The sequence below is a fragment of the Rutidosis leptorrhynchoides genome, chromosome 7, assembly GCF_046630445.1.
Source record: "Rutidosis leptorrhynchoides isolate AG116_Rl617_1_P2 chromosome 7, CSIRO_AGI_Rlap_v1, whole genome shotgun sequence".
NCBI lineage: Eukaryota > Viridiplantae > Streptophyta > Magnoliopsida > Asterales > Asteraceae > Rutidosis > Rutidosis leptorrhynchoides.
This window is the reverse complement of record NC_092339.1, coordinates 298,802,421-298,874,509: the sequence shown is the minus strand read 5'-3', so window position 1 is coordinate 298,874,509 and position 72,089 is coordinate 298,802,421. Positions and strand designations below refer to the sequence as shown.

General features: G+C 33.6%; 1 protein-coding gene and 1 non-coding gene across 2 annotated transcripts; one reads left to right on the top strand and one right to left on the bottom strand.

Moving 5' to 3' along the window:
* Positions 1–6,524: 6,524 nt before the first annotated feature.
* On the bottom strand, positions 6,525–6,631 carry LOC139860925 (small nucleolar RNA R71). Its single transcript, XR_011763550.1, has one exon. It is a non-coding gene; the product is annotated as a small nucleolar RNA R71 (small nucleolar RNA).
* Positions 6,632–37,032: 30,401 nt separating this feature from the next.
* Positions 37,033–50,625, top strand: LOC139860102 (uncharacterized). Its single transcript, XM_071848875.1, has 5 exons — positions 37,033–38,158; positions 38,384–38,544; positions 38,912–39,053; positions 39,167–39,737; positions 50,385–50,625. The coding sequence occupies exons 1-5, from the start codon at positions 37,033–37,035 to the stop codon at positions 50,623–50,625; spliced, it is 2,241 nt and encodes a 746-aa protein (XP_071704976.1).
* Positions 50,626–72,089: the final 21,464 nt, after the last annotated feature.

The following is a 72,089-nucleotide window of genomic DNA, read 5'->3' as shown; positions in this document are numbered from 1 at the left end:
TCAAGTAATATTATTTTAGAAAACCATTTTTCTTAAATTCCAAGTGTCGCGTAATTTAATCAATGATCCAATCGCTAAGATCAAATACGATTAAGGTGTCGGTAAGCTTTTTATTGGGTATGACCCGAATTGGATCAAAACATATTAGCCACGTTAATTTCATATGTCTCTCAGGCATATGAAATACCTTCAATCTCCCACTTGCACGAGAAACATAAGAAATTAATGCAAGTGATGGATACCACCTAACGACCGTCCATCACCCCCAATATGTTATGACTTTGTGCCATTCAATAACATCATCCCTTTTGAGTTCCCATCTCGTATATGAATAGGTGAATCTTTCATTATATCCTTTCGTCCTAGATGTCATGTTAAATCCAAGAGATACAGAGTAATCACTCTCTTCTAGATTTAACTTTATCAGGCCTTAGACATCTGACTCTCAACGAATAAGAGGGACAAATTCCATCTTGACTACATACGTCCTAGATATACACTTTGTATTATACCTGAGCTCTTCCTTATGAACTACCATATTTCAGAATAGCGAAGGAAAGAATCAAGGCATAATATTAGGTGAATATCTGGACCCAATATGTATCTCAGGTCAGAGGATACAATGATATTCGCATTTACTCAAGATTACATGTGATCAACCACAAATGCTCCATTCAGTAAATCTTGAGAGCGGGTCATCCAATATTTGTATACCACAAATATCTATGAACCATGGTAGCAAACTTGCCCCACATTCAGCCTGTGAATGTATACCAATCCAAGTTCATAATAGTCTAAATCTCACACTTGTTCCCACAAATGTGATTAACTACGGAATTTAGAATAATAGCTTATTCATGGATAAAATATGCAAAATAGGAACTTGACTCAAAATTAATAAATTAACACCATAATTATATTAATGAGTTTGAGCAACTTCGTTCCATTACAACACATAAAACAGATCATGACCAATCACTAGAATATCGAAGTCCTAATGCACAAACATGTCCTTCATGTTTTGCTCCATGTAAGAGCTTCGTAAGTAGATCTGCAATATTAAGATCTGTGTGAACATTGCGAATACATATCTTTCCCTTTTCAACTTCATCCCTTATGTAGTTGAATCTCCGCTCAATGTGACGGGTCTTTTGGTGAGCACGAGATTCCTTGATTTGAGCAATCGCACCCTCATTGTCACAAAAGATCTCAAGAGGGTCCTGAATGGAAGGGACTACTCCTAAGTCGTCGATGAATTTCTTTATCCATGCAGCTTCCTGAGCTGCCAATGAGGCGGCAATGTACTCTGACTCTGAAGTGGATAATGCAACAACATCTTGTTTTGAACTCTTCCAAGAGACCGCACCTCCATTTAACATGAAGACATAACCAGATTGTGATCGAGAATCATCTCGATCAGTTTGGAAACTCGCGTCCATGTAGCCTTTTACAGCGAGTTCCTCCTCACCAGACCTGTATATAAGAAACATATCCTTAGTCCTCCTAAGGTATTTCAATATACTTTTAACGGCAATCCAATGACTGTTTCCAGGGTTATTCTGGTATCTACTTATCAAGCTAAGAGCGCATGACACATCCGGTCTAGTGCATATAATTGCATACATGATTGACCCAATAGCAGACGTGTATGGGACATTCTTCATTCTATCTTGTTCATCTTTCGTGGTAGGGCACTGAGATGAACTAAGAAGTGTTCCTCTTTGAATAGGTACCGAACCTTTCTTCGTGTTCTCCATCTTGAACCTTTTCAAGACCTTTTCAATGTATGCACTTTGATTCAAACATATCAATTTCTTGGATCTATCTCTGTAGATCATAATCCCCAAATTGTATTGTGCTTCTTCAAGATCCTTAATGGAGAAGCAGCTTTTTAGCCAAGTTTTAACACCTTGCATAGTCAGGATATCATTTCCAAATAATAATATATCATCCACATATAATACAAGGAACATGATAGTGCTCCCACTAGCTTTCTTGTATACACAAGCTTTATCACCATTTTTAATGAAGCCAAATTTCTTGGCCTCCTCATTAAAATGATGATTCCACATTCTAGATGCTTGTTTCAATCCGTAGATTGACTTCTTTAACTTACATACTTTGTTAGGATGTTTTGGATTGACAAAACCTTCAGGCTGAACCATATAGACATCTTCCTCAAGATATCCATTTAGAAAAGCGGTCTTGACATCCATTTTCCATATCTCATAATCATAATGAGCAGCAATGGCAAATAATATGCTTATAGACTTTAGCATTACTACGGGTGAAAAAGTTTCATCATAGTCAATCCCTTGAGTTTGAGTGAAACCTTTTGCTACAAGTCTAGCTTTATATGTATTTACGTTTCCATGCATGTCGGTTTTTATCTTGAAAATCCATTTACAATCAACTAACTTGGAGCTAGCAGGTTGTACAACCAGTTCCCAAACTTGGTTGTCATACATGGATTGCATCTCAGCGTTCATGGCTTCTTGCCATTTATCTTTATCAATCCGTGATAAAGCATCTTGGTAGTTGGTTGGTTCATCTAAATCAACCACATAGCAATCATCCACGAGAAACCCATATCTCTCAGGAGGATTACTAATCCTACTAGATCTACGAAAGTTTTGTATACTTTGATCATCCATTTGATCATTCTCAACATTTTCATGTTGAGTGCTAGTGTCAACCATTTATGTATCATCTACTTGATCTTGAACCTCTTCAAGATCTATCTTCTTTTCACTATTACCTTCCATTAGGAACTTAGTTTCAAGGAACTCAGCCTTCCGAGCAACAAATACATTTTGCTCGGATGGATCATAGAAATAGTATCCCATATCATCCTTGGGATATCCTATGAAGATACACTTCGTGGATCGAGCATTCAACTTATTAGGGACGTAACGCTTAGGGTAAGCTTCACATCCCTATACCTTTAAGTATGACAGAGATGGAGGTTTTCCGAACCACATCTCATGAGGAGTTCGTTCCACTTTCTTGGTTGGGGCCATATTTAGAATACGAGCCACGGAGCACAGACAATAACCCCAAAATGATAGAGGTAACGAGCTTCTTGCCATCATAGATCAAACCAAATCCATTAGCGTTCGGTTCCTCCTTTCGGATACTTCATTAAGCTGGGGTGTCCCGGATGGAGTAAGTTGCGAGATAATCCCACAACCTTTAAGATGATCCAAGAAAGCATCGCTTAGGTATTCACCTCCTCTATCGGTACGAAGTACCTTGATTGTTTTGTTAAATTGATTCTGTACTTCGTTTTGATATTCTTTGAATGCTACAAAAGTTTCATCCTTGTGTCTCAACAAGTAGACATATCCAAAACGACTGAAGTCTTCAATGAAAGTAACGAAGTATCTTTCACCATTCTTAGTCATGGGCTTAAAGGGTCCACATACATCCGAATGTATTAATCCCAATAAGTATTTAGCCCTTTCATAGGTCCCTTTGAAAGGTGCTTTAGTCATTTTGCCTTGTAAACAAGATTCACATACATCAAATGAGTCTAGCTCATTTGATTTCAAAAGACCATTCTTTTGAAGTGTATGCATTCAATTCTTGTTTATGTGACCAAGGCGACAATGCCATAAGTAGGAATCACTCAAATCCCTTTTGAGTTTCTTGGTGTTTGCATGGTATATTGAGCTATTAGATGATGTGTCATCATGAACCAATTCATAAATACCATTCAAAGGTGAAGCCTTAAAATAGAACACATTATCTAAAGAAACATGGATATCATCATCAATAAAAGAATAATTTGACGAGGACACTCGCATTTTATTTTTATGACTGATGGACTGTTATGGACAAAAATCAGATGGACATATCGAATAATCCAGGACAAAGGACAATTAACCCATGGTAATAAACTAAAATCAACACGTCAAACATCATGATTACGGAAGTTTAAATAAGCATAATTCCTTTATTTCATATTTCATCGCACTTTTATTTACAGTCATTTTATTTATCGCACTTTTAGTTATCGTACTTTTTAATTATCGCAACTTTTATTTACTGTCATTTTATTTATCGCACTTTTATTTATCGAAATTTTATTATCGTCATTTACTTTATGCTTTAAATTAAGTTATATTTATTTTTTAATATTTTACATTAGGGTTTAATTGCAACTTAAAACATAAAATCGACAAACCGGTCATTAAACGGTAAAAACCCCCTTTTATAATAATAATAATATTACTTATGTATATATATATATTTATACAAATATAGTTTTAAAAATATAGCGTTAAACTTGGCTAGCTCCATGTGGAATGAACCGGACTTACTAAAAACTACACTACTGTACGATTAGGTACACTGCCTATAAGTGTTGTAGCAAGGTTTAGGTATATTCACTCTATAAATAAATAAATAACTTGTGTAAAATTGTATCGTATTTAATAGTATTTTGCAACAAAAATATAACTATTTCGTATATACCTCTGCAAACATCAAGTATTTTTGGCGCCGCTGCCGGGGACCCGAAGCAAAATGCTATAAAAAAAATATATTAAGTTTTTAATCTATTTTTGTAGAAAAAAATTATATAAATTTAAAAATATAAAAACATAAAAAAAAATAGTTATCTCTATATTTTTAAGTATTTAAATTAAAAAGTTTATATTTTTATTTTTCGTTTGTTAAAAATTAAGATTAATAAGTAATTTTTTTTATATATATAAGTTTTTGTTACATAATTTTTTTTTTATAAATTAAGAACAGAAAATTAAATTCAGAAAAAAAATAAGTAAAAGTAATCGGGCCCAACTATAGCTGCCCATCAGCTGGCCTGGATTCACACCCCATGCGATCGCATGGCCCAGAAGAGTTAAAACCATGCGACCGCATGGCCTATTCTGACACGCCAGGTCTGATCCTGGTACTGCATTAATTACGGAGTATTAATAATTATTATTATTAGTAACCCTAATTAGGGTTTAATTATTTAATTAGTTTTTAATATTAGTTTTAGTTTTATTATTTAATTTGTAATATTAAGTTTTAATTAGTTTTATTATTTATAAAACTAATACTTTTATATAAATAATATAAAAATAATATTTTTATAAAAAAATTGTATTTTTATAACTTTAAGCTTATTTTTACAAATTGTATATTTTAATCGTTTAATTCGTAATTTGTAATTTATCGTTTGTAATTAGTTTTAAGACTAGCATTTTGCCGTAGTAACTTTATATTTCTAGATTTTTATGTTTTGCCGTAAAATCCCTTAAGTACTTTTTCTTTAGATTAAGATTTAGGTACTTTAGAATTTTGCGACGCCGTTTTAAGATTTTAGTACTTTTTAAGTTATTGCCGTTTTGAATATAGAATTCTTTTTAAGCTTTAATACCTTTAGACGTAAGTTTTAATTTTTAGTTTTTAGAATTCTAAGTTTCGACGCTTATTTTCTTATTTTTATTTTTCGACTGTTTGTTTTTCGACATTTGTTTTTCGACCTTTTAATTTTTGACATTTTTCGACGCTCTCTTTTTCTTTCTTATTTCTCGACGCTCTAGTTTTTAGGACATAGAATTTTCTATTTCTTCTCTAAAATTTCAAAACGAAAAATTATTTTAAGTGATTAAATTGATAGACATCCAAAATTTTATGGTTCGTAGTAATAGTTGGATTTGTTAGTGGCGAGTTGTGGGCTTCCGATTTAAAGGGTCTTAGCTACCTGCTGCATCTATTGGCTATTCAAAACGTGGGCAAAATCAGAAAAGTCTATTAATTTGATAGCTTATATAATTTTTATCTTTTATAACTAATAGGATATTCAGTGAATGCACCGAGCAAAACTTTCACCACCTTTCATACGTTCACCACCTGTAACTCGATCAAGACATCTAGCCAACATTGTCTCCGTTGATTTTTCTTTAGAATCGTCATCTAGTCTACCAAGTACTCCAATTCAAATTTCCGATAATCCATTTTTTGAACCCGACCTCACAATTGAGAATTCGGAGGATATTCAGGGACAATTCAGAGATCCTGAACCACTAATCATTCCTCCTGAACCACAAATCACTCATCCAGAGATTGTCGAGGGAGAAACCATTAAATCAGAATCCTCTAGTGATTCAGATTCAACAAATTCAATCATGGAAAATCTGGAACCTCTAAGTATGGAAGACCGAATGAGAGCTAAAAACACTGGCCAAGGTCATGCAATTACTCAACCAGACATTAATGCGCCAGATTATGAAATCAAAGGACAAATCCTACACATGGTAACTAATCAATGCCAGTTTAGTGGTGCGCCGAAGGAAGATCCAAATGAACATCTTCGTACCTTTAATAGGATTTGTACTCTATTTAAAATCCAAGAAGTGGAGGATGAACAGATATATCTCATGTTATTTCCCTGGACTTTAAAGGGAGAATCCAAAGATTGGTTAGAATCGTTACCTGAATGGGCGATTGATACATGGGATGTCTTAGTTGAAAATTTTCTTAAACAATTCTTTCCGGCATCTAAAGCCGTGAGACTTCAAGGAGAAATTGTTACGTTCACACAAAAGACAAATGAAACTTTATATGAGGCGTGGACAAGATTTGGAAAGTTATTGAGAGGATGTCCGCAACATGGTTTAGACACTTATCAAATAGTACAAATATTCTACCAAGGATGCGACATCACTACACGAAAAGACATAGATATAGCAGCTGGTGGTTTCATTATGAAGAAAACCGCAACTGAAGCTTACAAAATTATTGATAACACTGCTTCCCACTCACATGAGTGGCATCAAGAAAAAGATATCGTTAGATCATCTAAAGTGGCTAGAGCCAATTCTAGCCATGACTTAGATTCCATTTCCGCAAAGATAGATGCTGTCGAGAGACGAATGGAAAAAATGACTAAAGATATTCACTCAATACGAATTAGTTGTGAGCAGTGTCGAGGACCACATTTGACAAAAGATTGTCTCAGTATTGACCAAACAATGGAACAAAGAGAGAATGTTTCATACATGAACCAAAGGCCTGGAAATAATTATCAGAATAATTATCAACCGCCAAGACCAATCTACAATCAAAACCAGAATTATAACCGAAATGTTCCATACAACAACCAACAAGGTCTTAGCAATCAACAAGTATCCAATAATACTTACAATCAGCAAAGACCTATTTTTCCAAATAAATCACCACAAACCGATGATAAAAAGCCAAATTTAGAAGACATGATGTCAAAGATAGTTGAATCTCAAACTCAATTTTTCACATCTCATAAACAAACCAATGAACAAAATACTCAAGCATTTAGAAATCAACAAGCTTCTATTCAAAATCTGGAACAAGAAGTGAGCAACCTAGCAAGGTTGATAGGTGAAAGAAAACCGGGAAGTCTACCTAGCGATACAAATGCTAACCCCCGGAATGAAACGGCTAAAGCCATTACCACAGGAAGTGGTATTACACTTAAACCACCGGAAATACCTGTAATTTCTGAGGACTCTATCCCTACTACACAGGCACCACAGCCTGAGCAAGAAAAGGAAAAAGAACCAGTAGTTGAAAAGGTTAATGAAGATAACACAGTTAAGACTAAACCGTATGTTAAACCATACCAACCACCACTTCCTTACCCGAGTAAAATGAGAAAAGAAAGACTTGAAGCCGAGCAATCCAAATTCTTGGATATGTTTAAACAAATAAATGTCAATCTTCCTTTCATTGATGTGATTTCAGGAATGCCTAGATATGCTAAATTTCTGGAAGATCTAATCACAAATAGAAAGAAAATGGAAGAACTTTCGGCTGTTACTATGAATGCTAATTGTTCTGCAGTGCTGCTGAATATGATACCAGAAAAATTACCAGATCCAGAAAGTTTCACAATTCCATGTTTTCTGGGTAGTCTTAGTTCAATAGAAGCATTGGTAGACTTAGGTGCTAGTATAAATCTAATGCCGTATTCACTATACGCTAAACTAGACCTTAGAGAATTGAAACCAACAAGAATAAGCATACAACTAGCCAATCGATCAGTAAAATATCCTAGAGGGATAATGGAGAACATGCTAGTTAAAGTTGGTACTTTAGTATTTCCAGTAGATTTTGTTATTCTGGACATGGAAGAAGATTCTCGAGTTCCTCTCATATTAGGAACACCATTCTTAAACACGGCTAAAGCAATAATAGACGTGTTCGGTAAGAAACTGACCCTAAGTATAGAGGACGAGAGTGTTACCTTTTCTGTTGATAAAGCCATGCAACAACCGCAATCTGCAGATGATACATGTTATTACATTCAAACTATAGATTCACATGCAGAATTGTTAGAAGAATTTCCAGAATTACAAGGAACAGGAGAATGTTCTTTAGGAGAAGGAACTGAACCAATTGATGAAGCTGAAATGTTAGCCGCACTCATGGCTAATGAATACGAACCAACAACAGAAGATCTTCAAATGCTAAAAGAGGAAGACAGATATCGATACAAATTATCGATAGAAGAACCACCGACATTAGAGTTAAAACCACTTCTAACCCATTTGGAATACGCTTATTTACATGGTGAATCTGAATTACCTGTAATAATATCGTCTTCTCTTACAGAAAATGAAAAATCTCAACTCATTTCTGTGCTAAAAGCTCATAAACCAGATATTGCATGGAAGATTCATGATATTAAAGGCATAAGTCCTTCGTATTGTACACATAAAATTCTTATGGAAGAAGGTCATAAAACGTATGTGCAATGCCAACGAAGACTAAATCTTAATATGCAAGATGTTGTTAAGAAAGAAATTATTAAACTGCTAGATGCATGTTTAATTTATCCAATCTCTGATAGTCCATGGGTAAGCCTAGTTCAATGCGTATCTAAGAAGGGTGGCATGACTGTCATCACAAATGAAAAAAATGAGCTTATTCCTACTAGGACTGTAACAGGATGGCGTGTTTGTATTGATTATAGAAAATTAAATGACGCCACCAGAAAAGATCACTTTCCCTTACCTTTCATTGATCAAATGTTGGAAAGATTAGCCGAAAATAGTTACTATTGTTTTCTTGACGGTTTTTCCGAATATTTTCAAATTCCAATAGTACCCGAGGACCAAGAGAAAACCAATTTTACGTGCCCTTATGGTACTTTTGCTTATAACCGCATGCCATTTGGACTTTGCAACGCCCCTGCAACCTTTCAAAGGTGCATGATGGCGATTTTTCACGACATGATAGAAGAATGCATGGAAGTATTCATGGATGACTTTTCAGTCTTCGGTGATACATTTGAATCATGTCTAGTTAATCTTGAACGAATGCTTATTAGATGCGAACAATCAAATCTAGTACTTAATTGGGAGAAATGCCATTTCATGGTTAAAGAAGGCATCGCTCTTAGTCACAAAATTTCAAAGGAAGGAATTGAAGTAGATAGAGCTAAAGTAGATGTAATTGCTAAACTTCCACATCCCACCAATGTTAGAGGAGTTAGGAGTTTTCTAGGGCATGCCAGTTTTTACCGACGTTTCATAAAAGATTTTTCTAAAATTACCACTCCTATGAATAAACTCCTAGAAAAGGATGCTCCATTCATCTTTTCGGATGAATGCATCAAATCTTTTAATATTCTTAAAGAAAAACTTACTAATGCGCCGATCTTGATAACTCCAAATTGGAATCTACCATTTGAACTCATGTACGATGCAAGTGATTTTGCAATGGGAGCCGTTTTAGGACAAAGGATTGAAAAACGATTTCAACCTATTTATTACGCAAGTAAGACGTTACAAGGAGCACAAACGAATTACACAACTATTGAAAAAGAACTCCTTGCTATTGTCTTTGCTTTTGAAAAATTTCGTTCATATCTCGTTCTAGCTAAAACGGTGGTCTATACCGACCATTCTGCTCTTAGATACCTATTTTCAAAACAAGATGCTAAACCACGATTAATCCGTTGGATCTTACTCTTACAAGAGTTCGATATTGAAATCCGAGACAAAAAGGGAGCAGAAAATCACGCAGCTGATCATCTTTCTCGTCTTGAAAATCCTGAATTAGAAGTTGTCACACCCCCAGTTAGGGCCTGGGTGAAATGTGACTTAATATCAAATCAACCAACATATTATAATATACGAGAACAATACTAAATGATAAAACAAACTTTATTGAGCACGCAGCGGAAAATGAAACGTAGTTACAATGATAGGAATAACAATAATGGAAATGTTCACATGCAGAAGTAATAAATGCGATATCTCTTGATCCTATGTCCAAGTAGCATCACATAAGCAGTAAGTATAAGAGCTTGAATCAAACAGCACCTGAGACAAAACATGCTAAAGTGTCAACCAAAAGGTTGAGTGAAGTTCATAGGTTTAACAAATAAGTTTGAACGTTTGTTTTAGACCACAAGATTTAATTTGTAAGGTTGATCTCCCGCAGGATCAAAAAGTTATGCCAGTGCGTGATATTTAGACTAAACGTTCAAGTTTGCCCCATGACAAGTTGTGTCTGTCCTTGTCGGTTTAATTTCATTATCAAGTAATACAAAGACTTAGTCAAATGTATCGGGGACGTTACTCCCGATAGGCCTACCCCCAATAAATAAGCATGCCGCAGCACTTAAAAATATCACTGTAGGGACTTAGTCGGACATAGCCGGGTATAGCATAGTTTTAGCAGTTGGTACTTGTGTCTAAATTGTAAATAGTAAAAGCAGCATGTGTCTCACCCCAAAAAGTTAAATAAGTTTGCTAGCAATAAAGAGTGGGGCTATGAATTCACCTTAGTAAGTAGAGAGAGAGTTATTCCTCGGAATAAAGAGTTGAACGAGTGAGCAGTAAAGTCAACCTATTGACATTTAAGAGTAGTTAAGTGTTTTGCCCATGTTTAAGTTTAAGTATGTGTTTAAGTATAGTTTGTTTTACTAAGTTTCTATTCCTAGTAAGTTACTATTTTTATAATGTTTCCATTTTTAGAAAGTTTCTTATTTTACTAAGTTTCTATGACTATAGAGTTTCTACTTTTATGAGTGTTTTTCATTTTAGGATACTTGCCGTATTAGATAAGCTTCCAATCACCCCTTTCCCTTCGAATGGCTAATTTAGATCTAGGGGCTTGAGCCATAGGACCCTTTAAATCGGAAGTCCAAACCCTCTGCCTAGAATCTCGTAGAAACCATTCGTCAAGAAAGTTCGAAGATCTATACATCTCTAATACATATCCCAAAATATTTTTGTGCTACAATATAAGTAGTAGGTTATAGGTGCTAGTAATAGTAATAGTGTATACATGTTAAGTACTAGTATAAGTAGTATTAGGGTTTAAGGTTTTAATATGTATATGTATATATAATTCGTATATATACATAAAAATATTTTTTTTTACATGTATATATGTATATATAAATCTAGGAGTGTTTATGTATATACTTATGAATAACAAGTTTATAATATGAATATGAATTAACAAAGATTAAAGTTTATGTAAATAGTTTAGGGTTTATGTTATACCTTTGAAGATTCAAGATAATTAACAAAGAAAAGATGAACACGATGAAGATGGAAGATCAAAGCCTTAAAAATCTTGAAGAACTCCTTGAAGATTCTTGAAGAACACGAAGAACAAGCTTGAAGATCCGAATACCACAAGAGAGGGAGAGGGAGAGATTGTTTTTGAGAGAGGATTTTGGTGTGATTTGTGAATGAGAAACTAGGAGTTTATATAGTGCAAGTATTAGAGTGTTAGTCAACATAAGGATGTTCTAATTAATGATTTTTTTTTTATTTTATAATTTTTAGTCAACAATAGGTGGTACTAGTTTATATATATATTATTTTAATTTTTAGTCAACATAAGGATGTAATTGTTTAAGATTCTTTAGTCTCATTATTATTACTATTATTACTATTATTATTTTTTACATTTACTACATGATAAGTATTATTTTCTTTTTACTAATTCATGACTTGTATATATTTAGTTCTCAATTGTTTTATTATTTATATAAATGTCAATTTTTATTTATTACTTATAGGTTATCAGTTATAATATTACATAAATGCATAAATTTTAATTAGCAGTGAGTGTCGACTAACAGTTTATTATTTTCATCTTTTATTAACTTGTCAATTATTGCACAAAGTTAATTAATATGTTTTCTAACTCTTAATACTTAACAATTGTTGATTAAAGTTTAATCATTAAGTTTTGATTATATTGTTTGGGCATTTAATATTGGAAAAATATATAATGGAAAAATGAGGGTCGTTATAGTACCTCCCCGTTATTGAAAACTTCGTCCCGAAGTTTTTAGGTAGTTTTCTCGTTTGCATCAGCAGTTGAGAAGAGATGGGGATATTTCCGTTTCATATGGTCTTTGCGTTCCCAGGTATATTCGGGGCCTCTACGCGAATTCCACCGGACTTTAACGATAGGTATATTGCTTTTACGCGTTTGTTTGACCTCTCCTTCCATGATTTCTATAGGTTCTTCAACGAAGTGCATTTGCTCATCAATGCGGACATCATCCAGAGGAATAACGAGTGTGTCATCGGCAAGACACCGTTTAAGATTTGAGACATGAAACACATCATGTACTTGACTAAGTTCGGTTGGCAGTTCTAATCGGTATGCCACGGGACCGACTCTTTTAGTGATTGTGAATGGTCCAACATATCGTGGACTGAGTTTACTTCGCTTACCGAAGCGGACAACACCTTTCCAAGGGGATACTTTCAACATGACTTTATCTCCAACTTGGTATTCGATGTCTTTTCGTTTCTTATTGGCATAGCTTTTCTGTCGGCTACGGGCAGTTTCTAAACGTTGCTTGATTTGAACGATCTTTTCGGTAGTTTCGTGAATAATTTCAGGACCAGTTAAATGTCTGTCCTCAAGTTCATCCCAACACAAAGGGGATCTACACTTCCGTCCATATAAAGCTTCAAAAGGTGCAGCCTTAATGCTGGAGTGATAACTGTTATTATAAGAAAATTCAACCAAAGGTAGATGTCTATCCCATCCTTTGCCGAAATCGATTGCACAAGCACGTAGCATATCCTCCATAGTTTGAATGGTTCGTTCACTTTGACCATCGGTTTGCGGATGATAAGCTGTACTCATGTCGAGTTGAGTTCCAAGAGCAGATTGTAAAGTTTTCCAAAATCTAGAAACAAATCGACTATCGCGATCAGAAATGATCGAGATAGGAACACCATGACGTGAGACGATTTCTTTAATATAAAGCTGTGCTAATCTCTCCATCTTGTCGGTTTCCTTGATTGGTATGAAATGTGCAGATTTAGTAAGACGATCAACTACGACCCAAATAGTATCGTTACCGTTCGAAGTCTTAGGTAACTTAGTAACGAAGTCCATAGTGATACCTTCCCACTTCCACTGCGGAATGTCGGGTTGTGTCAATAGACCAGAAGGCTTTTGATGTTCGGCCTTGACTTTCAAACAAGTGAGACACTTACTAACATAAGTAGCAATATCGGCTTTCATGTTAGGCCACCAGTAGAATTCCTTCACATCGTGATACATCTTACTGGAACCGGGATGGATAGAATATCTAGTCTTATGTGCTTCATCCAAGACTAGTTCGCGAAGATTACCAAAACGAGGAACCCAGATTCTATTGCCAAAGTACCGTGTACCATTAGCTTTCACTTGAAGTTGGTTCTCAAAACCAATAGGTCCTTCACCTTCGATAAGTGTCGGTCTAATAGCTTCCAATTGAGCTTCACAGATTCGTGAAATAAGATTCGATTTGATTTTTAGGTTTAAAGCACGAACACGTTTAATATCGTCTTTTCGACTAAGGGCATCGGCAACTACATTCGCCTTGCCAGGATGATATTTCAGCTCACAATAATAATCGTTCAATGTCTCGAGCCATCGACTTTGCCTCATATTCAGCTGTTTTTGATCAAAGATGTGTCGAAGACTTTTATGGTCAGTGTACACCGTAAAGTGATTACCATAGAGATAATGTCTCCATATCTTTAATGCAAATACCACGGCACCTAACTCTAGGTCATGTGTGGTATAGTTTACTTCATGTTTCTTCAACTGTCTAGATGCATAGGCGATAACCTTCTCTCGTTGCATTAAAACACAACCAAAGCCATGCTTTGAGGCATCGCAGTAAACAACAAAGTCGTCGGTACCTTCAGGTAAAGAAAGAATCGGGGCTGTGGTCAACTTCTCCTTCAGAATCTTGAAAGCAGATTCCTGTTCTTCGGACCACTCAAATTTCTTCCCTTTTTGAGTCAGCTTTGTAAGAGGTTTGGCAATGAGAGAAAAATCTTTTATAAACCTTCGATAGTAACCGGCAAGTCCCAAAAATTGACGAATATGCTTTGCAGTCTTTGGTATCTCCCAGTTCTGAATAGCAGTAATCTTAGCTGGATCGACATGTATTCCGTTTCTATCAACAACATGTCCGAGAAATTGTACGGTTTTGAGCCAAAACTCGCACTTAGAAAATTTAGCATAAAGTTGTTCCTTTCGTAAGAGTTCAAGAATCATGCGCAAATGTTGCTCATGCTCTTTCTCATTCTTCGAATACATCAAGATGTCGTCAATGAATACGATGACAAATTTGTCAAGATACGGTTTACAAACACGATTCATGAGGTCCATGAACACGGCAGGAGCATTAGTTAAACCAAAAGGCATGACACAGAATTCATAGTGCCCTTATAATTCGTCCTTGTACTATCCATAAGCTTTTTACTAACATTCTGAGTTGAACCTTGAGACGGCTCAAACTTCCTCTTACCATCATTACCCTTGGTTTCAACTTGCTTATTGGCCGACGCCCTTCTTCTCTTGGCCAACATGAGATTTTGTGCCATGAGAATCACAGCATCCAAAGTAACCTTCTCAGCAGCAATAACATTCCCTTGAACATCCTCGGGAAGACCTTCAATATACCGCTCAATTCTTCTAGCTTCAGTAGGAAACATTTCAGGACATAGAGTAGAAAGCTCCAGATAACGATTGGTATAATTCTCAATGTCAGTACCCTTGACCCTGAGTTCCCAGAACTCAGCTTCAAGCTTCTGAACTTGACTCCTTGGGCAGAATTTGTTGACCATCATACTTTTGAGTTCGTCCCATGGAATTGCATTAGCATTATCAATTCCTACGGACTTGGCATAAGCAGTCCACCAAGTTAAAGCATTACCACCCAACGAGCTAGTGGCATACTTTACTCGATCATCATCACCACAGTTGCAAATACGGAAAATAGATTCCATCTTTTCGAACCAACGAACTAGTTCGACAGCTTCTTCGTTTCCCTTAAAAGCGGGAGGGTGACAGTTTGTAAAGTCCTTGTAGGAACAAGGTTTTGGTTGAGTATTAGCATGATTAGCTTGGGCGTTGCCTTGGGCAGCAGCGAGTAACTGTTGGAATTGCTCAGTAGTTAACACAACGTTGTTAACGGTAGGTGCAGCTGGACGAACCATGATGTCACTACATAAAAGTGAACATATATTTGATAAGTTTAACAAGTTATAAGTTTGAGTAATCACAAGTATGAATAAACTAAAGTATTGATATCGCATGATATTAATAAAACACTTTATATTATTAGAACGAGGCATTAAATAAGCCTTTATTACACGATTCGGAAATAGAAATTGTTTAAGGCACAGCCTTTACATAGATGGAAAATAGGAAAAATAACTAGGAAATATTAAGATTGAAGTAGTCTTCATATTTCGTCTCCAACCTTCTTCATAAACTCCTCAACTTTCTCATTTTTCGACTTTTGTTTCTCATAGAGATACTCGAAGTTGTCATAAAGGTTGGTAACACGACTGTTTACGGCATTAGTGTTGTACTCTCTTATGGCAAGTTGTTCGTCGACTCGACCTTTCTCCATTTTCATTCGGACATCAACATCCTCCTTGAGGTAAGCAAGTGATTGCTTTCCCCAGCGAGTGTTGCGTTCTTCCTCGCACTTTAGCATCAGCAACTCCTTTCTTAGCTCGATGTTTTCTTTCATAAGTTTCTTCATTCGACGATCCGCTCTTTCCATGTGGCGAAGTAGACCTCCAATGTTTCTCTCGGTATCGTTTCGTAATCTCATGATTTCATACTTAGGACCATCATAAAAAGGAGATCGGGCTCTCTTCCTTGATGGACCAACTTCTTCATGCCGTTTTCCCTTATCTTGGGTTCTCGGAGTTGGGTAGTATTGAGGAGACCCATGTGAATCTAAAATAGTATTCGGGCTATAATTCAGCGGTGGTGAAGCAGGATTATAAAGAGGACTTCGAACTGGTCTCGAAGTTGAAGAGTGTCCAACACCTACTTCGGTGGTAGGGTTGTGAGTTGCTTTGTTGGACTTGTTAACGCTTGAGCTTGACATCCTATCATTAGGAAAGAGACCTTGATTAGAATCTTTGAGTCAAGTTTATTAAAGCATAATTGTTAAGATTATACGACAATCCTAAGTGCTTTAAGTCCAAGGCAGGAAAGGTTATAGTTTCCTAGATTGCTAAGGCACCCTAGCTAACAAGTAAGGCACACATAAAAATGCAATCCTGGTTCTCTATAACAGCCTGGTTTGCTCTGATACCAATCTGTCACACCCCCAGTTAGGGCCTGGGTGAAATGTGACTTAATATCAAATCAACCAACATATTATAATATACGAGAACAATACTAAATGATAAAACAAACTTTATTGAGCACGCAGCGGAAAATGAAACGTAGTTACAATGATAGGAATAACAATAATGGAAATGTTCACATGCAGAAGTAATAAATGCGATATCTCTTGATCCTATGTCCAAGTAGCATCACATAAGCAGTAAGTATAAGAGCTTGAATCAAACAGCACCTGAGACAAAACATGCTAAAGTGTCAACCAAAAGGTTGAGTGAAGTTCATAGGTTTAACAAATAAGTTTGAACGTTTGTTTTAGACCACAAGATTTAATTTGTAAGGTTGATCTCCCGCAGGATCAAAAAGTTATGCCAGTGCGTGATATTTAGACTAAACGTTCAAGTTTGCCCCATGACAAGTTGTGTCTGTCCTTGTCGGTTTAATTTCATTATCAAGTAATACAAAGACTTAGTCAAATGTATCGGGGACGTTACTCCCGATAGGCCTACCCCCAATAAATAAGCATGCCGCAGCACTTAAAAATATCACTGTAGGGACTTAGTCGGACATAGCCGGGTATAGCATAGTTTTAGCAGTTGGTACTTGTGTCTAAATTGTAAATAGTAAAAGCAGCATGTGTCTCACCCCAAAAAGTTAAATAAGTTTGCTAGCAATAAAGAGTGGGGCTATGAATTCACCTTAGTAAGTAGAGAGAGAGTTATTCCTCGGAATAAAGAGTTGAACGAGTGAGCAGTAAAGTCAACCTATTGACATTTAAGAGTAGTTAAGTGTTTTGCCCATGTTTAAGTTTAAGTATGTGTTTAAGTATAGTTTGTTTTACTAAGTTTCTATTCCTAGTAAGTTACTATTTTTATAATGTTTCCATTTTTAGAAAGTTTCTTATTTTACTAAGTTTCTATGACTATAGAGTTTCTACTTTTATGAGTGTTTTTCATTTTAGGATACTTGCCGTATTAGATAAGCTTCCAATCACCCCTTTCCCTTCGAATGGCTAATTTAGATCTAGGGGCTTGAGCCATAGGACCCTTTAAATCGGAAGTCCAAACCCTCTGCCTAGAATCTCGTAGAAACCATTCGTCAAGAAAGTTCGAAGATCTATACATCTCTAATACATATCCCAAAATATTTTTGTGCTACAATATAAGTAGTAGGTTATAGGTGCTAGTAATAGTAATAGTGTATACATGTTAAGTACTAGTATAAGTAGTATTAGGGTTTAAGGTTTTAATATGTATATGTATATATAATTCGTATATATACATAAAAATATTTTTTTTTACATGTATATATGTATATATAAATCTAGGAGTGTTTATGTATATACTTATGAATAACAAGTTTATAATATGAATATGAATTAACAAAGATTAAAGTTTATGTAAATAGTTTAGGGTTTATGTTATACCTTTGAAGATTCAAGATAATTAACAAAGAAAAGATGAACACGATGAAGATGGAAGATCAAAGCCTTAAAAATCTTGAAGAACTCCTTGAAGATTCTTGAAGAACACGAAGAACAAGCTTGAAGATCCGAATACCACAAGAGAGGGAGAGGGAGAGATTGTTTTTGAGAGAGGATTTTGGTGTGATTTGTGAATGAGAAACTAGGAGTTTATATAGTGCAAGTATTAGAGTGTTAGTCAACATAAGGATGTTCTAATTAATGATTTTTTTTTTATTTTATAATTTTTAGTCAACAATAGGTGGTACTAGTTTATATATATATTATTTTAATTTTTAGTCAACATAAGGATGTAATTGTTTAAGATTCTTTAGTCTCATTATTATTACTATTATTACTATTATTATTTTTTACATTTACTACATGATAAGTATTATTTTCTTTTTACTAATTCATGACTTGTATATATTTAGTTCTCAATTGTTTTATTATTTATATAAATGTCAATTTTTATTTATTACTTATAGGTTATCAGTTATAATATTACATAAATGCATAAATTTTAATTAGCAGTGAGTGTCGACTAACAGTTTATTATTTTCATCTTTTATTAACTTGTCAATTATTGCACAAAGTTAATTAATATGTTTTCTAACTCTTAATACTTAACAATTGTTGATTAAAGTTTAATCATTAAGTTTTGATTATATTGTTTGGGCATTTAATATTGGAAAAATATATAATGGAAAAATGAGGGTCGTTATAGAAGTTCTAAATGAATCGGCCATACAAGATAACTTTCCTTATGAATATATATTGAAGATCGATTATAATGAAATTCCATGGTTTGCAGACTATGCAAACTACTTAGTATGTGGATTCCTTGAAAAAGGGTTGTCGTACCAAAAACAAAAGAAATTCTTTAGTGATATAAAACACTATTTTTGGGAAGATTCACATTTGTTTAAAAGTTGTCCCGATGGAATAATACGCCGATGTGTATTCAGGGATGAAGCCAGTCAAATCTTAAACCATTTTCACACAGGACCAACAGGAGGGCATTATGGGCCTCAACTCACAGCAAGAAAAGTCTATGACGCTGGATTCTATTGGCCTACAATTTTCAAAGACGCACACCTTCTTTGTAAATCCTGTGATGCATGTCAAAGGGCCGAAAAAATAAGTCAACGTGATGAAATGCCACAAAATGTCATTCAAGTATGTGAAGTATTTAAAGTTTGGGGTATTGAATTTATGGGTCCATTTCCAAAATCTCATAATAATCTCTATATTCTTGTTGCCATTGATTATGTATCTAAATGGGCGAAAGCACAAGCTCTCCCAACTAACGATGCACGAGTTGTAGTCAACTTCTTAAAACATCTTTTTGCGAGGTTCGGAACACCAAAAGCTTTAATAAGTGATCGGGGTACTCATTTTTGTAATAATCAACTTGAGAAAGTTCTTAAAAGATATGGAGTAACTCATAAAATCTCAACCGCTTATCATCCACAAACAAGTGGACAAGTTGAAAATACCAACCGAGCTTTAAAACGTATTCTAGAGAAAACCATAGGATCAAATCCGAAGAAATGGTCCATGAAATTGGAGGATGCACTCTGGGCTTTTAGAATAGCCTACAAAACTCAAATTGGTACCACACCTTTTAGACTTGTTTACGAAAAAGCATTTCACCGTCAAATAGAAATTGAACATAAAGCATTTTGGGCTTTGAAGACATGTAATCTTGATTTGCATGAAGCTGGACGTCTACGGTTAAGTCAACTAAACGAATTAGCAGAATTAAGACATGAAGCATATGAAAATTCGTTAATCTATAAAGAAAGAACAAAGAAATGGCATGATAAAAGAATCAGAAGTTCAAAAGAATTTAAAGAAGGAGACAGAGTTCTTCTTTTCAATTCACGATTTAAGCTATTTCCTGGAAAATTGAAATCAAGATGGTCTGGACCATTCATAGTCAAAAGAGTTTTCCCATACGGAACAGTAGAATTAATAAATTCAAATGGGATTGAATTTAAGGTTAATGGTCACAGAGTTAAACATTACATAGATAATCTAATGGAAGTTGAAGATGAAGTTAATCACAATTTTGACACCACAGCTAACTAAGTGTGGGAAGATTCGAAATTTTTTTTTAAGGGTAATATGTATTTTTGTTAGAGTTAGATATTCTGTTTTCGTGTAGTTTCCGAAAATGAAATCCGAATGGTCTTTCCCTAGCAGACCCTAAAGAACTAGTCTTCTCCCTCCATTCTGAATTTTTATTTTTTTTAGGTTTTACGAGATGAAGAATTCCTTTGATCTGAACCATGGTCTACTACTACACGCTATGATTACTAAACATTGTAGTGACCCGAACTTTTCCATGTTTATATATATTAATTGAGATTGATATTTACATGACTAAATGTTTCCAACGTGTTAAGCAATCAAACTTGTTAAGACTTTATTAAATGAAATAAGTTTCATATAGACAATTGATCACCCAAGTTGACCGGTGATTCACGAACGTTACAAAATTGTAAAAACTACATGTTGTGGTATATATGGACATATATATATGGTTGACATAAGATTATGATGAGTAAGTATCTCACTAAATATATTAACAATGTGTGATATACATAAGAAATGAGATTACTAAGTTAAGAAACTCGAAATGATATATATAACGATTATCGTTATGATAACGTCTACTAAATACATATGTATCATATTAAGATATTGATACACTATATTTAACATGATAAAATGATATTTAAATATATCATTAAGTGTGTTAACAATGAACTACATATGTAAAAACAAGACTACTAACTCAAGAATTACGAAACGAGACTTATATGTAACGATTATTGTTGTAACGATATTTTAATGTATATATCATATTAAGAGATATTAATACATCATAATATCATGATAATATAATAATTTAACATCTCATTTGATATAATAAACATTGGGTTAACAACATTAATTGAGATCGTTAACTTAAAGGTTTCAAAACAACATTTACATGTAACGACTAACGATGACTTAACGACTCAGTTAAAATGTATATACATGTAGTGTTTTAATATGTATTCATACACTTTTGAAAGACTTCAAGACACTTATCAAAATACTTCTATTTAACAAAAATGCTTACAATTACATCCTCGTTCAGTTTCATCAACAATTCTACTCGTATGCACCCGTATTCGTACTCGTACAATACACAGCTTTTAGATGTATGTACTATTGGTATATACACTCCAATGATAAGCTTTTAGCAGCCCATGTGAGTCACCTAACACATGTGAGAACTATAATTTGGCAACTAGCATGAAATATCTCATAAAATTACAAAAATATTAGTAACCATTCATGACTTATTTACATGAAAACAAAATTACATATCCTTTATATCTAATCCATATACCAACGACCAAAAACACCTACAAACACTTTCACTCTTCAATTTTTTTCATCTAATTGATCTCTCTCAAGTTCCATCTTCAAGTTCTAAGTGTTCTTCATAAATTCCATAAGTATAGTTTCATAAAAATCAAGAATACTACCAAGTTTGCAAGTTTACTTCCAAGCTTTCTAATCCATTCCAAGTAATCATCTAATATCAAGGAACCTTTGTTATTTACAGTAGGTTATCTTTCTAATTCAAGGTAATATTCATATTCAAACTTTGATTCAATTTCTACAACTATAACAATCTTATTTCGAGTGAAAATCTTACTTGAACTGTTTTCGTGTCATGATTCTGCTTCAAGAACTTTCAAGCCATCCAAGGATCCTTTGAAGCTAGATCCATTTTTCTCATTTCCAGTAGTTTTATCCAAAAAACTTGAGGTAGTAATGATGTTCATAACATCATTCGATTCATACATATAAAGCTATCTTATTCGAAGGTTTAAACTTGTAATCACTAGAACATAGTTTAGTTAATTCTAAACTTGTTCGCAAACAAAAGTTAATACTTCTAACTTGACTTTTAAAATCAACTAAAAACATTTTCTATATCTATATGATATGCTAACTTAATGATTTAAAACCTGGAAACACGATGAAAACCATAAAATCGGATGTACGCCGTCATAGTGAAACCGGGGGCTGTTTTGGTTTGGATAATTAAAAACTATGATAAACTTTGATTTAAAAGTTGTTCTTCTGGGAAAATGATTTTTCATATGAACATGAAACTATATCCAAAAATCTTGGTTAAACTCAAAGTGAAAGTATGTTTTTCAAAATGGTCATCAAGATGTCGTTCTTTCGACAAAAATGACTACCTCTTTAGTAATTGACATGTAACTTAAATTTCCGACTATAAACCTATACTTTTTCTGTTTTGATTCTTAAATTAGAGTTCAATATGAAACCATAGCAATTTGATTCACTCAAAACGGATTTAAAATGAAGAAGTTATGGGTAAAACAAGATTGGATATTTTTGATCTTTTTAGCTACGGAAAATGTTTAACAAATCTATACAAATCATATCCTAGCTAACTTATATTGTATTATACATGTATTCTAATATATTATGTAATCTTGGGATACTATAGACACGTATGCAAATGTTTTGACATATCATATCGACCCATGTATATATATTATTTGGAACAACCATAGACACTCTATATGCAGTAATGTTGGAGTTAGCCATACAGGGTTGAGGTTGATTCCAAAAATATATATACTTTGAGTTGTGATCTAGCCTGAGACGTGTATACACTGGGTCGTGGATTGATTCAAGATAATATATATATCGATTTATTTCTGTACATCTAACTGTGGACAACTAGTTGTAGGTTACTAACGAGGACAGCTGACTTAATACACTCAAATCTTTAAAACATAATAAAAATGGTTGTAATTATATTTTGATCATACTTTAATATATATGTACATATTTGTATAGGTTCGTGAATCGATCCGTGACCAAGTTTTATTTCCGAGGAAGGAAATATCTGTGAAAGTGAGTTATAGTCCCACTTTTAAAATCTAATATTTTTGGAATGAGAATACATGCAGGTTTTATAAATGATTTACAAAATAGACACAAGTAGGTGAAACTACATTCTATGGTTGAATTATCGAAATCGAATATGCCCCTTTTTATTAAGTCTGGTAATCTAAGAATTAGGAAACAGACACCCTAATTGACGCGAATCCTAAAGATAGATCTATTGGGCCTAACAAACCCCATCCAAAGTACCGGATGCTTTAGTACTTCGAAATTTATATCATATCCGAAGGGTGTCCCGGAATGATGGGGATATTCTTATATATGCATCTTGTTAATGTCGGTTACCAGGTGTTCACCATATGAATGATTTTTATCTCTATGTATGGGATGTGTATTGAAATATGAAATCTTGTGGTCTATTGTTATGATTTGATATATATAGGTTAAACCTATAACTCACCAACATTTTTGTTGACGTTTAAAGCATGTTTATTCTCAGGTGAATACTAAGAGCTTCCGCTGTTGCATACTAAAATAAGGACAAGATTTGGAGTCCATGTTTGTATGATATTGTGTAAAAACTGCATTCAAGAAACATATGTCGATGTAATATATTTCTATTGTAAACCATTATGTAATGGTCGTGTGTAAACAGTATATTTTAGATTATCATTATTTGATAATCTACGTAATGTTTTTAAAACCATTATTGATAAAATAAAGGTTATGGTTGTTTAAAAAATGAATGCAGTCTTTGAAAAATATCTCATATAGAGGTCAAAACCTCGCAACGAAATCAATTAATATAGAACGTTTATAATCAATATGAATGGGACATTTCAAACATAATAATAATATCTTTCCGAGTGAACTGGTATCATTCATAAGAGGAAAAATGGACGAAGTAAGGAAAGAACTCAGGAAAGATCATCATAAGACCCATTTTGGTAAAGGAAAATCAAAATTCGCAACAAAAAGAAGAGCACGACACCTTGAAAGATGTCATAAATGTGAAAAATGGTAACACGAAGGTAAATGTTCAAACAATCAAACATATTCAAATACCGACTTTGTTACTCTATGCAGAGAAGGACCGTTCATGTGTTTAGAAGAAAAGTTATTGAAGAATCGAGATTATGCTTATGTAGTTATGGAAAACCAAATCACACGACTCTCCTATGAGTCGGCTAAAGCAGGTCTCTGAGAATTCTATCTCACAGGTAAGTATGTACAGTTTTTATTTTATTTTATTGTTTTTAACCTTTTGATAATAAACGCTGAATCGTTCGCTAAAAAGTATTAAATTGATATTCAATAAAATTAGGTATGCGAAACCGAAATTATTGATATCATACAAAAATTTATTACATCTCTTCAAAATTTACCATTTATTCTTAAGGTATAAATATCTTTAATCAATCAACCCAAAATATTTCAAAAATTCGCCAGGAGTAAAACTAGGTTATGGAACCGAAATTACTTTACCGAAAAGAGGGGCGTATATTTTTGATAATATTTGATTGATTAAAGTGGGATAAAAGACCAAAAAGATTTTTAATTTTATCTTTACCATGTTTTTAAAATTAATATTGTAAATTTTTAGAACCAATATATTTAAGTTTTTAAATATTTTAAAAAATTAATATTTTTAATATAAGTTTGTAAAATTAATGTATAAAAATATTAATGATATTTATATGAATTTTTAAATTTTATGCATTTTAAATTCAAGTTTGGTGTGAATTTAAAAACAAAAATGTACTTTATTTAATTAAGTTAAAAATTTGATATTTAAAATTCGTCGTGAGTTGAAGACTAGATCATTGAACCGAAATTTCTTTACCCAAGGGAGGGACGAGAAATTTTGTTATCATTATTTTTAATCTTATTTGAGTTAAATTATGCCAAAAACATTAAAAAACCCAAAAATCTTTGCTTTTAAAACGACGCTTAAAAAGTGACAAATTTTAAAATTTTGTCGAGAGACGAACTAGGACGACGATCCGAAACTCCCTCATTCTTAAAAGAAATAAATTTTTAAAATTTATTAATTTATGTTTTATTAGTTAAACCTTTTTTTTTTAAAAAAAATATCAGACCCCATGCGATCGCATGGGGTTTACACAGAATATTCATGCGGTCGCATGGAGGCAAAATCCTGGGCAGATTCATAAAGTCAGTCACTGTTCTGTTCTGTCTCATAACACACACAAACATACACGAACACATCCATAAACACACTCAAAAATTCGCCATTTTTCACCAAAATTCACCAAATTTCTCACAATAATCCGCTATAATCATGCCTATATTCAGATGGGGAGGCAGGAAGGTAAAGATTTCACCCCTAAAACTCTTTAAATTCGAATTTTAGTGTTCTTGAGCTAATTTTTACCTAATTTGATTTTGTTAATTTCTAGTGTAATTAGAGTTAAATTGTTAGTATATTATGCATGTATAACCTAGATTGATGCTATTTAACATGATTTGAAGCCAAAAACTTCAAAAATTTTAGAAATCTAGGGTTTGTGTTCTTGAGCAATTTGAGGCTTTTTGATATAAACAGGTTATGGTCGATTTTTGTCATGAATTATTGCTAAATTAAGTAGTGTAACATGTTTAGGTAGCTAAATGATCCAAACTTTGATCATAAACATGATTTTTGAGAATTAAAGTGGACTTTTTAAGTCTAAAATTCACGAACTTGATTAAATTGATGTAAATGCCATCTGAAACTTATTTAATTGCTAGTAATGGTTATTTTAACATGCTATTTGGGTTGAATGCTTATGAACTTTGTAAACATTTTCATATATTCTTATTTGAAAAAGTGTAGAATTGATAAAAATATGAAAATGAGCATGAGTTTAATATGAATTAAACATGTCATTATAATTGTTTCAATTTGTTATTTTGCTAACACTAATGCATATTTGGATGCACAAATTTTGTGTTTAATGTGTTTTGCAGGAATATACCGAATCTGGCGGTGCATCATCATCCAGACAACCTGAAAACGAACCACAGCCAGAAATGCAATATGAGCCACAATATGAACCAGAACCTGAACAAAAACAACCACAGGAACCACAACAACAACCTGATCAACACATACCATATTTTGATCCGCAACAAGAATATGTTAATACTTACGTACAATTTCCGATTCATCCAATAATAGAACACCCAACGATTCATGAAGAGCTGTTGCATCCCAATTTGAGATTTGATCGAAGTTGGAGAGATTACCCGACGTACCAAAGTAACAAATATAAATTGGTAATGAAAAATGTGGAAGTACTGAGGGTAATCGATTGGGAGCCTTTGGAAAGGGTCCAACTAGCTAACTCAGTTAGGCAGCATCTAATCCAAAGGTATGGGAACTCTTCTTTTCCCGATTGGGAACGTTTATTCACCATTCGTAGGCCTGTATATAAGGAATGGTGTGTTGAGCTTATGAGTACTATATCACTTGATACGGATGTAGTTAGGTTAGATGATAGGAATTTTCTTAGATTTTTACTTGGCCGTAGGATGTATAGGATGTCCATGCTGGACATGGCCAAGGCTTTACAGATTTACACTCCCGCTAAATTACTACTACCTGATTGTACAAATTTGATTTATCATGGTGAAAGGGTAGATAGAAATTTTGACGATGACGCCGTCTGGAGGCGTATGTCAAATTATAATATTTTTACGCGGGGAGGAAGACACTCCTATTTAGATATTAACAAAGCATAGCTTCGTATTATACATAGATTTTTAGCTAATTCGATTAAACAAAGAGGTAACAACAAGGAGAAAATGACTCTACACGATTTATTTTACCTTAAGTGTATTTGAAACACTAGAAGCTTTGTTAATATTCCCTACTGTATTGGTTTTTATCTGTCCAAAATGGTGGAAGGAATACAGGACGGGGGAATAATAGGAGGGGGTATTTTTGTTACTCTCATTGGAGAGTATTTAGGTGTAGATAGGGATCAAGGGGGTCCACTGATGGTGTGTAGGGAACAGGTTGAGACTTTAGGATTGCGGGTCTATCAGGGTGCAAAGGATTAAAGAGCAGACGCAATCAGGCAGTACCATATCGGGGCCCTCATCCACAGGTAGAGAGAGGTTCAGATGAGGAAATGGAGGAAGCGGATGAAATTAGGGAGGCTGTTACTGACGTTTACCAGCGTATAGATGAGGTAGAAATGACAAACGAGGCTAGACATAGTCAATACGAGCAGTGGAATGCCGAGAATGTGTACGAGCATTCCAGGCAATGACAGCATGATAGATGGCACTATCATCAGCATCAGATCATGAGCCAGCTATCACCTCAGGTACCAAATAACTACGTACCGACCCGACCTGCTTACTATCTGCCACACCAGCCCGATATGCGACCACCATTTACTCTCTACGACCCCAACCAAGCCTATCTGTACACCTATAACTAACCGTGGAACCCGACCGACGACATGAACTGGAACCCCTATCCAGATTGATACAGTTTCCGTTGGTGATTTTTATCTTTTATTATTTTTATTTACATATGTTTAAAACATATAATATTGTGATACTTTTATGTAATTTTTAACATTTTTTTTATTTTGTTACTAATATTTCGTATTTATAATTTGAAAGTGGGATGTTAAGTCTCATTTTAAATTACCATGCATGTTATTATTTGTATGTATGTATATTGTCAATTGTACACAATAGGGTAAAACAGCGAACTTTCAAAGACTGGTATTAAGTTCAGCAAAAGCTACTAATTTTGACGACAATACGAAAAACAAATGTGATGTAACAACAAGACGGAATGAACAAATGATGTGCACCATTTATCATTCAACAAACAAACGGCAATATGTTTGGAAACTTTGGTAAAATTTAATCATTTTTCTACGCTACTCATTCTCAATAATTTAAATTGCTACTGATTTCTTGCAAATGAGGGCATTGCAAGATCTTAAGTATGGGAAGGGGTTAAATTCTTTCGGATTTTTAAAATTTTTGACTTATACACTTGGTTACCATTAAAAATACTAGTAACATAGTAGTTGTATTAGAATCTAGTGCTCTCTGATAATAAAGAACAACCCTAGTCTTATATACTGACTACCCAATTCTAGTAAAATTTTTCAAAATTTTCAACTAAATGAACTCAAAATTATGTTTATACATATTTATGAACGATAAAACTAGGGGTTAACATCGAAATTATTGTTACCTCGGAAAGGACATAAATTGAGAAACAACTCAAAACGCTTGAATTCATTTAAAATGGAATAGAGAAAAATAAAAAGGCAAAGAAAGGAAAATAAAAGCCAAGTGTGGGAAAAATTTACCAAGTTATTTAGAACATATATCACATATTTTTGTACAAATAATTGAAGATACTTTTGTTTTGGACGATATTAATCAGTTTTACCCAGTTTACTGTAATATAAATGAAATTTAAAGGGAAGTAAAGTCTTCCGAGAGAAAAAGACACGCGCTTCTTGATTTAGGTTAGGAAGTTGTCGTCCAGATCAGTTGTAGAGTTTATGAAAAAGCTTGAAAAGTTTTCTCGAAAATTAGCTGGAAATCCACGGACCTCGGCATCAAACAGGGTCGCCAAGTGGTCAGACTTATCCTAACCATGAGAGGATCTGTCTCGTACAATGGGGGGGGGGGGCACCGTGCAAATTAGCTTATAAGACTAATGAATCAGATCCCCAGAAAGGATAATCTCCTTAAAGATCAAAAATCAGCTTTTAAGCCTAATATTACTCAATCCTTGAGATTGACCTTAAAGATTGAGAATTACAAACTCATGGAATTCGATGATATCTAAACTCGAGCTTGAACGAGAAAATATTTTGATCAAATTACAAACCGATTTGTTTTCTGAAAACCCTATTTTCAATGCGTTCATTACCATTGAACGTAAAATCCTAGGAATTCACCTGGAATTCATTAGGTCACCTGAACCAAATCGGGTGTCAACCGTAAGAACGGTGGTTGCATAGCATGGTCGAAGACAGGACATTGTGCCAGACCGAAAAACTATAGGGAGATCTTTACTATTGCTCCTACAAAGGATAGTAATTGCATCCGACACGATATAGACCATAATCAAAAGCATGTCACGGGACATTGCCTCAACAGTTGCTTGTTCAATGCTTTCCTTTACAATCGGACGGTAGTTTACCGAAAGGTAATATACGGAGCAAGTATACTAGACGTGTTGCTTTCCTAATACAAGGTTAGCAATTGGGTGACACAAAACCATAAGTTTTGAGCTAAAATTTTCAAATCTGAAACCCACCAAACCCACAAAAACATTTTGCAAACACCGGTAAAGGGTTATTCTGGAAAACTTGTCTAGGTTAAAATCTAGATTGAATTTTCAAAAAGATCAAATGTTTTCATAAAGATCCAATTTCCTTAAGAATCTAAATTTTCATAGTCATGTGGGACTGTAAACCACAACGTTACTATCATTGTTCATACCGCCGTATTAAAATCACTGATGTACAAAGTGTGAAGAATAAATGAAGTGATTCAAGTATGTTTATATTCAAGTTCTATATTGCTTGAGGACAAACAATGCTCAAGTGTGGGAATATTTGATAATGCTAAAAACGAACATGTATTTCATAGCATTATCCCTCAAGAAAGACAAGCTTTTAGTTGCAATTGTTCTATTTACAAGTGATATTCGTTTAAATAATAAAAGGTGAAGACAAAAGACAGATTCGACGAATTGAAGACGCAAACGACCAAAAAGCTAAAAAGTACAAAGTACAATCAAAGTGGTTCAAATTATTGATGAGAAACGTCTAAAAGTTACAAGAGTACGAGCCGTGAAACACAAAGTACAAGATATTAAATTGTACGCAAGGACGTTCAAAAATTCGGAACAGCGACCAGAGTCAACTCTCAACGCGCAACACAACGGAGCTAAAATTACAAGTCAACTATGCACATAAATATAATATAATATATAAATAATTCTGAAAATTATATATAAATTATATATATTTATTAAAACCGTCGGCAAACTATCAAACAAAAGCATTTGGGCTGGATCCAGCTAGGCATGCGATCGCATGACCTGGAAGAACAAAGTTCATGCGATCGCATGGCTCCCAAAATCTGGCCACATCTTTAAATTTTGCGTGTTTTGGCCGAATTTAACACACATCTTTTTCTAATCTCTCTCTCACGATATATATATATATATATATATATATATATATATATATATATATATATATATATATATATATATATATATATATTTTATAATTTTAATTTTAATTTAAGATTAATAATAATAAGGTTATGTTAGCGAATGTTGTAAGTGTGTAAGTCGAAATTCTGTCCGTGTAACGCTACGCTATTATTAATCATTGTAAGTTATGTTTAACCTTTTTAAATTAATGTCTCGTAGCTAAGTTATTATTATGCTTATTTAAATCGAAACAATCATGATGTTGGGCTAAATATTAAAGACGGGGTAATTGGGCTTTGGACCATAATTGGGGTTTGGACAAAAGAACGACACTTGTGAAAATTGGACTATGGGCTATGAATGGGATTTATATTTATTTAACTGAATGATAGTTCGTTAATTTAATATAGAGATTTACAATTTGACGTATCTATAAATAACCATATACACTAGATCGGACACGATGGGCGGGATATTTATAAATACTAATAATTGTTCATTTAACCGGACACGAGAATGAATTAATAGTCAATGGACTCATTAAAACAGGGGTGGATTACATGCAAGGACACTTGGTGTAATTGATAATAAAGTATTAAAACCTTATTACTGTTTAAGTCCCTAATTAGTTAGAATATTTGACTTCGGATATAAGAATAATTTGACGAGGACACTCGCATTTTATATTTATGACTGATGGACTGTTATGGACAAAAACCAGATGGACATATCGAATAATCCAGGACAAAGGACAATTAACCCATGGTAATAAACTAAAATCAACACATCAAACATCATGATTACGGAAGTTTAAATAAGCATAATTCCTTTATTTCATATTTCATCGCACTTTTATTTACTGTCATTTTATTTATCGCACTTTTAGTTATCGTACTTTTTAATTATCGCAACTTTTATTTACTGTCATTATATTTATCACACTTTTATTTATCGCAATTTTATTATCGTCATTTACTTTATGCTTTAAATTAAGTTATATTTATTTTTTAATATTTTACATTAGGTTTTAATTGCAACTTAAAACATAAAATCGACAAATCGGTCATTAAACGGTAAAAACCCCCTTTTATAATAATAATAATAATAATAATATTACTTATGTATATATATATATATATTTATACAAATATAGTTTTAAAAATATAGCGTTAAACTTGACTATCTCCCTGTGGAACGAACCAGACTTACTAAAAACTACACTACTGTAAGATTAGGTACACTGTCTATAAGTGTTGTAGCAAGGTTTTGGTATATCCACTCTATAAATAAATAAATAACTTGTGTAAAATTGTTTCGTATTTAATAGTATTTTACAACAAAAATTTAACTATTTCGTATACACCTCTGCAAACATCAGCCCTGCATCCCTCTTTTCTTTCAACTCCTTTAGGTAGATCGGGCAGTTGCGTTTCCAGTGACCCATCTCACCGCAACCAAAGCACGGATATTCCTTGGGGTTTGCTTGTCCGGCAACCTTTTGCTTCTTGTTTTTGTTGGTTGGGGTAACCATCTTCCCTTTTCCCTTACCCTTGCCATGGTAAGCGGGTCTTTTCTTCTTAGCCACCTTTAGCTTAGAAGTGGAATTGTTCTTAGACCTGCCTTCATTTATCATAAGCACGGGTGAAGCCCTTTTACCCATGCTTGATTCGGCCGTCCTGAGCATGCCATGCAATTCGCCAATGCTTTTATCCCAACCATTCATGTTGTAATTCAACATGAATGTGTCAAACCTTTTTGACAAAGAGTTGAGGATAAGGTCCATGCCTAATTCATTAGACACGTTACAGTTTAGACGGTGCAATCAATCAATTAGGCTTTTCATCTTAAGGACATAAGATGAAACAGATTGGGAGTCGTCCATTCAACATGCATGAAGCGCTCGAACTGTTTCAAAGCGCTCAACACGAGCTTGTTGAAGGAACATCTCCTTCAATTGTGTGATCATGTCATATGCACTATGATGCTCGAAGTCCTTTTGGAGTTCAGGGATCATGGTCCCAAGCATAAGGCAAGAAACTTGCACCAAATCGGCGTAATATTTCTCCCAATATGCTATACCTTCGGCATCATCCTCCTCGGGTTGGTCGGGAATGGGGTCTTCCAACACATACGCTTTATCCTCAAGTTTGAGAACAATCCTAAGATTGCGGTACCAATCCATAAAGTTCGTATGGTTAAGTTTTTCCTTTTCGAGGATGGACCTCAATGATAAGTTATTAAAGTTGATTGGTACGTTTGGAATGTTGTTGTTATTGGCGGCCATCTACAAAATTTAACAAAGTTTGTTTAAGTATCAATTTTTAATTTAACGATCAATACCCTTTTAAATTCAATTGATATATTAAATTTTAGAATCCAACGGTAAACCAAATTCCGGTTAGGTGACCTTTATCCCGTTATTTAATTTAGCTAGGTAGTCATTTATATGACAATTGCAATCCCTTTGAAACTTCTAAGGTATAGGATCATGCAATCCTTTTGCATGGCATATTTATCCTATCAACGCCTAGTTGTTCCTCATGCTTCGGTGACCCTAAGTTCATGATTCCCAAATTAAGTCATCCAACTTGTGTAAACGTATAAATTTAACATACAAGTGGTTAGGTGACCTTTATCCCACGAGCATGTGAAATTCACCTTAATCATATTAGTTTGCTTATAACAGTTAGCTGACCTTTATCCCATTATTAGTTCCCTAACATGTTTAAGTGTTTACATAAATGGATGGCGTTAAACTTGTTAACCTAGTGTGTAAAAGGGTTTTAAGGTTTCTTTATTCTAGTTCAAAAAACTTTTATACCATACACTAACATGCATTTAGTGTGTGGTTCATGTGAAAATCCATTTTTCATGTCATGTACTAAAGCCAATTTCATTACTTTGATATAAACCATTTTATATGTGTAATCCTTTTCTTGTTCTTAATAACCATTTATTAACGTCCTTTTGTCATTTCAATTTAACCATTTAAATGCCGTTTTGCTTGTTGTTAACTTGTGTAATTAACTTGCAGTAATAAAATGCACAATCCTCAATCATACAAAACAACTATGCATGCAAAATAATATGTTCACAATCAAGCCTTTTGGTAGGCATTTTGTTTAGCCGAAAATAAAATGCCACCGGTCAATGGGTTATAACACAAAGTAGGAGATTTCAAAATCTCTCACTTAATCTTGCATCTTCCTTTTCTTCATCTTGCATCTTCATCTTTTACAAAAAATATATCCTAATACATTTTTCTAGAAAATGAAAATACAACCTAATCTATTTTACATACCAAATATAAAATAAATTACATAACCAAATGAATAATATTACAAACCAATTGAATAAATATTATTACAAACCAAATTGAATGAATAACAAATTAACCAAACAAACATCCATTCAAACACAAGGTCAAGGCCTTGATTGTGAACATTAACATATACCAAATATGACCAAAATGGAAGAGCCCGAAACCCATTTTGGGACCCTTTTGAATTCGGCCAAAATACAAACCCACCCATTCTAATTTCATGCATGTTCATAAAATGCAAAAATATAGTGGGTTTAATAACCATCTCGAAGCATATTTCAACAACTTCAGCTCTAGATACCATTGTTGGGATTTAACAAGTTCATAACATATACTTGAAACATTTTAAGAATCAAATTAAAGCGGAAGCATGTAAGTATTACCATTTTAGAACATGTTAATCTTTAACCATTTAAAGTTAAATCCCAAATAGGATCAAGTTGTGAAATATACTTACAAACTATAAGATAGTAAGGAGGTTATACCTACTCCAAGCTTGGTAATTGATAGTGAAGATGATGATGATGAATCAAGCTCCAAAATGTGAAGCCTCAAGTTGTAATACCCCAAGATTTTAATACCAACACCTTGTACTTTGGTTAGAATTTATTAACACTTGAATTGAACTTCCAAAACAAAATTTAGAACTCCCTTTGGCACCCAAAAAGGCCACGGCCAAATAGCACAAAAGAGTAGAATTTTTTTTGCAATTTCTTGAAATGTAGTTGTATGTGTGTGTGTGTGTGTTTGAGTCAAGGAACATGCATGTATATGGAAATGGAAAAGCATGACCAAGTAATGGAATCTCTAGCATGTGTGCTTACAACTCCAAGGCCACTCCCATCTTGTTTATAAAATAGTTTTATAATACTTGACATAATTTATAAACTTGTTTTTATAAAATTAGATTTTATAAAACAAATTTTATAAACTTGCATTTTATAAATTATGTATACATTATTTATAAAACCAATTATATAAAATTCCATATTATTTGTTATGTTTACTTTATTTTATAAAACCTATTTTATATATGTAACTTAACTTTATTAATTATTTAACCTATAAATAATTAAATTCTTATTATATAAATTATTCCATAATTTATATACACATCAAGTAATATTATTTTAGAAAACCATTTTTCTTAAATTCCAAGTGTCGCGTAATTTAATCAACGATCCAATCGCTAAGATCAAATACGATTAAGGTGTCGGTAAGCTTTTTATTGGGTATGACCCGACTTGGATCAAAACATATTAGCCACGTTAATTTAATATGTCTCTCAGGCATACGAAAAGTCTATTTGGATCCATACCTCTTTTAGAAGTGTCTGTTAGATTTAATGTCTATAAGAACAGACTTGGAAAACCATTGTATGAATTCAGATTACAAAAATACAAGTTCTTTTACATAAACTGATCATCATAATCTCTTAATTCCTGCAATTTATCAAAAAGGTTATCAAGCTATGAGGTGTGTTTATCTTGACGGCCGAAATATGACAGATATATTGATGTCTCCGAGTTTAATAACCATCTTGGACATGCATATAGTACTCCAAAATAATGTCAAAATGTTAACAGCAAAATTACCATGTTCAACTGCAAAAGATTGAATCACAGTTTCAATTTCGAAATAGATGTTATGATGGTTTATGGCTATTAAAGTGCTCGATTTCGAATCAGGAAATTGTGATTTGGTGGTATGTTTAAATTATATTATTGTTTCTTCGTCGTTTTTGTTACTCATTAGGTATTGCTTTTTTTATTATTATTATTTATTATATGGGAATTTAATTATGCAATGCTTGTTTATATTTCTGGTTGATTGTATTACAAAATGCTTGTTTAAGCTACCTTTTGAACTTTGACCTTGTTTAGTTAGTTTGTTTTATGTGCCATTTGGGTAACCAGTGTTGGGTGCCTTTTGTATTATGTTGGGATGATGCAGCCATGTTGTTGTGTCTATACATATGTATCCCTGCGTGTAGCTATCAGAAATTACTGAGAGATACTACTGGTTCATGGTTGATGATGCTTTACTCTAACGGATGTCCTGAATGTGCAAAGGTTTTTAGAGGAGGGGGTGATTTTAAAAAGATTATAGAGATTGATGCATCACCAATTATGGAGGCAAGTTTATAACCTTACTATATTTCACCGTTGCTTATGGTTCATATATCTGATTGCTCTCTGAACACTTGCTGTTTTTTACTAATTTGTTAATCAGAGATGCAGTCATATATTATCGTTCATTTTCAATATTAAATTTCATCTTCTTTTGGGCAAGGTTGGGTTGATCGCTACGGGAAGTACTCGGTTGGTACTTTTAAGGGAGTACTCGGGGAGTACTCAGATGTTGTCTAAGTTTGACTTTAAGTGACTTTGACCAAGTCTTGGCCGAGTTTCTAAGTAATCCCGAGTTTTGGGTGAGGTTAACTGAATTTCACTGAGTTTGACCGAGTACTTGCCGAGTACTCCCCGAGTTGCAAAATCCGTGTACTCGCCGAGTAATTCCGAGCTCTGCAACACTGCTTTTGGGCTTATAAGTTTGGTGATTCATAGAAGTCCAATTCTTGTTTATACTGTTTTAACTATGTTGGTCATGTGATCTTGCCCCTTCACCTAGGATGACTTGCTGCAGGAAAGTTGGATTATGACTTTTTGTTTCAGAGTTGATGTGTATTTGTGTTGACTATGGCACTGATTGTGTACATTTTTAATGCCAAGTCTCAGTAATCATTTTAGTGGCGACTTGACTACCACTTAGAGCCTAAATTGATTTTCAGGCAGGCTTTAAAACTCATGGAAATTTGATTCTACCACTTCCATGGCGTCTCATTTTTATTTTTATTATTCTTCTTTTCTGTTTATATATTATAAACTTTTTTTTTTGCCGGAGGTCCTCACGGAAGCAATCTCTCTACCCTGGAGTAGAGAGAGGGATGACTTTCTCTTCCTGTGGGTGGAGAATTTTTTTCTCGACTCGTGGTTAGAGAAACGACTTCTCTTCTATTCTAGGGTAGATGAAGGATTGTCTACATCTCACCTCCCCATACCTCAAATGTGCGGGATTGAGTATTGTTATTGTTTATTTTTTGTTCTCAGTAATCATTTTACGAGTGTGACAATTTTCTAGGATGTTATTCAGCAATATCTTGCTTACGTAGATAATACTTGTACCTCTTGAAACTGTTAGTACCTGAGATCTATCATGATGTGTGTATAATTAAAGTAACATATGGGTCTTGGCTAATTTATCATAACTTCTTATTTTTTGTTGTGCCAATTTTGTTTTGCTGGTGTCTTCTAGGTCCCTAGTACAGCCTAATCTCATCGTCTATAATCTACCATGTATAAAAAGAAGTATGAATTCTACTTAGTTTTTTCGGAGCCTAATCAGGTCTCTATGTAGTCCTTCATCATCATTGTGATGATTTTTTTATTATTATTGGAAATGCAGCTTAAAGCAGACGAGGATGGGTTTAATCCCGGTTTACCATCAGATAGACCATCGGTACTCCTTTTCATTGACAGATCATCCGATTCCTCGAAGATTAGAAGAAAAAGCATCGAAGCTCTTACTGTCTTGAGAGAACTAGCACTACCTAATCACATGCCGTTTAAATCAAAAACCGTCAATCCACAAAAGACTGTTTCCCAACATCCTAAACTAGAGATGTCAACATCATCTCACAAGGTAACTGCACTAGATGATAAGATAACTATCATGGCCTTGAAAGACGGTAGTCGTATTACTATTGACGATGTTGCTTCACATTTGCAAGATAATTCCTTGCAAGAAGTCTTGGCGTATGTTCTTCAGCAGAAGAAACAAAGAAAATTGAGTTCACTTGCTAAGGATGTCGGCTTTCGGTTAATATCTGACGATATCGATGTCTCAATGTCAGAAACAGACGTTCAATCTATAAAAGGTGTCATCAGTAGTGACACTTTACCGAAAGATATGAAGATTAGTGAGAAGATTACTGATACAAGTGCTCAGTTGTCTGTAAAGACAGAAGACCCAATTGCAGATTTTGAAAAGAAAGTTGAAACGGGACCCACGTACAACTGTTCTTTTTTCTTCGTCGATGGACAATTTCGGTTACTTGAAGGTCTAACTAGTGTGATAAAGATTCCGTCTTTAGTAATTATTGATCCTCTTTCACATCAACACTATGTTTATCCCGAAGAGGCTGATTTTAGCTCTTCTTCCGTATCTAATTTTCTTGATTTGTTTTTCAACGGAAGCCTTTTACCATATCAACGTTCAAAGTCTGTTGTTCCCGACTCAAAAGAGACTCCACACCCACCGTTTGTTATTCAAGATTTTCACGAGGTTGATTCGATACCACGTGTTAGTGCTCATACATTTATGGATTTGGTTGTTGGCAACCGATCTGGTTCTATTAGTGCCGAAAATGCTTGGAAGGACGACGTTTTAGTAATATTTACTAGTAGCTCGTGTGGATTTTGTCTGAGAACAGAACTTGTCGTTCGTGAAGTATATCGAGCATTGAAGAGTTATGGCAATATGGTAAAACGTCAATATAGGAATGATCAATCCTCGTTAAGAAATGGTAAGTGATTTAGAGTCGTACAATGTTTCTTATATGTTAATTATGTTTATCATATTATGCCGTTGTACTGGTGCGTTGTTGCTGAACTTATGATATAACTAATTGAAAATAGTTATATAATAAGTTGATCCATTGGTTACTATAATTTACTATAACATGGGTTTCTAGAAGAGGTTGGGGCTGATCCTTTTTACTTGAAGTTTTTTATACAATAATTTATATCAGAAGAACGGATGCTTAGTTTGTTCTATTATCTTACAACTAGCAATCTGAGAATGTGGTTCAAAAGAAAAAAGAAAGAATGCAATCTGTTGCTCATGAAGATTAAATGTGTTGCAGATGGTGTGGATAATATTCAGTTGAAGCTTCCGGTGATCTATATGATGGTTTGTATAGAAAATGATTGTAGTTTGCTACTAAAGTCATTGATCTATATTACATATCCGTTCAACCTCTAAGATGTATTTAAGCATCCCTTATAGAGATATTGGACATTACTAATTTTGTTTTTACACTTTCCACTAGGGTATATTTAGATTTCAATGCTTGCTTTTTTTTTTTTTTTGGGTACTTTTTTGTATCGCACCTTGATTCATGATACACAATTTTCACATCATATCAACTCTGATAGCATAAATTTTTGTTTACCAGATGATATCATTCTAATGATACCTTATTATTTGAATGCATTACTTTACTAATAAATTAGTTCGTAGTTTTATGCATATTAATTAAAGTACTCTCTATATGCAGAGGGATCTTTACCCCTCTCTGCTGTTATATCCAGCAGAAGGGACGGAAGCAATCTCTTATGAGGGGGAGATATCAGTATCTAATATAATCAAGTTTATTGCTGATCAAGGTCGCAATTCTCATTGGATTTACAACGAGCGAGGTAATAATCTTCAAAATTTCTTATTTTTCAGTTCTTTTCTATCATGAAATTCTATTATCTTGCAAATCTGACTCCTTATGCGTTTAAGATACATGTTTTTTTTTTTTTTGAAGGTATTTTGTGGACTGAACATGAAGACATAACTTGGAATGAGCAAACGTTTAAGGCTGCATCAGAACCTGTAATACAAGAGGGTGTTTCACTCTCAAAAGAAAATAACAAGATTCTACTAAAACACCAGACCCAGAGTGTAGAGACAAAAAATAAGGTTAAACCTCATATGTCCAGTGAATTTGGACACGACATACTACCTGGTTCCGTACTTATCGCAACACAAAAACTTCATGACGTATATCCATTTTCCGGATCCAAAATTCTGATAGTGGAAGTTAATCAAAGTAGTGGATTTCAAGGTATGATCATCAACAAGTTTATTAGTTGGGATACCATCTCAGGACTCGAAGATGGTTTCGAATCATTAAAAGAGACCCCACTATCTTACGGTGGTCCCGTCATAACACGTGGACTGCCTCTTGTTTCTTTTAAAAACGAGCACCCTGAAGTTCTACCAGATATCTACTTTCTTGACCAATCGGCTACAATCACTTTAATACAAAATTTAAAATTACACAATCGGTCTATGACTGATTACTGGTTTTTTGTGGGCTTGAAACAACCCAACCCGTATTCCACACGATAAATTTTTTTTTTTTTTTTTTTATACAACACATTTACGCGCCAATTAAATATGTAAATCATTCCACAAGATCCACTTAAACGTACAACAATTTAAATGTTTACAAAAGGCACGAAGGCCATTAATCAAATTCAATACAAGTTTGACCCACTACAATTGATAGTTTATAATCCAAACGACACTCGAGCATGGTTTGGGACTAAACTACCCAAAACATTAGGCCAACTTCCAAGCTTCAACAAAACATCATCAAGGGCCACTTAATGCCCGATAACCCCTTTGCCCTTATCCGTACCTGCGACTAAAAAGATAAACAACGAGAGGGGTAAGCTAACGCTTAGTGAATGCAATAATTATACACGTACATATATAATATACTTACTTGCAAACACTTAAGCACATACCGCATACATGCTAGCAACACAATTAGCTTATCATCTCAATTATAAACTATAAACTTCCAATATCACAAGCTAGCAATGCAATAACATATATACAAACCGTACAATATAATATGCTTACACTACAACACAATAACCATGGTTAACCAATCGTACAAGGGATGGTACTCGAATTTCCCATTGGTGTTCATAACATCCATTAGTGTACTTAGCACCTCGTATCACTAACCCCCGGGTGGCATCTTAACACCTCGATACTTCACCCTCGGGTGGCGTCTTAACACCTCGACACTTCACCCTTTAACATGGAGTGGCGTCTTAACACCTCGACACTTCACTCCTAGGTGGCATCTTAACACCTCGATGCTTCACCTCGAGTGGCATCTTAACACCTCGATGCTTCACTCGTCACGTGAAACGTGGTGTCTTAACACCTCGACACTTCACATCTCACGCTACCACAAATAAATATATTATATACCTACGCATATAATTATTCCACTCACCTTAACACTTCGGTGATGATTTAAATGCTTCCGACGGCTTCAAAGCAAAGTACCTAATTACATAAGTACACATTCGATTACACAACTAGTGGAATTAACCACATTACACTTACTTGAGCATTTAATGACCCAATTCGCATTAAATGACTCAACCATACCAAAACCGCCCTTAAATGGCCAAGACCCGACTTTAATCACTAAAGTTAGTAAATTAAGTCTACTAACATCAACTAACACAAACTTAGGTTAATTCATACCCATTTCACCCAAACTAGGTCAACTAGCCCATTTTGGATCCATTTAACATTTTCACTACCAAACTTGTCAAACATGACCCAAATAACATCTCTTTCAACTTTAACAAGCGTGTTAGTGATTAAAAACGCCATTTAACATTTATAACCCCAAATCATAAGACCAAACCCTAGGTTATGGCCATTTGGGTTTTCTTTCCTCAACACAACCCAAGTTCGCCCATTTTAACCCCAAATGGGTCACATAAGTTCCAAATGAACAAAACCCTAGCATAAACTAATTAAAACTCAAAACTTAGAGTTAGAACTTACCGAGACTATCAACGCGTAGCTAGAGACACAAGGAACAACTTTAATTCTTGCTCCAAAGATCAACCCTCAATCCTTCACTCTCAAATCTTGCTTTTAATTCAATTGGGTTTTAAGTTTTGGGAGAGAAATTGGAAAGAAAAGAGAAAAGAAATAAATGAAATGGATGAGTGGTTGGGATTTAATGCTCCCATCTGATTTATACGCGAAATTACCAATTTGCCCCTTGAAGTCATTCAATTTGAGCTAAAATCGGAGTCAGAACTGCAGAGTTGTCGCGGCGCGGCGCTATATGTCGCGGCGCGACATTACGAAGGAAAAACAACCTCTCTTAACCCACTTTCTGAACCTGGTTCGCTTGAAATGCCGCGGCGCGGACCCCTTTGTCGCGGCGCGACACATAAGGGGAAAATCGACCCTTCTTAATCCAATTGCTGATCTGGATTTGCTTTATATGCCGCGGCGCGGCCCAATGTGTCGCGGCGCGGCATTGGCCGTCACCTGGACACTTCGACAACCTTAAACAAAATTTGATTTTATTTAATTCGTACACTTAAATCTCGCTTCATATATTCGCCTAACCTTCAACAATAGTCTCATAAGACTTAACGCTAGCAAAGCCCATGTATAAACTTGTATTCGCACACATTATCAAGTAACTAACATGTTAGCTAACTTAGCCACATAACGAGCAAGTTATACACGTATAACTGATTAGGTGTGTACCTTTAAGCGTGTACTGAAAAGCGGGGTGTTACAACTCTCCCCCACTTAGATCGGAGCGCGTCCTCGCGATCCAAGCCGCATGACAAGCTGGAAGATAAGCCAAAACAAACTCTTCGGATTCCCATGTAAACTCGGAACCCTTTCGATGTCGCCATTGCACTTTGAAGGTTCTAACTTCCTTGTTCCGCAACATCTTAACCTTTTCATCAAGGATTGCAACCGGTTCTTCCGCATACTCTAACTTGTTATTCAAAGTAATCTCATCCAATGGCACCCAAGTCGAGTCATCCACAAGACACTTGCGAAGATGGGAAACATGGAACGTATTATGAATTCCCGCAAGTTCTTCGGGTAACTCTAATCGATAAGCAACCTCACCAACACGTGCCAATACCTTGAAAGGACCAATAAACCGAGGAGCTAACTTTCCTCGCTTCCTAAACCGAATCACACCCTTCCATGGAGAAACCTTAAGCATCACCAAATCACCTTCTTGAAACTCAATCGTTCTTCTACCTTTATCGGCATACGACTTTTGTCTATCTTGAGCCTTTTTCAAATGCTCTCGAATCATATCAATCTTGCTATTCGTTTCTAAGACCAAATCGGTACTCCCGATTTCCCTTTGACCCACTTCACCCCAACAAATCGGGGTTCGACACCTTCGCCCATAAAGCATCTCATACGGTGGCATCCCGATACTAGTATGATAACTATTATTGTACGAGAATTCCACCAAAGGTAAGTGCTCGTCCCAACTACCACCAAAATCAATAATACACGCACGTAACATATCCTCCAATGTTTGATTCGTACGTTCGGTTTGATCGTCCGTTTGAGGATGGTACGCCGTGCTCAATTTCAATTGTGTACCCATATCTTCATGAAACTTTTCCCAAAACCGAGATGTAAAACGGGTATCTCGATCCGAAACAATAGATATAGGAACCCCATGCCTTGAGATCACTTCCTTGATAAACAACTTAGCCAAGGTTTCCGACGATATCGCTTCCCGAATGGGAAGAAACAAGGCACTTTTCGTCAATCGATCGACTATCACCCAAATTGAATCGAATTGGGTTCTCGCCGTTTTAGGTAACTTTGTGATGAAATCCATGGTAATGTGCTCCCATTTCCATTTCAGGATTTCTAACGGTTGTAACATACCATACGGCTTTTGGTGTTCAGCTTTAACTTGCAAACACGTGACGCATTGTTCAACATACTTAACAACATCACGTTTCATGCCCGGCCACCAATAATATTTCTTCAAGTCAAGGTACATTTTCGTCGCGCCCGGATGAATGGAGTATTTTGACTTATGTGCTTCATCAAGTAGCACTCGTCGGTAATCACCCATCTTAGGCACCCACACCCTTCCTTGAAAGGACAACAACCCACGCGGACCCATAGTAATAAACTCCGATTGGCCCACGATTCGCTCCGTATGCTTGTTGTGAACATAAGCCTCTATTTGGATCTCACCAAGCTTTTCAAGAAAATCATTGGTAATAATCAAACGTAACGACCCCACTTTTATCGCCGGATGTTGACTCTTTCGACTCAACGCATCCGCGACCACATTCGCCTTACCCGGATGATAAAGTATTTCACAATCGTAGTCTTTCACCACATCCATCCATCTACGTTGACGATAATTCAAATCTCGTTGATCAAAAAGATGTTTCAAACTCTTATGATCCGAATAAATCGTACATTTGACACCATACAAGTAGTGGCGCCAAATTTTCAACGCATGAACAACCGCCGCCAACTCAAGATCATGAGTCGGATATCTCGTTTCGTGTTCTTTTAATTGTCGAGAGGCATAAGCGATGACTTTACCTCTTTGCATTAGAACACACCCGAGTCCATTTAAAGACGCATCACAATAGACCGTCATGTCTTCTACACCTTCCGGCAACACTAACACCGGAGCTTGACACAACTTCTCTTTTAACAATTGAAAAGCAATTTCTTGCTCGTTCTCCCAATTAAATCTCGTGTTCTTTCTCGTCAACTTCGTCAATGGAGAAGCAATCTTAGAAAAGTCTTGGATAAACCGACGATAATACCCGGCCAATCCGAGAAAACTTCGGATTTCCGTAGGCGTAGTCGGTCGTCCCCAACTCTTTACCGTCTCTATCTTCCCCGGATCTACTTGAATACCGTCCATATTCACAATATGGCCAAGGAATTGAACTTCCCTTAGCCAAAATTCACATTTTGAGAATTTTGCATACAACTTCTCCTTCCGCAACGTCTTTAACACACACCGCAAATGATGTTCATGTTCCTTCATACTCTTCGAATAAACGAGTATGTCGTCAATGAACACAATTACCGACTTGTCCAACATAGGTTGGCACACTCGGTTCATAAGATCCATGAATGCCGCCGGTGCATTCGTAAGACCAAAAGGCATTACCACAAACTCAAAATGCCCATAACGCGTTCGAAAAGCCGTTTTCTCAATATCTTCCTCACGGACCCGCATTTGGTGATAGCCGGACCGTAGGTCGATTTTTGAGAAATACGTTGCACCTTGGAGTTGATCAAACAAATCGTCAATCCGAGGCAATGGATAACGATTCTTGATCGTCACTTTATTCAACTCCCGATAATCGATGCACATCTGCATACTACCATCTTTCTTTTTCACAAACAAAACCGGAGCGCCCCATGGAGAAGCACTCGGTCGAATGAAACCCTTTTCAAGCAACTCTTGGGTTTGGTTTAACAACTCTTGCATTTCCGTTGGTGCTAAACGATAAGGAGTTTTAGCAATGGGAGTAGCTCCTGGAACCAACTCAATACGAAACTCAACTTGTCTTTCCGCCGGAACACCCGGTAATTCGTCCGGAAAAACGTCTTCGAATTCACTAACAACCGAAATTTCACGAATAGGTGGTGGCTCATTGCGAGTATCAACAACATGAGCAAGGAAAGCCATGCCACCGGTAACAACAAAACGACGTGCCCGTGCAAAAGTGCATAGCGGCACCGGTCTCCTTCGCTTATCACCATGAATAATTAACTCTCCCCCACTTGGGGCCTTCACACGAATAAACTTATCATGGCATGCAATATCGGCTCTATAACGATCGAGCCAATCCATAGCAACGACAATATCAAAGTCGCCCACGGTCATTGGAATAAGATCAATCTTAAACGTTTCGGAACCAAATACAACATTACAATTCTTACACACATCAACCACTAGCGCCGTCTTGCCATCCGCTATTTCAACTTCTACCGGATGACTTAACTTAACTAGCGGTTTATTTAACTTAGGCACAAATCGAGGCGACACAAAGGACAAATTAGCCCCACTATCAAAAAGTATCCGTGCCGGATTAGAGTTAACTATGAAAGTACCTGAGACGACTTCATTGGATTGCTTGGCCTCATCATTGGTCATCAAATAGTTGCGACCCCTAGCCGTACCCGCCGCCTTCTCTAGACGCTTAACATTATCGTTGCGCAAATCGGGACACTCCGGCTTCTTATGCCCTTCTTTACCGCAATTAAAACAAGTGAGCTTGTTTCCGGAAGATGGTTTTGGACAATCACGAGCCATATGACCCGCTTGTCCACAATTATAGCACGTAAAAGTAAAACCACCGGAAGCGCCCTTCTTCACGCTATTGACACTTTCGGAACTTTTCTTGTTCTTTTTGTTCGAAAAGTTTGAATAGCTCGAACCTTCACTTTTTCTCTTGCCAAAAGTAAAACCACACTTTCTTAAGATGAGCGACTCGAAACCTTTGGCCATGTCAAACAACTCATCAAAGCTTTTCACTACGTTCACACTAATCTTATCTTGATAGTTGTCGTTCAAGGTTCGATAGAAATCTTCCTTCAACATTTTATCATTCCCGACGTACTCCGGGCAAAATTGGGTCTTGGATAAAAACACGGAATTGAGAGTGTTCAAATCCATCGACCCTTGCCTCAAGGAACGTAACTCGTCCTTAAGCCTAGTAAGATCGGCCGAAGTTCGGTATTCCTTGAAAAATTCGGACTTGAATTCATCCCAAGTGAATTCCATGCATTGCTCTTCACCATAAACTTGGAGCTTTGCGTCCCACCACAACTTGGCATCGCCCCTCAACATACTACACCCGTACCTTGTCCTCTTATCGAGAGGACATTCACAAGTACGGAAGGCCCCCTCCATATCGGAGATCCAACGGGCGCTCTTAAGAGGATCTCTTTCACCATCAAAAGAGGGAGGTTGAGAGTCCTTGAAATTCTTATAGAAAAAGTCCCGTCTTCCCACATTATCTTCGCGAAGAACGGCCTTAACTTGCTCCTTTACCACATTGACTAATTGCTCGTCAATCGTATCTAGGAACATCTTCTTAACGTCCTCGAGAAAAGCCTCATGATGCCTTTTCAAAATGGCCTCAACCTTGACCGTAAACTCGACTTCTTCACTAGTACCTTCGCCGTTAATATCATGCCCGTTTCTCATCTTCATTCTATAAGACGGAATAGATTAAACAACGAGACGAAAAGGATTTAACACATAAGTATATACATATACAACACACTACCCCATCTTGCTCAACAATCGTCGTACATTGCTTGTTTGACACGATTTGAACCCGTAACAATGGTAGCTAATCATTGTTACGCGAGCACGTCGCATTAACTCGCTAGTACAACGTCTATCTTGCTTGACGTTTGCTAACACCACACAAAACAATTAGCGCAAGGTTAGTTCACATAAACCTAAGCACTAATCAACTCCCGGTCCGACCCGTCTCCTACAAGTCCCGCATAACGCGCATACACAATAAAGTCTAAGTCTAGGCGCCTATCTCAAGTCGCCTAAATCCCTTAGACCATGCTCTGATACCACTTGAAACAACCCAACCCGTATTCCACACGATAAATTTTTTTTTTTTATACAACACATTTACGCGCCAATTAAATATGTAAACCATTCCACAAGATCCACTTAAACGTACAACAATTTAAATGTTTACAAAAGGCACGAAGGCCATTAATCAAATTCAATACAAGTTTGACCCACTACAATTGATAGTTTATAATCCAAACGACACTCGAGCATGGTTTGGGACTAAACTACCCAAAACATTAGGCCAACTTCCAAGCTTCAACAAAACATCATCAAGGGCCACTTAATGCCCGATAACCCCTTTGCCCTTATCCGTAACTGCGACTAAAAAGATAAACAACGAGAGGGGTAAGCTAACGCTTAGTGAATGCAATAATTATACACGTACATATATAATATACTTACTTGCAAACACTTAAACACATACCGTATACATGCTAGCAACACAATTAGCTTATCATCTCAATTATAAACTATAAACTTCCAATATCACAAGCTAGCAATGCAATAGCATATATACAAACCGTACAATATAATATGCTTACACTACAACACAATAACCATGGTTAACCAATCGTATAAGGGATGGTACTCGAATTTCCCATTGGTGTTCATAACATCCATTAGTGTACTTAGCACCTCGTATCACTAACCCCCGGGTGGCATCTTAACACCTCGATACTTCACCCTCGGGTGGCGTCTTAACACCTCGACACTTCACCCTTTAACATGGAGTGGCGTCTTAACACCTCGACACTTCACTCCTAGGTGGCATCTTAACACCTCGATGCTTCACCTCGAGTGGCATCTTAACACCTCGATGCTTCACTCGTCACGTGAAACGTGGTGTCTTAACACCTCGACACTTCACATCTCACGCTACCACAAATAAATATATTATATACCTACGCATATAATTATTCCACTCACCTTAACACTTCGGTGATGATTTAAATGCTTCCGACGGCTTCAAAGCAAAGTACCTAATTACATAAGTACACATTCGAATACACAACTAGTGGAATTAACCACATTACACTTACTTGAGCATTTAATGACCCAATTCGCATTAAATGACTCAACCATACCAAAACCGCCCTTAAATGGCCAAGACCCGACTTTAATCACTAAAGTTAGTAAATTAAGTCTACTAACATCAACTAACACAAACTTAGGTTAATTCATACCCATTTCACCCAAACTAGGTCAACTAGCCCATTTTGGATCCATTTAACATTTTCACTACCAAACTTGTCAAACATGACCCAAATAACATCTCTTTCAACTTTAACAAGCGTGTTAGTGATTAAAAACGCCATTTAACATTTATAACCCCAAATCATAAGACCAAACCCTAGGTTATGGCCATTTGGGTTTTCTTTCCTCAACACAACCCAAGTTAGCCCATTTTAACCCCAAATAGGTCACATAAGTTCCAAATGAACAAAACCCTAGCATAAACTAATTAAAACTCAAAACTTAGAGTTAGAACTTACCGAGACTATCAACGCGTAGCTAGAGACACAAGGAACAACTTTAATTCTTGCTCCAAAGATCAACCCTCAATCCTTCACTCTCAAATCTTGCTTTTAATTCAATTGGGTTTTAAGTTTTGGGAGAGAAATTGGAAAGAAAAGAGAAAAGAAATAAATGAAATGGATGAGTGGTTGGGATTTAATGCTCCCATCTGATTTATACGCGAAATTACCAATTTGCCCCTTGAAGTCATTCAATTTGAGCTAAAATCGGAGTCAGAACTGCAGAGTTGTCGTGGCGCGGCGCTATATGTCGCGGCGCGACATTACGAAGGAAAAACAACCTCTCTTAACCCACTTTCTGAACCTGGTTCGCTTGAAATGCCGCGGCGCGGACCCCTTTGTCGCGGCGCGACACATAAGGGGAAAATCGACCCTTCTTAATCCAATTGCTGATCTGGATTTGCTTTATATGCCGCGGCGCGGCCCAATGTGTCGCGGCGCGGCATTGGCCGTCACCTGGACACTTCGACAACCTTAAATAAAATTTGATTTTATTTAATTCGTACACTTAAATCTCGCTTCATATATTCGCCTAACCTTCAACAATAGTCTCATAAGACTTAACGCTAGCAAAGCCCATGTATAAACTTGTATTCGCACACATTATCAAGTAACTGACATGTTAGCTAACCTAGCCACATAACGAGCAAGTTATAGACGTATAATTGATTAGGTGTGTACCTTTAAGCGTGTACGGAAAAGCGGGGTGTTACAGGGCTACTCGGCATGGGGTTGGAACCAACTATTTGATGGGATTGCAGATGGATCTTGGAATATAAGTAATGGAACAACAATGCAGGTTGATTGGCCAATCAAATGAGGTTTTTAATCGATAACGTTGGTATTACTTGTTACAATAGAAGAACTGTACATTAGAATTTAACTTATTGCCATCAAATTTTTTCGTTGTGAGATGGTCGTATAGGCTGGTTTGTCTTCAAGATCTTTGTTTAATTACCCACAGATAGACCATAAAAAATGCTTAATATTACTTTTCATCCTTTCTCCTTTTCACTTTTGTTTTTATATAGGGGTTACCGGAAAGTTATTCTTGATGTCGTCTTCATGCTAACTTGCCTGAAGATAAGTTAATTTAATGACTAGCAGATATCCAAGTATATAGTGTGTGTGTGTGTGTGTGTTGTCATACAGATAGAGTGTACAAGATGAAAAGGGTAAATCCCCCAAGATATGTACAAATTATAACATTGCAGCCTAGAAAGAAAAAAAAGCTATTATCTTGCTCTTGAAACCTAAAGCCATGCTGAAATCACTTTCTGAGTTTCACCTCGATCTTCTGCAGAACTTGAAGGTTAGATAGATAAATGTTATCCATGTGTGAGTATCTGTTTGATGAACATAACATGTTTTTCGTATAGATATATGAAGTTTATAACAATGGTGAATAACTTATCATTTTAAGGTCCATAGCTCTAGTAACTTGGACCACCTTTTATCGATAGTTGTGGGTGTTTAAGTGAAGGTTGTTGATCTTTTCACACATTTTTAATAAATCCAATCATAATTATGCTTAACATGTATGTACGGTATTAATACGTTATGCATGATGAGTGGATTTATCAAATACATAAGTGAAAATATCATTACCCTTACGTGAATGTCGTAAAGTGTTCGATGAAATGTTTGAGAGACATTTACTCACTTGGATTGTTTTAGTTACTGGGTTGGCGAAAGTACATGAACTTGTGTTAGCAAGGTCTTTCTTTCTTTGATGTAATGGCAATTAAGAATGTTGTTTATGTTGAAATAAAAGGATTAGAACTGTTTTCAGCTCATCATTTCATGTAAAGAGTTGACCAGCGTTGACCAGAGTTGACCAAGAGAAGACTAACGGCTATTTTCTTTTTTAGTCAAAAGTAGATTCCTTCAAAAGTAACAAAGCTCCATTCTTTATTGTTTCATAAATAGTTTAGCTTTTCATTGTAAAGAACACAATTCAATTTATATCAAATATTATTTCAATTCAATACAGAGATAAGTTCATTACATTCTTTAAATTAACATGGTATCAGAGCTAACGGTATTGATCCGTTGATCAAGATACTCGTTTTTATGTCTCAATCATCTACCAAGAACATAGGTACCATGTCTAAGATTGACGGTAGCCTAGAAAACCAAGATGCCATGTCAATCTTAGACGGCAACCTAACATACAATGAACGGAGTTACCTGGATGTACTCTGTCAACCTTCAACCATTGCCACAACAGAAACCGTCTTCATAAACCACCATGTACTCTGGCCTGAGAGTTGAGCATCCCCAACCTCGTTCTAACAGATAGGAGACTTACACATTCTACCATACAGAGCTTCAAATGGTGCGGCGTTAATACTTGCATGATAACTGTTATTATAAGGAAATTCAGCCACTGGCAAGTATCTATCTCACCCATTACCAAAATCAATAACGCACGCTCGCAACATGTCTTCTAACGTTTGAATGGTCCTTTCACTATGGCCATCCGTCTGTGGATGATGAGCAGTGCTCATATCCAATTTTGTTTCCTGTAAGGATTGCCAAAACCTCGATGTAAATCGACTGTCTCGGTCTGAAATGATAGATACGGGGACACCATGACTGGAAAAAAAATTTCTTTCAAATACAAACGAGTAAGCTTCTCCATCGAATCAGTTTCCTTAATCGGCAAGAAATGAGCTGACTTTGTGAGACGGTCAACAATAATGTGACGACCCGGAAATTTCCGACCAAATTTAAACTTAATCTTTATATGATTTCGACACGATAAGCAAAGTCTGTAACGGTGAGTCTTGAAAATTTCGGAACTATGTTCATATAACCAATTACCTTCTGACTGTGCCCGATGATTCAAGAACAATTGTTTATATATATATATATATATATATATATATATATATATATATATATATATATATATATATATATATATATATATATATATATATATAAATGTATGTAGTGGAAATAATAAAATGTAATTGAATCATTAAAATCCAATATGTAAAATAATAAACTGAATAATTAAGTACTATCAAAAAGAATATATATACAAACATATATTATTATAAATCTATATGTATATATATGATTTCAATTAATAATACGTATAATATTCAATATCAAATAAATGTTATTATAGGATATATAATATAATTATTAAAAATGACATAGCTAATAACATATAATATTAAACTTACTTACAACTAAATATATAATTGATATATTATTATTATTTTCAATATTTAAGTAATATCAGTATTATTGATATTATTATATATAACATATAGATATGAAATTTGATATGTAAATATTATTATATCAATTTTTATCATTAATATTATTATTATCATTAATAATATTAATATTATTATAATTTGAATTATTATTAGTAGTATTAATATTAATATTAATATTATTATTATTATTATTATTATTATTATTATTATTATTATTATTATTATTATTATTATTATTATTATTATTATTACTATTACTACTACTTTTATTCTAATTATTATTAGTATAACTTTTGATAAAATTATTATTAATACTATTATTATTATTAATTCTATTATTATTATTATTATTATTATTATTATTATTATTATTATTATTATTATTATTATTATTATTATTATTCTTATCAAAATTAATAATATTAATGGATTTTATTAATAAATTCATATCAGTAATTTATTTAATATAACATATATATAAATACAGATATACTCCGTATATATATATATATATATATATATATATATATATATATATATATATATATATATATATATATATATGTAATACAGATATACTCCGTATATATATGTAAATACAGATATTTATGTATTCTGTTTCAAGTCACAATCGTTCTATTTAATTTGTCTAGTTAATTGATAAATCAGTCGACCTCAAATCACATACATGAACCAAAATCAGTTAGCTATCAAATTCTCCTTTTAATTTTTTTTATATATTTCTGTACCCGAACGAATATTATGTGTCGACTCAATCCTAGCTATAAAATAAATACAATCGAATAATAATACCGTGGTAATCGTTAAATTATTACGTTATATATATACATTGCTGAAATTGTGAAATTAAAACAAGAAAATCAAAGTTTAAAGCTCTACTGCTCTATTCTTGGTCGATTTTCCAAAAAATTTGATTTTGCAATCAATTTCAAAAACTATTAATGAAGAGTTGTTTAAAATCTTCTACTCAATCTATCTAGAAAGTTTCAATCTTCAATTCATTGAATTGAAAACAAATTTCTGAGTCAAAGTGTTTGAATTAAAAAGTCAACACTTATGTTCATCATAAAATTCATAATCGTTTTGAGGTTTTAAGTTTAATTATTGATCCAGATAGTTTATATTAATGATTTAGAACCCTTTTCAATTAGAAATTTTTGTCTAAAACGTTTGAAATTCTGAAATTGAAGTGTGAGTTCATCGTGTTCTTGAAGAGGCTGTTACAGTCATTTAATTTTTAATTATTTTCTTTTTCTGTGTTGATAAACCGAATCACTCACCTCTGGATGGGTTATGTTTCGTTTTCAAAACTCAACCAAATCTTAAACCTGTTGTTGTTGTGGATTTTCTGTTTGGTCGATTGATGTTCTGAGATAAGGAAGAAGAAAATGGGAGAATTGAGATACGGGTTATATGAATTAAATTGGGGTATAAATCAGAAAAACAGGAAACAGCCCAACGGGTAAGGGATAGTATGGGTATTCGAGAGGTCAGGGGTTCGAGTCCGGTTCGTGACAATTTTTTTAAAAGCTTCTTTTGAGGTAGTTATTTAATTTCCTAATTACTTTTATTATTATTATCATTTTTATTATTATTATTATTATTATTATTATTATTATTATTATTATTATTATTATTATTATTATTATTATTATTATTATTATTATTATTATTATTATTATTATTATTATTATTATTATTATTATTATTATTATTATTATTATTATTACTTACTAGTAGTATTGTTATTATCATTAATATTAATATCATTATCATTACTAGTACTAGTATTATCACTAAATATTATTATTATTATGATTATTATTAATATAAGTATTACTATTATTATTATATTTAGGATTACGAATTGATGTTATAGAAACTTTAGTTATTGGTTTAGAAATTAAACATGAAGATTTTAATTATGATTAACATAAGTATTGTTATTAATATTATCACTAGTAATGAAATTGCTATAATAATTATTATTATTAAGTATTATGTGTTATTATAAAAATTATTATTTTCATTATCATTATTAATAAACTTTTCATTTTATTAAAAATTACAGTTATTATCATTATTATAAGATTTATTATTGAAACTAACATTAATATTATTATCATTAATACTAGTATTATCATTATTATTATTTTAATCACTACTAATATTATTTTGGTATCATTATAATTACTATTCTAACAAACAAATGAAATATATATATATATAAAATATTTAATACATATAACATAACAAAATTTATATTTTTATATATAAAAATGAATATATATTAATAATGAAATATATAAGTTACTAATATAAAATTATATCATTAATATATATATATATATATATATATATATATATATATATATATATATATATATATATATATATATATATATATATATAATTGTTCTGTTACAAGGATATGTATTAATATATATACAAATGATATAGGTTCGTGAATCCAGGGCCAACCCTGCATTGTTCAATATCGTCGTATGAATATTTTTACTACAAAATATTGTATTGTGATTTCATTTGATTCTCTTTTACTCTTTATATTTTTGGGACTAAGAATACATGCGCTATTTTTATAACTATTTTATTAAATGCCTTTGAAATCTATATTTTTGGACTGAGAATACATGAGATGCTTTATAAATGTTTAACGAGATACACACAAGTAAAACATTCCTCGAATAAATTATTATATAGACAGAAGTTCCCTTGATTATTATTGAATTAGTTGGACGTTATAATTGCCACTAATTGATGTGAATATTTCTCCTTGATTATTATAGCTTGGTAACCTAGGAATTAGGAAACCGGTATGGCACATAATTCACGCGAATCCTAAAGGTAGCTATTGGGTTTAACACCCCCACCAAGAATGTTCACTAGACGGAATAGCTAGTGGGCGTGGTGTTTAGTACTTTGAGGTTTTTATATTATTACAGACTTAAAGTTCTGTTTATTTTGGGGATATTTATGATGCACATTAAATGTTAAGGTCAGTTACCAAGCAAAGAAAGCAAAGTAAATGTTATATATCGAGAGAATGATTTTTATACAAAGGTTATGTGTATGATATTTTGTACTCGAGATATGTGTACGATTTTTAAGCATTTTGAAAAATGATTTTGTACACGAGATATGTGTACTGTATTTAAAAGAAATCGCATGTACATTACAGGTGGGTGTAGGATTCGGGCCCATTTGTACCATGCCCATTTAAATCTTGTGGTCTATTAAAATGATGAATTTTATTGTTTATGATAAACCTATGAACTCACCAACCTTTTGGTTGACACTTTTAAAACATGTTTATTCTCAGGTATTAAAGAAATCTTCCGCTGTGCATTTGCTCATTTTAGAGATATTACTTGGAGTCATTCATGACATATTTCAAAAGACGTTGCATTCGAGTCGTTGAGTTCAACAAGATTATTATAAAGTCATTGATAGTTTGATATATTATGAAATGGTATGCATGCCTGTCAACTTTCGAATAAATGAAAGTTTGTCTTTTAAAAACGAATGCAATGTTTGTAAAATGTATCATATAGGGGTCAAATACCTCGCAATGAAATCAATTATTATGTAACGTTTATAATCGATATGAACGGGGCATTTCAGTTGGTATCAGAGCGGTGGTCTTAGCGAACCAGGTCTTGCATTAGTGTGTCTAACTGATAGTTGTTAGGATGCATTAGTAAGTCTGGACTTCGACCGTGTCTGCATGTCAAAAGTTTCGCTTATCATTTCGTGTCAAAAATTACTTGCTTATCATCCTTAAGTCTAGACACGTCTTACTGCCTCTATTGCATAGATAGTGTATAGATAAATTTGTATCTTAGCGTATCTGTTACTGTAAACTTTGTCTGACAGCTTCCGAAAATTTCTCCATAATCTACGGGATCTCCTGTACTATACATAGGTATTCTATGTAATTAGAATATCATCCAATATCTGAAAATTATTTCATATCGAAAAACCCTTTATCTAACCGTACAAGACGGAACTCGCAACTAGTTCAAACTCCTCGAATTCCGACAGCTATTCCGATATGGATTTCCACTCGAACTCCTAAAGCAGTGTAACCGAAATAGATCAACCAATTAGCCATCATCAATTCTAGATGAATTGGGGATGAGTTCGTAGTAGACTTAATCAATGGAGACGAGAAGAAGGCGATACTTTCCATCAACCAAATTTCCCTCTTGACAATGAACCTGAAGCACTCACCGGCGAACCAATTCGAAACACCATTTTCACCCTCATTACCCGAATATCTTGCCATGATTATATACTATCTCAAATTCTGAACCTTATTCTACCGCTCATTCCAACCGCCAATCATCCCGGAGTAATAGAAGAAGTCGACAAGCTTCGCGCTCGAATAGTGACTTTAGAGAATATGGTACACAACTTGCAGGCATCACAGGCAGCACCGAAAACACCACCAGCATCAGCACCAGTACCATCAATAACCACATTCGCACTGCAAACCTCAACTTCACAATCTGTCCCACGAGCATCAACGTCGTACGCACCATAGATACCAAGGAGTACTAATAAAAAAATCAACGATAAAGTGTTGACTCATAACTTCATTGGAGAACTATTAGGCGGCGATTATGTAATCTCTAAAGTCTTAGAGATGATTTATTCTAGCTCAAACCGAAAAGCAAATGAGATTAATATCATATTAACTCATTAAATCCATGATTACATCTGAAGAAAATATATATGTATATATGTTTTCATAAAGATTGTAATTAAAAATTCTTTTGTACAAACTGTTAATGGTGAAAATATTTTAACGGGTAGGTAATACTCGAGGAATATTTAGATTTCACATTAATAAGTTACACTGTACATTCTTCGAATCTGATTCAACAGTCATTTACTATCCTACTTACATCCACAGATATACGAATCTGTTTATCACAAAATAACCATTTTCATTCAATTTCATATTTGGATTTTGACTTATCAGAATCCAACAAGTGGCATAATGAAGAAAACATTGGACAAAAATAAAATTTATTAGAAATAAACAATTTAACTATGGAAAATTTTGTTAAGAATCCACGCTAACAAAATCCTAGCTAACTGTTTCTAGCTAACTGTTAATTCCTTATTACATTTTATTTATCGCAATTTATTTATCACAATTTATTTATCACAATTTTAATTCTCGCAATTTTATTTATCGTCATTTAATTTCTGTTATTTATTTTACCCACTTTAAATATCATCGGATAAATCGGGACACGTATACAATATTTTGACATATCATATTGACATCATCTATATATATTATTTTGAATAACCTATAAGACACTATATGTGGTAATGCTCGAGTTAGCATATAATGGGTCGAAGCTGATTCTAAAATAATATATATACCATGGGTTGTGATCGAGTCTGAGACATGTATACAATGGGTCACGATACGTATTAGTTAATTCGAATATTATATATTAAACTATATATGAATTATTGAATTACTAACTGTGGACTACTAACTGTGGACTACTAACATTGGACAATTAAAATGAATTAAAATATTGATTATAACATATGAAACTAAACATTTCTTTAAGTTTGCCACTTGATTTCATCTTAAACCTCATTTGTATCTTGACGATTACAATCTGCGTTCATGCTCTTCAAGATTCTTGAAAATACCTCAATTACGAAACAATCGAGAGGTTGATCCAAACACACGTTATCTATGAAAAGAAGGACTTATGCATATAGTCATGCACCTGGAAAACTCTTGGAACTTAAGTAGAAGTTTAAAACGAATTTATGATCCCTTGGCGTTGTTATTACCGAAAATAACTTTACAATCCCTCTCCAAATTAACCAATTTTGTCACATCTCCATCAAATCAACTTCGACTTTCATTCGAATAAACTCTATTATAACTTTGATATATAAGTTTGCCCTTCGTCATCATTACCAGGGAACCTTTTATATCCCACCACATTAGCAGTAAACTTACCAACAACTTTGTTGATCTTTGACTTTTAGAAAAATCATTATATTCATTGAAACCTTATCATATACTAATCCGCACCTTGTAACGAGAATTGCCATATCAATTACCGAGAACCAGCAATCAATATTTTGAAATCTCGCAGCATGTCGACATCAACAGTTATATGTATACATATAACATTTATGTCTTAGAATTATGATCTTCCATTCTGAAATTCTGAAAAGCACCCAGTCTACGAATCAATACTCCAAATTTTGAAAAAGCTGAATGAAGCAGCAGAAACTGTAGACAACCGTAAACGACCTTAACCGTCAGAAGTTTGATGATAAAGAATAGTATGTTAGAAAAGCTCAGAAAAGTTGGAACTGGAAAACGAATTGAGCAAATCATGAAGGAGGCTGTGGATAAATCATAAAGATTAAACCTGCCTTCAAAGAATCCAAATGATTCAGTATCTGTTGAAGTCATTAATGAATACCTTGCTCCTGACTCTACACTTTTAAGGACAAATCTTCATCATCATCCATCGATATTAAAAATTCTAAGATATCATTGTATCTTTCATTATAAATATTCTCGATATTTCTAAAGATATTTTCATAACTATTCTTATCTGAAATTATTTATCTCTTCGCGCTATATGTATTACATCATGAAGGAAACTGTTTAGTTTCTATATTCTGTAAACCTTCGAGTTTAACTTATGAATATTTCTGAAGTAGTGTTGTGAACTGGAGTATGAGTTAGTATAATATAATGACACTTGATCAACGTGATTATATTACAGTAAGTCATGCTGAGTTTCTAATGGAACGTGATGATTCACAGACCATAACGTCATCATGTGCCATGTTACATGACTCTTACATCCTACCTAATCTCCAAACATATCGAGAACATATTTTCCTGATAGTTCTATGACTCTATCTTTTCTCTTGAGTTCTGGTAACTTAACCAATCAAGATCGTGCTATTACAATCTCTCTCTTAGAATATTAGTCATGTTCATTTGAAACTTCATACTTACGAATTCTGGACCATTATTCGCTTGACTTAAAGTCGGGAAGAGGAAACAAAAGTATGGAACTCCAAAATACAAAGGAAAATATAAAGTCTGACAACAATTACAAACCGTGTTTATCGATGCGTATAGCAATATAAAGACACAGGAGAATTAATAACACTATAAAACCAAGAGTATAGTAGAAGTGAATAGATTCTTCCGGTGGTAGATGAAAAAGAAGAATGACATAAATGAAAGTTAGGAGTATATCAAGAATTAGAACCGGATGGAGCATAATGATAAATGCTTTAAAGTAAGAATTGGGAAAGAAAGAATAGACTACGAACCCATCCCCAATTCATCCAGAATAGATGATGGCTAATTGGTTGATCCATTCCGGTCACACTGCTTGCGGAACTTGAGTGAAACTCCATATCGGAATTCGAGGGACTTGAACTAGTGGAGAGTTTCATTTCGTACGATTGAATAAAATATTTTTCGATATGAAATGATTTCTGACTATCGGATGGTATTCTACTTACATGGAATATCTATATATAGAATAAAAGATTTCGTAGATTATGGAGGAATTTACGGAATATGTCAGGCAAGGTTTACAGTAACATATACGCTAAGATATGAATTAGCAGATACGCTAAGATATGAATTTTGTCTATACACTATTCATGCAATCAATGCAGTAAGATGTGTCTAGACTTAAGAATGATAAGCATCGTCGTATGAATATTTTTACTACAAAATATTGTATTGTGATTTCATTTGATTCTCTTTTACTCTTTATATTTTTGGGACTAAGAATACATGCGCTGTTTTTATAACTATTTTATTAAATGCCTTTTAAATCTATATTTTTGGACTGAGAATACATGAGATGCTTTATAAATGTTTAACGAGATACACACAAGTAGAACATTCCTCGAATAAATTATTATATAGACAAAAGTTTCCTTGATTATTATTGAATTAGTTGGACGTTATAATTGCCACTAATTGATGTGAATATTTCTTCTTGATTATTATAGCTTGGTAACTTAAGAATTAGGAAACCGGTATGGCCCCTAATTTACGCGAATCCTAAAGGTAGCTATTGGGTTTAACACCCCCACCCAGAATGTTCACTAGACGGAAGAGCTAGTGTGCGTGGTGTTTAGTACTTTGAGGTTTATATATTATTACAGACTTAAAGTTCTGTTTATTTTGGGTATATTTATGATGCACATTAAATGTTAAGGTCAGTTACCAAGCAAAGAAAGCAAAGTAAATGTCATATATCGAGAGAATGATTTTTATACAAAGGTTATGTGTATGATATTTTGTACTCGAGATATGTGTACGGTTTTTAAGCATTTTGAAAAATGATTTCGTACACGAGATATGTGTACTGTATTTAAAGAAAATCGCATGTACATTATAGGTGGGTGTAGGATTCGGGCCCATTTGTACCATGCCCATTTAAATCTTGTGGTCTATTAAAATGATGAATTTTATTGTTTATGATAAACCTATGAACTCACCAACCTTTTTGTTGACACTTTTAAAACATGTTTATTCTCAGGTACTAAAGAAATCTTCCGCTGTGCATTTGCTCATTTTAGAGATATTACTTGGAGTCATTCATGACATATTTCAAAAGACGTTGCATTCGAGTCGTTGAGTTCAACAAGATTATTATAAAGTCATTGATAGTTTGATATATTATGAAATGGTATGCATGCCTGTCAACTTTCGAATAAATGAAAGTTTTTCGTTTAAAAACGAATGCAATGTTTGTAAATTGTATCAAATAGGGGTCAAATACCTCGCAATGAAATCAATTATTATGTTTCGTTTATAATCGATATGAACGGGGCATTTCAGTTGGTATCAGAGCGGTGGTCTTAGCGAACCTGGTCTTGCATTAGTGTGTCTAACTGATAGTTGTTAGGATGCATTAGTAAGTCTGGACTTCGACCGTGTCTGCATGTCAAAAGTTTTGCTTATCATTTCGTGTCGAAAATTACTTGCTTATCATCCTTAAGTCTAGACACGTCTTACTGCCTCTATTGCATAGATAGTGTATAGATAAATTCGTATCTTAGCGTATCTGTTACTGTAAACTTTGCCTGACAGCTTCCGAAAATTTCTCCATAATCTACGGGATCTCCTGTACTATATATAGGTATTCTATGTAATTAGAATATCATCCAATATCTGAAAATCATTTCATATCGAAAAACCATTTATCTAACCGTACAAGACGGAACTCGCAACTAGTTCAAACTCCTCGAATTCCGACAGCTATTCCGATATGGTTTTCCACTCGAACTCCTAAAGCAGTGTAACCGAAATAGATCAACCAATTAGCCATCATTAATTCTGGATGAATTGGAGATGAGTTCGTAGTAGACTTAATCAATGGAGACGAGAAGAAGGCGATACTTTCCATCAACCAAATTTCCCTCTTGACGATGAACCTGAAGCACTCACCGGTGAACCAATTCGAAACACCATTTTCACACTCATTACCCGAATATCTCGCCATGATTATATACTATCTCAAATTCTGAACCTTATTCTACCGCTCATTCCAACCGCCAATCATCCCGGAGTAATAGAAGAAGTCGACAAGCTTCGCGCTCGAATAGTGACTTTAGAGAATATGGTACACAACTTGCAGGCATCACAGGCAGCACCGGAAACACCACCAGCATCAGCACCAGTACCATCAATAACTACATCCACACTGCAAACCTCAACTTCACAATCTGTCCCACGAGCATCAACGTCGTACGCACCATAGATACCAAGGAGTACTAATAAAAAAATCAACGATAAAGTGTTAACTCATAACTTCATTGGAGAACTATTAGGCGGCGATTATGTAATCTCTAAAGTCTTAGAGATGATTTATTCTAGCTCAAACCGAAAAGCAAATAAGATTAATATCATATTAACTCCTTAAATCCATGATTACATCTGAAGAAAATATATATGTATATATGTTTTCATAAAGATTGTAATTAAAAATTCTTTTGTACAAACTGTTAATGGTGAAAATATTTTAACGGGTAGGTAATACTCGAGGAATATTTAGATTTCGCATTAATAAGTTACACTGTACATTCTTTGAATCTGATTCAACAGTCATTTACTATCCTACTTACATCCACTGATATACGAATCTGTTCATCACAGAATAACCATTTTCATTCAATTTCATATTTGGATTTTGACTTATCAGAATCCAACAAGTGGCATAATGAAGAAAACATTGGACAAAAATAAAATTTGTTAGAAACAAACAAATTAACTATGGAAAATTTTGTTAAGAATCCACGCTAACAAAATCCTAGCTAACTGTTTCTAGCTAACTGTTAATTCCTTATTACATTTTATTTATCGCAATTTATTTATCACCATTTATTTATCGCAATTTTAATTCTCGCAATTTTATTTATCGTCATTTAATTTCTGTTATTTATTTTACCCACTTTAAATATCATCGGATAAATCGGGACACGTATACAATATTTTGACATATCATATTGACATCATCTATATATATTATTTTGAATAACCTATAAGACACTATATGTGGTAATGATCGAGTTAGCATATAATGGGTCGAAGCTGATTCTAAAATAATATATATACCATGGGTTGTGATCGAGTCTGAGACATGTATACAATGGGTCACGATACGTATTAGTTAATTCGAATATTATATATTAAACTATATATGAATTATTGAATTACTAACCGTGGACTACTAACTATGGACTACTAACATTGGACAATTAAAATGAATTAAAATATTGATTATAACATATGAAACTAAACATTTCTTTAAGTTTACCACTTGATTTCATCTTAAACCTCATTTGTATCTTGACGATTACAATCTGCGTTCAAGCTCTTCAAGATTCTTGAAAATACCTCAATTAAGAAACAATCGAGAGGATGATCCAAACACACGTTTTATCTATGAAAAGAAGGACTTATGCATATAGTCATGAACCTGGAAAACTCTTGGAACTTAAGTAGAAGTTTAAAACGAATTTATGATCCCTTGGCGTTGTTATTACCGAAAATAACTTTACAATCCCTCTCTAAATTAACCAATTTTGTCACATCTCCATCAAATCAACTTCGACTTTCATTCGAATAAACTCTATTATAACTTTGATATATAAGTTTGCCCTTCGTCATCGTTACCAGGGAACCTTTTATATCCCACCACATTAGCAGTAAACTTACCAACAACTTTGTTGATCTTTGACTTTCAGAAAAATCATTATATTCATTGAAACCCTATCATATACTAATCCGCACCTTGTAACGAGAATTGCCATATCAATTACCGAGAACCAGCAATCAATATATTGAAATCTCGCAGCATGTCTACATCAACAGTTATATGTATACATATAACATTTATGTCTTAGAATTATGATCTTCCATTCTGAAATTCTGAAAAGCACCCAGTCTACGAATCAATACTCCAAATTTTGAAAAAGCTGAATGAAGCAGCAGAAACTGTAGACAACCGTAAATGACCTTAACCGTCAGAAGTTTGATGATAAAGAATAGTATGTTAGCAAAGCTTAGAAAAGTTGGAACTGGAAAACGAATTGATCAAATCATGAAGGAGGCTGTGGACAAATCATAAAGATTAAACCTGCCTTCAAAGAATCCAAATGATTCAGTATCTGCTGAAATCATTAACGAATACCTTGCTCCTGACTCTACACTTTTAAGGACAAATCTTCATCATCATCCATCGATATTAGAAATTCTAAGATATCATCGTATCTTTCATTATAATTATTCTCGATATTTCTAAAGATATTTTCATAACTATTCTTATCTGAAATTATTTATCTCTTCGCGTTATATGTATTACATCATGAAGGAAACTATTTAGCTTCTATATTCTGTAAACCTTCGAGTTTAACTTATGAATGTTTCTGAAGTAGTGTTGGGAACTGGAGTATGAGTTAGAATAATATAATGACACTTGATCAACGTGATTATATTACAGTAAGTCATGCTGAGTTTCTAATGGAACGTGATGATTCACAGACCATAATGTCATCATGTGCCATGTTACATGACTCTTACAACCTACCTAATCTCCAAACATATCGAGAACATATTTTCCTGATAGTTCTATGACTCTATCTTTTCTCTTGAGTTCTGGTAACTTAACCAATCAAGATCGTGCTATTACAATCTCTCTCTTAGAATATTAGTCATGTTCATTCGAAACTTCATACTTACGAATTCTGGACCATTATTCGCTTGACTTAAAGTTGGGAAGAGGAAACAAAAGTATGGAACTCCAAAATACAAAGGAAAATATAAAGTCTGACAACAATTACAAACCTTGTATATCGATGCGTATAGCAATATAAAGACACAGGAGAATTAATAACACTATAAAACCAAGAGTATAGTAGAAGTGAATAGATTCTTCCGGTGGTAGATGAAAAAGAAGAATGACATAAATGAAAGTTAGGAGTATATCAAGAATTAGAACCGGATGGAGCATAATGATAAATGCTTTAAAGTAAGAATTGGGAAAGAAAGAATAGACTACGAACCCATCCCCAATTCATCCAGAATAGATGATGGCTAATTGGTTGATCCATTCCGGTCACACTGCTTGCGGAACTTGAGTGAAACTCCATATCGGAATTCGAGGGACTTGAACTAGTGGAGAGTTCCATTTCGTACGATTGAATAAAATATTTTTCGATATGAAATGATTTCTGACTATCGGATGGTATTCTACTTACATGGAATATCTATATATAGAATAAAAGATTTCGTAGATTATGGAGGAATTTACGGAATATGTCAGGCAAGGTTTACAGTAACATATACGCTAAGATATGAATTAGCAGATACGCTAAGATATGAATTTTGTCTATACACTATTCATGCAATCAATGCAGTTAGATGTGTCTAGACTTAAGAATGATAAGCAGGTAATCTCTGATAAGAAATGATAAGAAAAAACTTTTGACATGCAACTAAGGTCGAAGTCCAGACTCACTAATGCATCCTAACAACTATTAGTTAGACACACTAATGCAGACCTGGTTCCCTAAGACCACCGCTCTGATACCACATGTAAAGACCCGTCCTAATCCATAAGAATGAATACAATAACATATGATTACATCGTGAGGTATTTGACCTCGATATGATACATTTTACAAACATTGCATTCGTTTTTAAAAGATAAACTTTCTTTTCATCGAAAATTGACAGCATGCATACCATTTTATAATACATCTAACTATAATTGACCTAATCTGTCATTTACTTAATCATAATCTTTACTGAACTCAATGACTTGAATGCAACGTCTTTTGAAATATGCTATGAATGATTCTAAGTAATATCTTTAAAATGAGCAAATGCACAGCGGAAGATTTCTTTCAATCCTGAGAATAAACATGCTTTAAAGTGTCTACCAAAAGGTTGGTGAGTTCATTAGTTTATCATAAGCGATCATTTTTATCATTTTAATAGACCACAAGATTTTTCATTTCCAATTCTCATAAATATACGTCCCATGCATAGAGACAAAAATCATTCATATGGATTGAATACCTGGTAATCGACCTTAACAAGATGTATATAGAATATCCCCATCATTCTGGGACAACTTTGGACATGATAAATTCGCCATCATTCCGGGACAACTTCAGACATGATAAATTCGCCATCATTCCGGGACAACTTCAGACATGATAAATTCGCCATTATTCCGGACAACTTCGGACATGATAAATTCGCCATCATTCCGGGACCACTTCGGACAAGATAAATTTGAAGTACAAAAGCATCCGGTACTTTGGATGGGGCTTGTTGGGCCCGATAGATCTATCTTTAGGATTCACGTCAATCAGGGTGTCTGTTCCCTAATTCTTAGATTACCAGACTAAAAGGGGCATATTCGATTTCGATCATTCAACTATAGAATGTAGTTTCGATTACTTGTGTCTATTTCGTCAAACATTTATAAAAGCGCATGTATTCTGAGTCCTAAAAATATATATTGCAAAAGCATTTAATAAGGGAGTAATGAAACTCACAATACTGTATTTCGTAGTAAAAATACATATGACGTCATTGAACAAGTGCAAGGTTGGCCTCGGATTCACGAACCTATATTATATATATATATATATATATATATATATATATATATATATAATGGTCAATATCTGTCTAACAATTTAGGTCAAGTCATAGTGTACCACAATCCTAATGCTCGAGACTAATATGCAAAAGTCAACAAAAGTCATCTTGACCAAAATGACTTCCAAAATCTATACATGATTATTATATAGTTTAAATATGGTTGTTTTATATATTTAAATATTTTTAACAGATTTTATTAGAGTAAAGATATAATTCATTTACTAATAAATAAAATTTTATATTAAAATTTATATAATAAAATATACTTTTATATATCTTAAGTAATAAAATTTATAAAATTCATTTAATATCATAAAAATAATATGATTAATGTAATTATATTACACGTAGTAAAATGGCTTTGTATCACATTTTATTTGATAACATAATATCGATAATAACAACAGTAAGTAAGAGTTTTATTATTTTTTAATAATAATTATTATTATTCTACTAATAATAATAACAATATTTATATTTACTAATGGTTATAATAAAATAAGAATTCTAATCATGACAATTTTAATAATAACAATACTTTTTAATATTAATAGTAATAATAATATTTTACATAAAAATAATAATTCTATTCAAAATGATAATTTTAAATAATAATAATACTAAATTATAATAATAATGATATTTTATAATATCAATGATATTTCTATTAAAATGATAATTTTAATAAAAAGAAAGTTTCAATATTAATAATACTTTTTATAATAATAATGATAATGATAAAAATAATGAAAACGATATTTTTCTCTTAAATCAATATCTTACAATATTTTAATTTCATCATGATACTCATTATTTCCTAATCGATTTATTTAATAGCTTTTGATCCTTCTTTATATCGCATTCATAATAATGATAATATTAACAATCATAGTAATTAGGTGATACCAATATTAGCCTTAATGATAAATATGTTAATAATAATAAATTTTATAATAACGTTAATGATAATACTAATAACTATTTTAATGATAATAATAATAACAATAATAATAATAATAATAATAATAATAATAATAATAATAATAATAATAATAATAATAATTTTTAACGATAATAACGATAGTAATATTAATAAAAATGACAATATTTAATATTAACACTTATAACGATAATAATAATAATAATAATTAGATAATAATAATAACAACGATAATAACGACGATAATAATAATAATAATCATTTTAATAACAATACTAAATTTCAGTTAGTCGTATCTTTTAATCCATTCATCAAAATCACACGAGTTCTTAATTTTTCGCTAGCTTTCCAACGACATGCATATCATATACCTTATCTCAGTAGTATATGTATTTAATTCAGGATTCAACATAACCTATCTAACGACAATATCAAACGTACAAGCATGCATAATCCTATATACTCGAGCACTAGTCAGGGATACACTATTAATATATTAAAAGATAAGATTTGAGTGCTCACATATCAATATTGTGATTCAATATTGCAGGAAAGTACGTAGACGCAACGTAGATGATAAACACTAGTTTGACCTCACGAGCATACGCACGAATTATACCCATAACCTCCATAGCTATAACCCATAATTTCCTTATCCCTATCCTACTCGAAAACCAGTTTTGAAAATTTGTTTTAAATCACTCGAGCAACACTCCGTCGTAGTATTTTATGTGTAATACTAATAATATTAATACTCTTAACCATAAAATTAATAATAATATTAATCTTAGTATTAATAATAATAATAATATAAATAATAATAATATTGATAACAGAGGGAGTAGAATATAGAGAAGGTGAGTGTGTGTGTGTGATTAACTGAACTCGTCGAGCATTTAAACATGTTTTCAGGATTTGATTGTAGTGACCCGAACTTTTCCATGTTTATATATATTAAATGAAATTGTTATTTACATGATTAAGTGTTTCCAACATGTTAAGCAATCAAACTTGTTAAGACTTGATTAATTGAAATAGGTTTCATATAGACAATTGACCACCCAAGTTGACCGGTGATTCACGAACGTTAAAACTTGTAAAAACTATATGATGACATATATATGATTATATATATAGTTAACATGATATTTAAGTATCTCATTAGGTATTTTAACAATGAGTTATATACATAAAATTGAGTTTATTGAATTAAGAAACTCGAAACGATATATATAACGATTATCGTTATAACAACGTCTTACTAAATACATATGAATCATATTAAGATATTGTTACACTATGTTTAATCATAATAAATGATAAGTAAACATGTCATTAAGTGTATTAACAATGAACTACATATGTAAAAACAAGACTACTAACTTAATGATTTCGAAACGAGACATATATGTAACGATTATCGTTGTAACAACATTTAACTGTATATATATCATACTAAGATATATTAATATATTATAATATCATGATAATGTAATAATTTAACATCTATTTAGATATAATAAACAATGGGTTAACAACATTTAACAAGATCGTTAACCTAAAGGTTTCAAAACAACATTTACATGTAACGACTAACGATGACTTAACGACTCAGTTAAAATGTATATACATGTAGTGTTTTAATATGTATTCATACACTTTTGAAAGACTTCAAGACACTTATCAAAATACTTCTACTTAACAAAAATGCTTACAATTACATCCTCGTTCAGTTTCATCAACATTTCTACTCGTATGCATCCGTATTCGTACTCGTACAATACACAGCTTTTAGATGTATATACTACTGGTATATACACTCTAATGATCAGCTCTTAGCAGCCCATGTGAGTCACCTAACACATGTTGGAACCATCATTTGGCAACTAGCATGAAATATCTCATAAAATTACAAAAATATTAGTAATCATTCATGACTTATTTACATGTAAACAAAATTATACATCCTTTATATCTAATCCATATACCAACGACCAAAAACACCTACAAACACTTTCATTCTTCAATTTTCTTCATCTAATTGATCTCTCTCAAGTTCTATCTTCAAGTTCTAAGTGTTCTTCATAAATTCTATAAGTTCTAGTTTCATAAAATCAAGAATACTCTCAAGTTTGCTAGCTTACTTCCAATCTTGTAAAGTGATCATCCAATCTCAAGAAATCTTTCTTATTTACAGTAAGATATCTTTCTAATACAAGGTAATACTCATATTCAAACTTTGATTCAATTTCTATAACTCTAACAATCTTATTTCTAGTGGAAATCTTACTTGAACTTGTTTTCGTGTCATGATTCTGCTTCAAGAACTTTCAAGCCATCCAAGGATCCTTTGAAGCTAGATATATTTTTCTCATTTCCAGTAGGTTTATCCACAAAACCTGAGGTAGTAATGATGTTCATAACATCATTCGATTCATATATATAAAACTACCTTATTCGAAGGTTTAAACTTGAAATCACTAGAACATAGTTTAGTTAATTCTAAACTTGTTCGCAAACAAAAGTTAATCCTTATAAATTGACTTTTAAAATCAACTAAAAACATGTTCTATATCTATATGATATGCTAACTTAATGATTTAAAACCCGGAAACACGAAAAACACCGTAAAACCGGACATACGCCGTCGTAGTAACACCGCGGGCTGTTTTGGGTTTGATAATTAAAAACTATGATAAACTTTGATTTAAAAGTTGTTCTTCTGAAAAAATGATTTTTCTTATGAACATGAAACTATATCCAAAAATCATGGTTAAACTCAAAGTGGAAGTATGTTTTTCAAAATGGTCATGAAGACGTCGTTCTTTCGACTGAAATGACTACCTCTTACAAAAACAATGTGTAATTTATATTTCCGACTATAAACCTATACTTTTTCTGTTTAGATTCATAAAATAGAGTTCAATATGAAACCATATCAATTTGATTCACTCAAAACGGATTTAAAACGAAGAAGTTACGGGTAAAACAAGATTGGATATTTTTTGATTGTTGTAGCTACGGGAAATATTGTAACAATTCTATATAAATCATATCCTAGCTAACTTATTTTGTATTATACATGTATTCTAATATATTATGTAATCTTGGGATACCATAGACACGTATGCAAATGTTTTGACATATCATATCGACCCATGTATATATATTATTTGGAACAACCATAGACACTCTATATGCAGTAATGTTTGAGTTAGCTATACAGGTTTGAGGTTGATTCCAAAAATATATATATTTTGAGTTGTGATCTAGCCTGAGACGTGTACACACTGGGTCGTGAATTGATTCAAGATAATATATATCAATTTATTTCTGTACATCTAACTATGGACAACTAGTTGTAGGTTACTAACGAGGACAGCTGACTTAATAAACTTAAAACATCAAAATGTATTAAAATTGTTGTAAATATAGTTTGAACATACTTTGATACATATATGTATATATTGGTTATAGGTTCGTGAATCGACCAGTGGCCAAGTCTTACTCCCGACGAAGTAAAAATCTGTGAAAGTGAGTTATAGTTCCACTTTCAAAATCTAATATTTTGGGATGAGAATACATGCAGTTTTATAAATGTTTTACGAAATAGACACAAGTAAATGAAACTACATTATATGGGTGAATGATCGAAGCCGAATATGCCCCTTTTGCTTGGTAGCCTAAGAATTAATAAACCGATCTACTAATTGACGCGAATCCTAAAGATAGATCTATTGGGCCTAACGAACCCCATCCAAAGTACCGGATGCTTTAGTACTTCAAATTCATTTTTATCATGTCCGATGGATTTCCCAGAATGATAGGGGATATTCTTATATGCATCTTGTTAATGTCGTTTACCAGGTGTTCACCATATGAATGATTTTTATCTCTATGTATAGGATGTATATTGAAATATGAAATCTTGTGGTCTATTATTATGATTTGATAATATATAGGTTAAACCTATAACTCACCAACATTTTTGTTGACGTTTTAAGCATGTTTATTCTCAGGTGATTATTAAGAGCTTCCGCTATTGCATACTAAAATAAGGACAAGATTTGGAGTCCATGCTTGTATGATATTATGTAAAAACTGCATTCAAGAAACTTATTATTGATGTAATATATTCTTATTGTAAACCATTATGTAATGGTCGTATGTAAATGGTATATTTTAGATTATCATTATTTGATAATCTACGTAATGCTTTTTAAACCTTTATAGATAAAATAAAGGTTATGGTTGTTTTAAAAATGAATGCAGTCTTTGAAAAACGTCTCATATAGAGGTCAAAACCTCGCGACGAAATCAATTAATATGGAATGTTTATAATCAATATGAACGGGACATTTCAGTTGGTATTCGAGCGTTGGTCTTAGAGAACCAAAAATTTGCATTAGTGTGTCTTATCGAGTTTGTTAGGATATATTAGTGAGTCTGGACTTCGACCGTGTTTTCTTTAAAAATGATTGCTTAACACTTTTGTTGGAAACTATATATTATTAACATGTAAATATTATGTGATATATTAACCTCTTAATGTGTTTGATATTGTGTGATAGATGTCTACCACTAGTTCAAATCCCATCGATTCACCTAATAATAATGAAGAGTCGAATATATTTTGGGAAGATTCACAAAGTCCCGAAGAGGAACCGGAAGAAGAGGAACCAGAAGAGGAGGAACCGGAAAAGGAGGAACCGGAAGAAGAAGAGGTTCCGGAGGAAGAAATATTGATACCTATAGTAAATCGATTAAATAAAAGAAAATCCTCAACCAACGGACCAAAGTTAATAATGGTCAATGGTGTTTCCGCCGAGGAAGTAAAATATTGGAAAGATTACCAATTTTTCGATGAATCGGATCCCGATGAGGATTCCGATGATGTTATAGAAATTACCTTGACCCAATTTAATAAATCGAAAGAAAATAATAAGGGAAAAGGTATAAAAATAGAGAAACCCGATTCCGTATTTCCTAAAATGTAACAATGACCCGGGAACCTCTAAACCACCAGGTTTTTCTAAACCATTGTGGAAAACGACGGCTCGTATTAGAGGAACACCATATATTCCTAGAAAATTAGGAAAATGAACCAAGTCCGAAGAAGAAGAAACCAGTGATTCAGATTAGAGGGTTGTAATCATGTTGTGTATTATATGTATTGTAGTGTGCTTGTACTTTTATGTTCTATGTAAAAATTGCTTGTATTGTTTGTTAATTATCTTTTATGAATCTAATCCTTGTCTATTTTACAGTATAAAAACAAAATGTACGTTAAGGGTAGACAACCGAATAT

Bases quoted from the DNA above. Each gene is read 5' to 3' on its own strand.
- LOC139860102 (XM_071848875.1), top strand. From the start codon at position 37,033: ATGCAGCTTAAAGCAGACGAGGATGGGTTTAATCCCGGTTTACCATCA. The intron at 38,159-38,383 runs GTAAGTGATTTA...AATTTATATCAG, and splicing joins TCAATCCTCGTTAAGAAATG to AAGAACGGATGCTTAGTTTG. The intron at 39,054-39,166 runs GTAATAATCTTC...TTTTTTTTGAAG, and splicing joins TTGGATTTACAACGAGCGAG to GTATTTTGTGGACTGAACAT.